General features: G+C 36.0%; 1 protein-coding gene across 1 annotated transcript; it reads left to right on the top strand.

The window, feature by feature from the left end:
• The first annotated feature begins 21,866 nt into the window (after positions 1-21,866).
• On the top strand, positions 21,867-55,634 carry LOC131039372 (uncharacterized). Its single transcript, XM_057972104.2, has 8 exons — positions 21,867-22,496; positions 52,176-52,293; positions 52,437-52,783; positions 52,903-53,001; positions 53,189-53,308; positions 53,499-53,618; positions 53,807-53,926; positions 54,123-55,634. Exons 1-8 carry the CDS (start codon positions 21,973-21,975, stop codon positions 55,117-55,119), a joined length of 2,445 nt encoding a protein of 814 aa, XP_057828087.2. The 5' UTR covers positions 21,867-21,972; the 3' UTR covers positions 55,120-55,634.
• Positions 55,635-72,089: the final 16,455 nt, after the last annotated feature.

Raw genomic sequence — 72,089 nt, 5'->3', positions numbered from 1 at the left:
AAACCCAGCTATTATTACTATAATCTTTCACACACATATGATCTTGGAAATGATGCCAAAAAACACTCATAATCTAACAGTTAATCTGCCCAAAATCTATCTTTGGAAATCGTTCCCCAGAAAGTAATCATGAGATTAACTTGATCCATTGATGCGATCAAAGTATAATTTCTCTTTAACCTCCCTTTTGATGTGAGTTTCTCCAATGTATTTGACATCCTTCTCCAAATTGACCCCTTCATTGGCTAGGATATCCGCAACCTTGTTGCCCTCTCTAAAGGTGTGAGTTATACTAATGCTAACATAGTTATTTAAAAGATATTTAGCATTTTTAATTAAATTGGTAATATTCCAGGAAACAAAACTTGTACCTTTGAGGGCTTGTATGATGTTTAAAGAGTCCCCTTCGAGCCAAATTTTTTTGAATTTGAATTCCTGAGCTAGCTAGAGGCTCTTTAGCATTGCTAGAGCTTCAGCCACATGGTTATTTTGGACCCCAAAAGGAGAAGCAAAAGTAGCAATGCAAAATCCTTGAGCATTTCTAATAACTCCTCCACCACCAGCCTTTCCAGGGTTCCCTTTAGCCGCCCCATCAAAATTAACCTTTATCCAGTCATATTCAGGAAAATGCCAGACAATGTTATCTCTCCTATTCTTATTTTCTGATCTGTAGACCTTATGCATTAGGTTCCATTCAGTGAGGATGTCTCTTTCCATATCATTCATATCAGTAACAGACCATTGCTAATTATTCTTGTGAGGAATATTGATGTTCTCCTTTATAGCCCTGCAGATTTTTTCAAAGACCACCTGCGTATTACACTTAGCTTCCCTAAATATCCTATTATTTATTTCTTTCCAAATGCCCTAGCAAATCATGGGGAGGGTCAAAGACCAAAGGTTCTTGATAATTTGGCATTTGGTTGGAAAATTCCATTGCCAGATAATATCCTTGATACTCTTGTTCATAACCCAATTAACTTTCCATTTTTCCCACATTTTGCACCAAATATCCCAGGTAAAAGAGCAGTGAAAAAAGAGATGATCAACTGATTCCCCCTCCTTCTGGCAAAGCTCACATCTATTAGGGAATTTGAAACCTCTTCGGATTAAATTGTCAAGAGTAAGGTTACTATAACGAGAAGCAAGCCAAAAGAAAATGTTGACTTTAGGGATCAAAATGTTGTTCCAAACTTTACTCCAAATGGGATTGCTGGTTTGAGAAAAGGTGTTTTTATAGGCTGAGGCAACCGTAAATTCACCTTTAGGATCACTTTTCCAGAGGAATACATCATCATAGTCTTTGTTAGGGGAAAAAGACAACAACTCCTTCTAGAGGGAGGAAAATTCAGAATGAATGTCATCAAGCCTAACCCACTTGTCCTCCTTCCAGTAGTCACGCACCATAAGCCCAAACCTCCTTTTACACTCCTCAATAATTTGACTGTTGTTTTGATCATAAAGAGCTTCATTCTTCATCCAGGGGTCTTCCCAAAACCTTATTCTGTCACCTTTTCCAAGGACCCATCCAGCCCCAGCTTTTGCCACTTTTATGGATTTAGTAATGCTATTCCAGATGAAGGATCCAACAGGGATGTCTTCAGAGTTAAGGACCCCTTGGATAGGTTGATTATGAATGTATTTGTCAAACCAAATTTGATTCCAATCTTTCTTAGTATCATAGGCTCTCCATAATTGTTTAGCAAGAAGAGCTTTGTTAAAGGTTTTTAGAGCTTTAATCCCCAACCCCCCTTTGTTCTTTGGTCTACACACTTTGTCCCAAGCAACCAAGGGTATTCTCTTTTTTTCTTCCACTCCTGACCATAAAAATCTCTTCTGGATTCTTTCCATTGCTTCAGCAAATTTAGCCATAATACCAAATAGGCTGGGGGCATAAACAGGGAGATTTTGAAGAGTAGCTTGAAGGAGCTGTAGTTTCCCAGCCTGAGATAACATTGAGCCTTTCCATCCAACAAGTCTTTTATTGAATTTATCAATAAGCATATTCCAGAAGGAATTTGGGGGAGCTAAACTCAAGGGAAGACCTAGATAGGTGGAAGGGAGCATTTCCACTTTGCACCCAATAATTTTAGCAATTTTCTGTTGTCTTATGACCAGAGTATTCAAGAAGTAAATAGCCGACTTGTCCCAATTGACTTGTTGACCAGTAGCCAAAGCATAGGAGTTAAGAGAAGTTTTGAAGGAATCAACCTCCTTGACAGAAGAATATCCCATGAGGATAGTGTCATCAACAAACTGTTGATGAGTGCAAAAAACATTGGCGGAGGAAGGTTGAAGACCTTTGATAGTTTTGCTTTGTTTCAAATTGTGAATCAATCTGCTCATACTTTCAGCCAAAATGGTAAAAAGGATAGGAGATATAGGATCTCCTTGTATGAGCCCTCTTGAAGTTTTAAAAAAATTGGTAGGAGATCCATTAATCAGAATAGAGAACATAGGAGTGGTGATCAACTCTCTGATTATTTTGGTTACCTTTTCATCAAAACCAAAAGCCCCCATGATTTTGAAGAGAACATCTCACTCCACTCTATCATAAGCCTTTGCCAAATCCAACTTTATCAAGAAACCTTCTTTTTTAGCAGCACTGAGGGAATGAATGTTCTCATGAACATGAATAATTGAGTCCAGAATCTGCCTACTAGGAACAAAACCTTTCTGCTCCTCAGAGATGATGAAGGGAAGCACCGCCAAAATTCTAGTGGCCATAACTTTGGATATGATTTTGTAGAAAGAGTTACATAGGCTAATTGGCCTAAAATTTCCCATAGAGTTTGCCCCAGCAACTTTGGGGATTAGAGCTATAAAAGTGGAGTTGAGTTCCTTAAGGATTCTTCTAGATCCAAAGAATTCTTTGACCGCATTAACCGTGTCTTCCCCCACAATATGCCAGAATTCTTGGAAGAAAAACATAGGGAAACTGTCAGGACCCGGAGCTTTATCCCCTTGAAACGAAAAGACAGCTTTTTTGATTTCTCAGGCAGACGGGATAGCAGTAAGGGCCTTATTCTGAATAGGGTTAATGACCTTAGGAATAATATTAACCAAATTGAGTTGGTGGGTCTAATCAATGTCCTTGTTACTAGTAAGGAGCTGATTGAAGAATCTGACAGCTTCATCCCTGATTTCGTCCTTATTAAGTAGAGTGTTGTTTTCAACAATCAGTCTTGTGATTCTATTCTCTGCCTTGTGTTTTAGAGAAGTCATATGGAAAAATTTAGTGTTTCTGTCCCCTGCCTTCAACCATATAGCCCTAGATCTTTGCCTCCAATAGATTTCTTCCCTAGAGATAATGTTGTGGATTTTGACTAGAACATCATCTTCCATGGCTTTGGAATACTTTTTGTAGCCTTCTTTCTGTATTGAATTTTGTATCTGGTCCAGTTCCTCCTTTAGTTTTTTCTTTGAATCAAAGATATCACCAAAGACCTTCTTTTTCCAAGTCTTAATATTGGTTTTGATGTTTTTAAATTTTTTAGCAACTTTATACATGGCAGTTCCATTAACATCAAGATTCCACCAGGTAGCAATAGATTTTTTAAGATTAGGGTGGGAGGTCCACATCTTTTCGAACTGAAAAGGGAATCTCTGATTATTCTTAAAATTCTCAGCAACAAAAGAGATGGGATAATGGTCTGACCCAATTCTATTAATAACAGAAAGGGAGCATCTATGAGAAAGAATCCAATCATTAGTAACAAGGGATCTATCAAGTCTTACCTAGATGAGATCTTCACCATCCCTTCGGTTAGACCAAGTGTAGGAAGCCCCGTTGAGATCCATATCAATGCGAGCATTGTCATTAATAAAGTCCATTAGGTCAGATTTGTTGTCTGGTTGAGCTTGACTGCCTCCAAATTTTTCAATGTCTTGCAGAGGAGTATTGAAATCTCCCATCACAACCTAGCTGTTCAGAGGGAAGGAATTTCTTTTATGTTGAATTTTATTCCAGAATTTACTTCTAGCGGATTTGGAGTTAGGGGCATAGATATTAGTGATGACGCATTCCTTACCATCAATGATGCTTTTAGCTTTCAGGGATAAAATATTGCCATCAATATCAATCATATCTCCAGAGGTTGTGCTTTTATTCCAGAATATAGCAACCCCTCCAGAGGTTCCATTCAAGCTACTGCCACAAGCCCCTCCATTTTTGAAAAACTTTAATTTCTCCACTTTCTCTTTACTCATTTTGGTTTCCTGAACCAGGATAATATCCGAATTTTGATCTCGAATGAGGTTCCTTAATATATCCTGTTTATTGAGACCATTTAGGCCTCTAATGTTCCAAGATATTACCTTCATTTGGAAGCCTGAGGGCAGGATTCCTTGATAGTTCGCTGCCTTCCATCAGCTATGTTTTGCTTACTCTCCTGGTCCCTATGCCATTTCATAGTTTTGCGTCCCGGTGGGGATCTTGAAGCCCCAAAATCAGCCTTGGATTTGGTTCTAGTTTTTACTCCATTAAGGCCTCCTACCTTCTTGGTTTTAATTTTCTTTCCATTTTCTGTTGTGTTTTCTTCTTGTTCTGCTCTAGACTCATCTTGCATGTTGCTCCATAGGTTTTCTCTTTTCTGGGATGATGTAGTCATATCGACTCCTATGTTATGGAATAAGGCATTTAAGTTTGCCTGCGGCGACCCAAACTTGTTACTCCTTCCTAGTTTTATTTCATGTTCTTGAAACTCCTCCTCTAAACAATGTTCATCTTTTTTTGATATAGGTTCCTGAAAAGCCTCAGGATGAGAATCAGTGATATTCTCAATCTCACCATCTTCAAGTGTCTCTTTAAAGTTTTTACTAACTTAGTTAAGTTAGTTAAAATTTGAACTTCTTTTAATTCTTTTTAAAACTGAACTCACTTTTATTTTGAGCTTTAAAAAGAACCACAAAACAAAATTTTCCTTGCTTTTCTAGGAGAGAAATTTTTTACTTTGGGTTGTAAAAGGAACAAATTAATTTTGTTTTTCAAAGTTTTGCAAACAAATGGATTAAAAATAACTTCACCATCCTTTGGTGTATAAAAGGATCCATCTTAGGTTTTAGCAAAGTAAAGAATCACACCAAGTCTCAATAGTCTTTTATTTTTGCAACTAAAGAGGGAAAATCTTCCCCTTTTGCTCGATTTCTTTTGTTGACAAAACATCGTGTTCATTTTGTTGACCAAGTTCTTCTTTTCAGATTAGAAAATCATTGCCTTGAAAAGTTAAAAAGAACACCATGTTTTCGTGGAGCAACATCTCCATCTAGGATTAACAAATCATTGCTTTGAAGGGCTAAAAAGAACTTGTGTGCTTTGTCTCAAAAGTGGAAGGTATATGCTCTCCCCTTAATTGGGTGATCAAAAAGCCAAACCACTCTTAAAGCTTTCTTTAATTCAAGCAATAAATCCTTTAGCAGGCCTGCCTTTCCGAGGGGTTGAAAAAATCTTAAAGTCATTTTTGGCCGGTGTGAACGGAACAACCTAAGTGGGAAACAACTTTGAAGCCAAGTGTTCCAACCCACTATAATCAAAAGTGGAAAGTGATGAAAGTCCTTTTCAATGGTTGCGCACAGCGATTATCCTTCCCCCAGTATTCTTCAGATACGTAAAGCCTTTGTTCTAAAGGTTGGGAAGCCTCCTGAGGGAGTTAATCACTGACGACCGAACAGGAAGCTTGATTACGAACCTTAGCATAGAAACTTTGAGCCGAGTCAGTAACCAGACATTTGCAATATCATAGTGCAAGGGTGGGAAATAATCCTCCCCCAAGATCGCTCACCATATATCTCCCAAGATAACTACTCAATTGTGAAGCAATTCACTTTGGATTAATTTCTGGCAAAAGGCAAAAAAATGGGCGCCCCCTAGGGGGTGACACGGTTGTTTGAGCTGATGGAGTATCGAGACTAGTGGGCTATGATATTGCTTATGACCCTTGAATAAAGAGTCTGATTGAAGTGCATGTTGTATCTAAATCTGTTGAAACATTGGGGATTTGAACACATCCTCACATAACATACACTTATTATTTAGATTAAGCAAAATGGTTGTCTCTTTGGTGTCGTGCTTTCATTCGTTATTTCAAAAAATCAACTATTAGCACTAAAAACTCAAGGTAAAATTCCAAAATTGCAGAAAAACAACCAAGTCAAAATATTTTAGGGCAATTTAGCACGTAAAAGCAACTTCCTAGTGCATAGGAACCATCTTTTAGTGCATTAAACCTTCTCTTTAGCGCGTCAAGTCTTAACAATAGCGTTTCACCCGGATCTAAAAAACAAGCAGTGACAATTAGCGCGTCTTGAAAGCAGTTTAGCGCGTTGAAGCATCTACTTAGCGCGTAGAAATCAAACTTTAGCGTGTAGGGTTTAACTGTTAGCACATAGGAGGCCCATATTAGCGCATGGCCTTTTAAACCAAACTTGAACCAAAGCTGACCAAAATTAACCAGTTAGCGCGTATCATGGGGCAACGTAACGCGTGGAGTCTTTTCTCTAGCGCATAGAGAAGTTTTCATAGCGCATTGCGTCTCTGTTTCAGTGCGTAGTCAAAACCAGAAAAACAGGGGGCAAAACAGAGGTCAATTTGGAAAATTTTGAGAACGATTTCGAAAGCTTCCCTTCATCAGCCTGAACTTCATCAATCAGAAAACCAAAAATAGAGTATCAAAAGCTATTTCTAAAAGTAAGTTTTCATCAAGCAAAGTTGCCTAAAATCTGAAACTAGTCACAAGATAAACATATCTATCCTATCAAAATTGGGAAACATCATCACAAGTAGCAAACAGGTCCTTTAAATCAAGCAGATTTTTATCCCAAAAACACACTTGTTTAAAAACTCTGAGTTGTCAAATCGAGTTTCCATATCGGGAAAGCTCGTATTCCATATCATTTGACACACTTTGTCGTGAGGGGGCATCTAAACCTTCACTTTGATAAAGTAAAACTTAAGTTTCCAAAACAAACTAAACTAAATCCAAAATAAATCAAAGGAAACCATTGATCGCTTGTGCATGACTAATCCTCATATTCTACGAAGAAGGAATATTTATCATAACACTAAGTTGAAGAAACAACAACCAAGTTCTTCGAAACTTGCCAAAAGAAAAAAAAATTTATACATCAATCGTCAACTCTTTAAATCTCATCGCACATTCCTTCGTCATATACGATTGTATCTTCAAAACAAAACAAACGAATTTGACAAGGAACCCTTGAGGAGTAGGGCATTCTGTCAAAAATCAGCATTTAGTCAACACATAAATCAAGGAGGGAAGATCAATCCGGCCTTCTTTCTCGAAGAGTGCATCACTTATAACATACCCTGATTTGAACCACCATCCCCTAAACAAAACATTGAAGAAGAGTTCATTCCCTTTGTCACAGAGAGCTTCTACTAGATGCCCATCGTTACTCGCTCTCAACGAAACAAACAAAGCGAAATGCAACTAGAAACTAGCATGAATCGGAGATTATCAAATCCTTTCGAGCGTCCAAATCTAGAGGACACCGAAATTTCTGAAGAACTTCTTCAAGAGTGTCAAGAGAACGCTTCGTTTCAAAAACTTGTTGAAAGACTCATGGAAAATGACAAGGAAAAATACCTACTCATGCTCACAAGCAAAGGGGTTAAAATTCCTAAAGTCTTTGACACAGACATTTTTAAAACAAGATCTCAACATTACGAATATCAAGAACGACAATGAGAGGAAGAGGCACGTGACCCTGAGCAGGATATTCCTGAACAAAATCAACAAGAACAAAATATACCTGAGCAAAACATACCGTTCCATACCCCATTTCAACCTAGAATTAATGCAAGGGAAGAATTCTTCCCTCAGCAAAATAATGCACCTTTTATTGCTCTTACTCAACAAATGCAAATGTTGCAAAGACAAATGCAAGACATGCAACAAGGTACAACAGTACGGTACTCCTTAACTGAAATTTGTCCTTATCCATTTGACAGAAGATTGAACATGGTACCTTTTCCTCCAAACTCAGATGTTCCAAAGTTTGACAAATATGGTGGGAAAAGTGATCCCCGTGATCATGTTCGAGAATTTTGCACAATGAGTCTTGAATTCGCTCATGATGATACCTATTTGATGAGGTTATTCCCAAGAAGCTTGGGAGGACAAACAATGGAATGGTTATCCAAAATCACACCTCCCGTCAGATTATTCGATGAACTAGTCAACAAATTCATAACTCAATATTCCTATAACATTCAACATGCTATCACCATGTTAGACGTCTGTAATACCAAACAGAAAAACAATGAAACATTCATGGTCTTCCTTCAACGATGGTGGCGTATGGTTTCGAGATATCCTCGTGATATACCCGAAAAGGAAAAGATGGAAATTTTCATCGACAACTTGAATAGTGAGATGAGTTACAGACTCAAACTCCAATGCATACCATCTTTTGCTAAATTGATTGAGAATGACATCCAAGTAGAAGAAGCATGTGTCAAAAAGGGAACGTTGAAATTTTTCAAAGAAGGAACAAGTTCATCCAATTACAACAACCAAAACAAAACAACTTGGACAGATCCAGATTCTGGACCAAAAACAAAAACAATGGAAATGAAGGAGGAACTGAATCAAATGATCCAAAATCAAAGCAACCCGTGCTTGCGTTATCAGGTAATCCTCAAGTTACAAAGAATCCCAAAGGTGCTAACCCAGGCACTAATGCTTATGCACCAAATACCAATCAAGATCAACTCAACATAAACAACACCAACAATACCCAAAACAATAACACCAATAGAGGACCTAATCCAAACTCACGGGGTAACACAAACAACTTTCCGAAATGCATTTATACACTACTAGGGCAATCACTGGAGTCAGCATTCAAAGAACTCCTGGCACACAAAATTATATCTTTAGCCGCAATCACCAACTTTGAACCACAAATCAAACCACCTTGGTGGAATGACTCACACTTTTGTGATTTTCATTGCAACAAAGGTCATCAAACAAATGATTGCATGAGGCTGAAAAACATTGTTCAAGACATGATCGATAGAGGTGATTTAACAGTCGATGGTCTCAAAACAAATGGTGACCATGAAGCTTTCAAAAATCCTCTTCCAAACTATAACAAGGATGGAGCTTCAACCTCAAACGATACACGTGGGGCTCGTATCAATCGCATATACAATAACACCATCAATCACATATCAGCTGAGGACAATCAAGTCAATGTTATCACAATCAAAGACAGACGTGAACATGAATCCGTCAATGTAACAACCAGAGCTCAAAAATATGTCTTGAAGGGACATATGTCAACAACAAACACCGTACCCAAAATTCAATATGATCTAGTCGATCAACTACGCAAAACTCCTGCTCAAATATCTATACTTGAGTTGCTGAAACTTTTGCCAAAATACAAAGACATATTGGAGCAAGCCTTATTGGAAATGAATGTACCGCAAGATCTGGATGCTGACAAATTCCAAGTCATGGTGGCTCATATGACAGGACCTCATAACCTCACTTTTTCTGAGCATGATAATATCTCGTTAAGCCATCCACATAATACTCCACTCCATATTGAAGTCATGGTCTATAAACACCGAGTTAAACGAGTATTAATAGATGGAGGAGCTGGACTTAATATCTGTACCTTAAAACTTATCCGTGCATTAGGCTTCTCGGAGGAGTCTATTGATCCACGCAAAAAGATCACTATAAAGGCATATGATGATGAAGAAAGATCATCTAAAGGAACGGTGGTGTTGCTAATTCATGTAGGACCAATATGAAAGGATACTATGTGCCAGGTCTCAGACATAGACCTCACATACAATATCCTATTGGGTCGACCTTGCATACATGAAATGCAAGCGGTACCCTCCACATATCACCAGTGTGTCAAATTTCCCTACAATGGGCAGGAGGTTTCTATATCAGCTGATCATAATCCATTTCAGCATTGTAATGCTATGGGGCAGCCCAAGACAGCTTAGTTCCACATAATAGAGAGAAACAAAATTCATCGGCACAAGATCTTCAAAAAGAAAAGTCTAAATCATCACCTAGAGATTTCAAGCAGAAAATGAAGATCAAAGAACAAGGCATGGGAGAATACTCTTTAGAACCCATGTGTTTGGCCAACTTACCAACATCACCTAGATCTCATGGATTACCTACAACATCAACACATCAAGCAACTCAACCCATCACCAAGTTTGATGGCACATTCATTCAACTCGGCACTCTAGCACATGAATCCGAGGAAAAGGATATCCTTAGTTGGCTATACAAAGATGAGGAAGAAGACAGAGCAACTACTGTGGAGGTAGCTATACCAACACACCTGTATGGAAAAGGCTACTTAATCATGCAACAAATGGGATACAATGGCAAATGACCTATTGGTAAGTGTCAGGAAGGTGTCATAGAACCATTGGATCCTCCTTCACAATTCAATAAAGACAAAAAAGGATTGGGATTTGAACTCACTCTACCACCAAAGAGGGCACCACGCAAATATCAAAAACCCCAGTGGAAAGCAAAGAAGACTCTTGGTAAGAGGCACTATTCGAGTCAACTGAGACAATACGTAAAGAATGTGAACATCAAGAATGAGAGCAATGTAAAAAGTAGCCTATCAATCAAAAGAAGGAAGCATCTACTGCAGAAGCACATCATATTCAAGAACCAATATCCAAAAAAAAAGAATCACCTCCGGATAACATCAATCCTCCCCGAGGAGAGACAATATATGAACAAATGCAAAGAGTGGAAGCAGGATCTGACACAAAATCAGAGAAAACTATTTAACTTGTCTCAATTATCAAAGACCTATTCTCATCCTACAACATACCAGTTCACAATACTGCTAGAATCTGGGATAATACCTCTGAGATTGATTCCAATGAATATGAATGGGGTAGTTGTTCTAATATTACTGAAGATATTTGTGCAAATGACAGTAATACACCCATCTCTCAAGAAGAATGCGACACAGGATCTAGACCACTTGAATTTGGTCCACAAAATATCTATGACGCCAAGGAAAAAGAGCAGCAACATTATGCGCAAGTCTATACGGAAGATGATACCATCGAAGACCTTGACGAAATCCTTAACTTCTTTAACACCCTGGCCAATCACAATGATACTTCCATCCTGACACTTACAACAGTCGAACTTGATCCACCTAATGATTCCTTACCACTTGTCTTTCCTAACCTCATAGACTGGGACGAACCTGAAACTCATGATATACCAATTTTCCCAAATGACGAATCCATTATCCATTACTTATGTACCATTAACCTGAAGATAGACTCTGTCAGTGAACAAAGTAACGATGTTTGCAATCAGGGGAGTGCCAAGTCTCTCAGTCGCAAAAATGAGCAAAATAAAAGATCTACTATTGAAAACCAGTCAATGACAACAATAGATCACACAAAAGTAAAAATAAAGGACACATCTGAGGGTGAAAACCTTTTTAAGGCACCTAAGGATGGGAGACTTGACACTCTTCCTGAGCATTATCACGAGTGATCACCCTTATTGATTGAGCCCACTCAATCAATCAACATTGGTATTACAGAAGCAACCAAAACTATACACCTTGTAGAATCTCTGACGGAGGAAGAAAGATCATAATTTATTAATTTTTTTAAAGAAAAGCAAATCAACTTTGCTTGGTCATATGCAGATATGCCCGGGATTGATCCATAATTAATCATGCATCACTTGTCCATTGCTCCAGGAGCTAAGCCAGTCAAGCAAAAACTGCAAAAGATGAATCCACATGTGGCACTCATGGTTAAAGCTGAATTGAAGAAACTATTAGATGTCGGATTTATTCGACCTATTGACTATGCCGAATGGATTTCCAACATTGTACCAGTATCAAAACCAGATGGCAGTATCAAAATCTGCACTGATTTCAGAGATGTCAACAAAGCCTGTCCAAAAGACGACTTTCCTTTGCCCAGTATCGACATAATTGTAGACCTCACAACAGGTCATGCAATGCTATCACTAATGGATGGTTTTTCAGGCTATAATCAAATAAAGATAGCCTCAGAGGATCAAGATAGAACAACGTTTACCTGTCCATGGGGAACGTACTGTTGGAATGTCATGCCTTTTGGCTTAAAGAATGCAGGAGCAACTTATCAATGAGCAATGACAACAATCTTTCATGACATGATGCATACCTTCATGGAAGACTATGTAGATGATTTACTAGCTAAATCCTTCACCAGACCAGAACATCTAAGCATCTTAGAAAATATTTTTGATAGATTGGAAAAATTCCAAGTCAGGCTCAACCCTAAGAAGTGTGTCTTCGAGGTTACATCAGGCAAATTACTAGGCTACATAGTTTTAGGTAAAGGTATTGAAGTGGATCCGGCAAAGGTACAAGCCATTATGGAGATGCCACCACCCAAGAACATCAGCCAGCTTAGATCTCTACAAGGACGACTCCAATCAATCAAGCGATTCATCGCTCAACTAGGATATTAAAGTCTCCCATTCAATCATTTGCTACATAAAAATGTACCATCCAGATGGGAAGCCAAATGTGCAGAATCCTTCTATCAAATCAAGTAGTAGCTAATGAACCCACCAGTTCTAGTACCACCAATAGCAGGGAAGCCACTCATTCTCTACATTTCAACAACAGACATCTCACTGGGGGCATTGTTAGGACAAGAAGATCAACAGGGCAAAGAGCGAGCTATCTATTATATTAGTAGGACATTAAACGGATATGAACTCAACTATACATTCATTGAGAAAGCTTGTCTAACAGTGATATTTGCCTCTCAAAAATTCTGACACTACATGCTAGCTCACACAATTAAGCTGGTTGCAAAAATTGATCCTCTTAAATATTTACTCAGTAAAGCAGCTCTTATAGGCAGATTGGCTAAGTGGGTTATGATCCTCAGTGAATTTGATATCCACTACACAGAATGACGAGCTATCAAAGGACAAGCAATTGGAGATCAACTGGCAAAAGTACCACTACCCGGAAAACAAATTATGGAGATCAAATTTCCAGACAGAGACGTTCTTGCTATCTCTACCAAACAATGGACCTTATATTTTGATGGATCCTACACATAACATGGCTCAAGTGTTGGCATTCTGTTCATCACTCCTGAAGGACACACTATACCAAGATCATATAGGCTTATGTTTCCATGCACCAATAACATTGCTGAATACGAGGCATTGGTTATAGGCATCAAAATGGTCATAGAATGGCGGATCACCAAATTAAAAGTCTACGGAGATTCACAACTAGTCATCAATCAAATCAACAATGACTATCAGACAAAAGATGACAAGTTGCTACCCTACAAGCGAATGGTGGATGATTTCAAACAATATTTTGAACACATCACCTTCGAGAAAATACCAAGGTTGGATAAAAGAGAAGCTGATGCCATGGCTACTACCGCTTCACTACTGCAAATTCTAGAGCAACTGAATCGTTACGAGTTTCTGGTAGAGCAACTGTTCTCCACAGCCTATGACCATTCAGAATCCCATGTTATCTATACCTTGACCGGTTTTGACTCTCCGTTATATGGACCCATCTACGACTATCTTAAAAACAATATCCTACCCATTGACTTGTCCTGAAACCAAAAACACAACTTTATCTGCCAAGCTGCCCGTTATACTCTTACTGCTGATACTTTGTACCATCGAGGTCTAGATGGTACTCTTCTTTGTTGTCTTGATCGTAATGAATCTGACTCCACTTTATACGAGCTTCATGAAGGTATCTGTGTCACACATTCAAGTGGTACTACTCTTGCTAAAAAGCTTCTAAGAATGGGATATTATTGGCCAACAATGGAAAAAGACTCTTATCACTTTGCAAAGAAGTGTCCTAAATGCCAAATCCATGGCAATCTTATACATGCACCAACACGGGAACTGCAGCCATTCACAACATCCTGGCCCTTTTGTCAGTGGGGACTAGACTTGGTCGGCAAAATTCATCCTTCATCTTCAAATGGACACAAGTTCATTATAACTGCAACATAATACTTTACCAAATGGATAGAAGCAGTCCCCATGACCACAGTGACTGGGAAACAAATTGCTTCTTTTATCCTTAATTATCTGATCTGCAGATATGGCATTCCAAGCTCCATCATCACTGATAATGGACGACCTTTCAAAAACCAAGATGTACGAGAACTATGTGAAAAATTCAAAATCCAACATCATTTTTCTACACCTTACTACCCATAGGGGAATGGTCAGGCATAAGCATCCAACAAAACAATATTGAAAATCCTAAAGAAAACAGTGAATGATGCAGGCAAAGATTGGCATATACAACTCAATCCAGCACTTTGGGCCTACAGAACTAGCATCCCCACACCTACAGGAGCTACACCATATTCATTGGTATATGGATCATAAGCAATTTTACCCTTGGAGGTAGAAATTCCATCTCTCAGAGTCTCTTTGAAAGGCTTAATCCCAGATGAAGAGTATCGAGTTAATCAACTGCAAGAGCTCGAGCTTCTAGATGAAAGACGTCAACGTGCCTACACTCATCTCAAAGCATATCAGCAACGCATGTATAGGAGCTACAACCACAAGGTCATTCCCAGAATTTTTAAAATTGGTGACCTAGTACTCAAGGAAAATCCTAGGAATCAACAGGATCGGGAAAAGAAAGGGAAATTTGAACCTAATTGGTTAGGTCCCTATGTCATCATATCGGCCTATGGATCAGGTGCCTATCAGCTAACAAATTCAGAAGGAGATGTGCTCGATGAACCAACTAACATCGTTCATTTGAAGAAATACTACACTTGAGTAATCTAATGCATGGAAAAGTCGAAAAAATAAAAATAAAAATAAAAAAATCAAGAAAAAGGTAAATAAAAAGGTACAATAAAAGCAAATGGTGAAAACCTGGCAACATGCGCTATTGTGAGAGGACAACTCCTCTATCTATATCCATATCATTATCTCCACAGTAAAGCACTATCGGCCATCACCCAACATTTTTATTACAATATCCATCCAGGCCATACTTAGCGTAGTCACTATCCTGGTTTATTCGCATATCCTTTCACCGCATCTCACCATGGTTTGGTAATCACTGTACATATCCACATTGAGAAGTACACTTGACTAGGGGCAGTAATCAAAACTTGCAACACGTTTGAAACGTCAAAACTTGTCGCAAAATCAGAACTTCATATCTAACAAACAACACTCACACAATCGCAAAGCAAAACATTGATCGCTTAACCAAATTCACAAATATGATGGATGACTTTATGAAATATCAAATGTTGCATCTTGCATAAAGTTTTGACTATTTTTGCACTTGAACTTTTTGAATTGTTGGATCCTCTAATTTTTCTCAACAATGCTTCAAAGCTAGAGAACGTCATGGGAGACTCCAATATTTTCTTAGTTTTTCTGTCTGTGAGGCGATCATCTGTACTGTGTCGATACTTGTCTCGCGATGTGATTCATATCATATCACTGAAGACATGATTCCACATCACGCATACAAATGATTTATTCTTGTCTGTTTTTTATGCAATCCGCACTCAGGCCGTCCTGGTTCAATTATACCTTGACGCTTGTGCTATCTTGCAAAATCAAAAATTATGTAAATTTTTCTCAGGTCATTATGGTTCAATTATACCATTATGCTTGTATAAATTTTCAACATATGCCAAAGTTAATCAATGCTCAATGATGATACATACAAAGAAAGCACACAACATGTGGATGCTCAAAATCAATTAGTTGCATATCATTTTACAATTAGTTGCATATCATATCATACATCTCATTTTCAAAATACATCTCACAACATATCATATCATACATCTCATTTTGAAAATACATCTCACATCTCATAAATCAATGCAATGCATCATCACATATTCGTTCATCTCATCATGAATCATACATTCGCATCATAATCGAAATCAAGAGCATTTATCTAAGCATCACATCATCCTCATAGAATCTCATATCGAAACATAATGCATAGCATTCATCATTGCATCCCTCACATGCATATCTATCGCATCATCATGGAATCTTTCTTCACTTTCATATCTTCATCATTCTTCCAAACTGTCTTCTTTCATTATTCCAAACTATCTTCTATCATGTCTTATATAGGATGTATCTTTCCTGAAACCAGATGTGTTGATCAGCTCTTATACAAGATATATCGTTCCTGAAACCAGATGTTTTGATAAGCTCTTATACAAGATATATCATTCCTGAAACCAGGCATTTTGATCGGTCTTATACAAGATATATCGTTCCTGAAACCAGACGCTCGTTCATCCATGTCTTATATAGGTAGTATCATTCCTGAAACCAGATGCTCGATCATCCATGCCTTATACATGCAGTATCATTCCTGAAATCAGATGCTCGATCATCCATGTCTTATACAGAAGGTGTCATACCTGAAACTAGACTTGATCTCAATCCAATCAATCTAATCAATCTTATCAAACCCATGCATGTCATCACTATCCACTCTTCTATCTTTCTAATAGCATTCTTCTTCTTTCGAGAGATCATTCATGCCTTCTGTGCACGAAAGATCTCCCGAGGGGGCATTATCATATCAAATCTTGACATCAATTTCATATCAGTTTCATATCAAATTTTGATATCAAATCAATTCTTCATATCTGGAGCATCATCAATATCGTTCATCAAATCTAGGGCATCATATCGACTTTTCATATCAAATTAATTTTTCATATCCACAACATCATATCGACAAATTTTCTTTGAATCAACATGTGGTCACACGTTAACTCAAAGAGGGGCAAAATGTAGACACCTAAAAGTTGCACAATGAATTAAGTGAATTTTATTCATTTAATTATTCTTAATTGTTCCAATTAATTAAATTAAGATTTAATTAATATCCTTATTCTTCTAATCGCCTATTAATTAAATTAAGATTAAATTAATATACCCTTCTTCTATCTAAGCCATTTAATTAAATTTACATTTAATTAAATCCCCCTTCTCTCTACTTTTAATTAAATTCACATTTAATTAAATATTTTACCCCAATTAAATAAATCTAATTTATTTAAATCCCCAACTTGCAACCAAATTGAAATAAAACAATTTATTTTAATTAATTATATTTTCCCTCATCCACTTGCATTTTCCTACATCTCCCACTTGCCTCCTAACCCTATTCCTAATTTCTTCTAGAATCCTTCTAATCCTAATCAATTAACCTAAACCCATCCATTATCCCCTTTCCCTAAATTTGAGGAGGTCACTTCTCAAATTTGGAGTAAAGTCTTCAAAAGGCATTAAAGCCTTTATCCATTCCTCCAAATTTGGAAGGACTCTTACAAATTTGTCCCCAAAGTCTTCAAACCATTAATGGTTAACTAACCCTTAGTGGCATGATTAGAGACTTTTTGCCTATCTCAACCTCCATCTAACCCAAGGGTCTCATCAAGCATTTATTGCTTTGACCATGGTTATTCCTTTAACCTTTGCACAAGATTTTACCCCTTGGGTAAAAGCTTTATCCAATGGATAACCCTAACCTAACCTTAACCCTTACCTCCTAGGGTAACCATGAGGTCTTCTCAAGCATTTAATGCTTCTTACATCTCCTCTCAACCAACCTTATGTTGACAATTGTCACCATTTCATTGGTGAAAATTGAAAACATGGATTGACAACTTTCAAACTTGACCCTTGATTAACTCTTTCAATCCTAACCATCCATTGCCCTATTTTCACTATAAATAGAGCTCTCATTCCTCCATTTTAAGGATCCATGCAAGCTTTAGTATCTCATTTATGCTCAATTTTATTAACACATCTAGCTTCTCTTTGTTATAGGAATAAATCTAATAAGCATTTTAGACTATTTCCTTTATCATTAGCTTAATTCATAAACTAGTATATCATGTTAGGATAGTATTGCTACTAATCTTGTCATCTTATAATCTAGTTTATTGCATTTGTAGAATCATGCATATATAGGATGCATTTTCATAACTAAATCAATCATAAGCATCCCTCGTTCTTTCATTTGTCATCCCTAAGCCACTTTGCTCAGTGATTTGAGAGCAAAGGCATTGGCTTGAGGGACCTTGTGAGATAGAGAACCATGGAACCATCCTTGGGAAGTTGAGTCATTCTTCATGACTCCATAACTTGCACCAAGAAGTCCTGTGGGTGTGTGGACAGGCCTCTTTGAACTTCATTTTTCACATTTTAAGTTTCATCGCCTCGCTTTTCCCGCATACAATTAAAAATCTTAAGTTCCAATTTACCCCATTAGAATGCGGATGAATACGGGAAAAATGGAGTCTAGCTTTATTTCTATTTGTGTGTTTTTCTTTCTTACAACATTAGTTTAGAGTTTCCTTTTTTAGAAAGTCTAGTTATAATCTTTTATTTATACAAGTGTAAATAGTTTTAATTCCCAATGTTAGAGTAAAGTTTATTTTCTACAAATAGATTAGATTCCAATTTTTAGTAAGTGTAGTAAAACTCTATTGCTTCAAGTGTGCATTTTGATTTAAGTAAGGCTAATCAACAAAAAGATTAATTTTATTTAACATGGCTTAGGTTAAGACATAGTAGAATCAATAGTTAATCTATTGGTTAGTTTAAACGTTAGTTTTAAGAGTCACTTCAAGCAGCTACAAGGTGAGGATTTTGAAAAGAAATATCAATTGAAGAAACCCCCCAAAACAACTTTCTTATCGTAGATAGCCTTGGACACACCCTAGATTGATAATTAAAGTAAATGATGTAAAAATTATGAGATGTAGCGACCTCGTCCATCACTCCATCTCATGGACATTAAACATTTCTAAAGTATGACATCACGGTTTTTCATTTTTGTGATCTCTTTTTACCACTTTTAGGAGTCTCGTTCCTTCTCAACATCTCTTGTGAAATAAAAGTTGCAAAAATTATTATTTTTATCTAAGAAGGAATCATAGAATATAGATTCTTGATTCCTTGGGCCTTGAATGTCTCCCTACTCAATGTCATATGTAAGAATGAAGTAAAAATGTCAAAGGAATAAATAATCTTATAACAATATAAAGAAAATATCGCTTGCCTTTAGATTTTTTATTGACTTGCTAATACAACAATTCATGTAGTTGTAACTCGCCTACGATCTTAATAAAAAACACAAAACCAAAAAAAAAGGGTAAAAATAAATTAAAAAATTATTTATATTTGTATCAATCAATATTTGGTGAATTCCAAGAGATTTTTATTTGGTATAGTGAAAATTTGGTGAGTCTCATGGGATTTTTAAATGGTGTAATAAATTTTGGCGCATCCCACGTGATTATAAAATGATACATGTAAATTTTGGGCAAATTGAACCTCGATAAACCACATATGTTGTAATTTTCAAGGCGATTATGAACCTACAATCAACATTGAATTATAATAGAATTGGCAAAATGAGTCCTCATACATAATTAAATTGTATTGTTATTGACAAAATGAGTTCTCCAATGCATTGAATTTTATTTTTTTTGGGTAAAATGGGTCCTCATACATAATGAATTTTTTATGGTATCAGTGAATACGTGAGTGAATTAATACATGCATCCAAAATTATAGGTGAAAAATATTGAGTACAACATTGAAAATACATAGTTATTATTAGAAAACAAATTTAATTTAAACATATGCCTCATAAAATAAATTAATGATGAATTGAAATGTATTAGACAAATAATTCATAAAATTCAAGTGATTTGGTCACCCTATGGTTTTCAATGTATTAACCAATTTTGAATTGTATGATATGAACTATTCACAAATTGGCGAAGATTCACGACTAAAAAAATCCCTAGTGCTAACCTAACACACACTTTTTGTTGATTTGTGGTTTGGGTGGTTGTATCATTTAAAGCATCCATTCATCCTTTTAATACAGATACATGAATCATCAAGGATCGTGCAAGTTTTATTGATAAAACATTATGAGATCATTTCAACAATATTTATAAGAGAAGTATTAGAGCACATCATCTTAGTTCTGTTGTACACTTATTGCTATCACCACACCTATTACTTAGAGCTACACAATTGGTTTGCTAGGGGTTTGATTAAGTAGAACTTAATCCTTGCAATTTAACATATTTCTTAAATGTGTTTGCAAACACCCCTTATGCTTTCCAAATCCAAACGCCAAAATTGAGGCAAACATGTTCTAGTTTGTAGAAAACAACTAGATTAGGCCTATAAGTTACATATTCACTTCCATACATTGGGACAAAGTTCACACTCATGTAGATCACTTTCATATTTAAGTAAGTACCCAAATTGTGTGCAATCATGTTTACAAGTGAGTGATGATACAAAATTCCTAAATCTTAGCAAATGATTTTCTAACATTTGGATAGAGACATCTAAACCAAAATTAGAGCTAAATACCCATACAATTACCTAAGTTAATTTTAATATTTAAGCTGATTATAACATTTATTTATTATTAGAGGGTTTTATACCATTTCTCCATAATCATTTTTCTATCTAATATGAGAGCATAAACCTTACATTGAAACCTCTTTAACTAAGAGCCAAAGATTGATGGGTATACATTAAAGTTACTTGCGACTTGATGCCAACTTCATCACTTGTGGTGGTGGGGTCTTGTACTCAACAATACTTGATCCTTTATGAGCTCATATGAAACCATTCAAATTCACCAATAGACTCAAGGGTCTATTGACATATAACATTTATTTTGATTATCATTTTATTTCATAATTCCTAGGTTTTTATTATTATTTTAATATTTGTTCTACATAAATTAGAGTGAGATACACATACACAATTTATTTTCAAATTACACTTTGAAAGGCTCTTCAATAAAAATAAAACGACAATTGAATTATATATATTTAATGACATAAATAATCTTAGAGGCTAGCAAATTTAATGAAAATAATTTAGTAGTATTAATTTAAATTAATTTTAGAGTTGGATAAATAAATAGAAAGAAATAAATGCGATAAATTATATACTCAATTATAGAAGAGGTAATGTGGAGATGATGTTGATGCTGCACCAAATTAATTCACCACTTACAAAAATTAATAGCTTCTACCCAAAGAATGTCTCAATATCTAACTAGGTGCAAAAATATCTTGTGGTTCAATCTCACATTTTGTGGGTTTGATCCAAATCACCATGGATTTGATGCACAAATTTGAATTGGTTCATTTTTACATCTAAGAGAGAATATTTGAAGGCAACGTATACATGTGTGCATGTGGCCAACATGTAGATAATGCAAATTTTGATTTTTTGTCCTTTATAAATTGATATGTTTACTAAATAATTTTATTTTGTTCCAACCTTTGAAATAAAATGTGCATTGAATATTTTGAAATATCAAGACATTGTAACATGTCATTCACATTCACATTTGTGTTAAGTCAATTCATAATAATAACTAGTGAAAAAGTGGTATAAAAATTAGAATTCAAATTAGAGATACATTTTCATATGACATAAGATCAATTTTGAATGATGCAAAAGAAACAAAAACAATAAAATTATAAATCTCAAAACAAAGAACATATATTTAAATAAATATATGTAAAAAAAAAAAATGATATATACCAATAAATTAAATAGAAAATAAAATAATAAAAATAAGATTGTGAACTAATTTTAATAAAAAATATACTGCTTATCAATATACTTCAAAGATATTCCTTCATAATAAGAACTTTAAAGATTTTATAAAATTTACCTTTTCTTCATTTCTAACTATGTGAATTATAAGGAAACCCTAGATTATTTAGAATGTAACAATATTTTTACCTCCTCTTCAAAGCTGCTAGGATAGAAGTAAACATAAACATCACTAAATCTTTAAACCCTCAATAACAATAACTGGCAGTTTCCAATCGCTGCAGTTCGTGCTGCTGCTGAAGAAATGGGTTTTAGCAGGCTGTTTTTGGTCCTCCTGAGAAGGAATGCGCCGCTATCGCTGTCACCATTGCTGCCACAGTGGCCTTGCAGAAGCACATGTATACTTCCTGCGTTTCTTTCTAACCGGATACCAATATTTGGGTCATATAGGGGGGTGGCTCATCATCGTGCCCTGCTATCCAATGAAGCACCCATTGACTCTAGGTTGGAATTTCTTGCAGAACAGATCGAACAATTCGAGATCGATGACATAAAACAGCAAAATGTTGAAACCCACAAAATAGAACAACGGGAAGCAGTGGATGAGGTGATTGGTGGAGTTAGTTTGGAGAAGAATAAAGCAGAATCTCAGTATCCATGGCCAGAATGGACTGCTTTGATGGGATATTTGGTGGCAAATGATTACTTCAAAGGCTTTGTAGACGATGACGAGAATGATTTTTTGAATAATTCCGACATTTTGAAGGATTATAATCATGTCAGAAATGCCTGCCTTAACTTTGGTCGGGATCGTTTTGATATAGTAAGGTATTATCCTAGGCAACCTTCACTTTTGACTCTCTTATTTTACCGCAAAAACTTAGCCATGTTTAAAAAGTTTCTTATCCCTGATATATGTATAGAAGATACATCATTTTTCGGTTTGACTGCAATCAAATCCAGCTTTTTAACTCTTGCCTTTTTATACTGGGTGCGCTTTGCTAAATTAATTTTTAATTTCATATGGTCGAAATTCAATTCCATTTGTTCAGTTTTAGTTATGTTAGGCTATGGCAGTTCAGCTTATTTTCAAAATCTCTCTCTTTATGAGGATTCCGCACTTATCTAGAGGAAAGCAATAAACTTAACACGAGGAGACAAGTAACCATAGATTAATGAGCTGGAACAATAACTGAAATATAAAAGCATTGTTTTCAAAATGACGCGAAAGGATAAGGACTTAGCTTTATGTTGTGTGTTTGAAGATTGTTGCTCAACGACCCAAACTATACTCTGATATGCAAATATGATTCTATGGTGCTCTGACAGATTACCAAGTGACCTTTGTTCTACCTTGGGTTGAATCCACGCATGCTGGAATGATCTCCATGCCGATGGAAATGAATCTTGCTCACGGAATTGACATCTGTGCACAGAAATGATTTGTCAGGTTCTAGTAGCCTAATACCAATTCACCTTGTCTCCTGGAGCCTGAATTTAATGCAGGTGGTGATGTTAAAAGGAGTTTGGCAGACTAGAATTTTCTCCTTTATTCAAATCCCTAGGTTCTGATTTAACGATTTCAATGAAAGGATCAAGGAAAACAAGCAACCATGCAAGATGCTAATTTGTAGCTAAATGTAGATGTTGATGTAAGCTGATGATGCAATGATGTGCTATGGTGCTCGTTGAGTGATAATGCACATTGGAGCTTGTTGATGAAATAACCCCACACAGAAACAAAACAAAACTTTCCAGATTATTCACAAGAAAAGCTTTCTAGAATTCACTAGAATATCTTACTCAGAAATAAGAAACCTTAAAAGATACAATATTCAGATTGCAGAGAAATGTAATACATGATATTCGCCCATTGTCAGTTCAATTATTATATAACAGTTGCAGCTATTAGCCACACTTACAACACAGTGATCACTGATAATCTTCAGCAGAATAAAGCCTATGACAATTCTCAGAAACAAAGTGCAATTTCAACTTTCATATGATTGTACCATAGGAGTGCAAAATCACAATCATAGAAACGAGACTTGGACTCGGCGCGGACTTGTCAAGGGTGACTTGACTCGATTTGGGATTCGGGACTCGGCAAAAAAATTTGGCGAAGACTCGGCAGGACTTGGCAAAGTGAAAAACCCAAGAAATTTAGAGATTTTTAAGGATTTAAAACTTGTTTCATGTACCCTTTATTTAATAAAACTTAAAGGCACAATAACATCATCAAATAGAAGCTAATTTGATCACATACACAAGTATACATCAATCACATAAGTATAAACGCAAATTGTAGCTGAAGGAAATAGCAAACTTAGATATATAAATATTGTCAAATGTATACAAAACTCATGGAATATAAAATCCATGACATCAAATGTTCCACGCAAATATCAAAATAATAACTACAAGTCTATGGCTTAAAGGAACTTGCATCCCTCCTATGAAGGTGTCTAAGGTAGGTCTTGGATGATTCAGCAGCCATAGTCTCTGTCCGTGACTCCATGCCACCCTCACCAACATTAGTTGTGCATGTGTATGCTCGTGCTCTAACCTCCTCCTCTGCCATGGCTACAACCTCAGCCTCTCTATTTGCTTGGTCAACCCAATCAAGGTCCTTGTCACTAAAGATAGGATCCATAGCCTCAGTGACCCACACAAGGTGTTAGATGTGAGAAAAACCCAATGATAGAAGGAATTTTTTAAGGACAAAACATCAAAAATTTTCCTTTTTTGTCATTTTTTGAGATTAATTTTTTTTTTCTTGAGTCTAGCCGAGTCCAAGCACAAGGACTTGCCGGGACTTGCCTAGGGTCACTTGGCTTGGGACTCGCTGAGTCTAGGAACTATGGGTCACAATAGTACCCATGTTTACAAATAAGCCGGAAGCCGTTCAGATTTCTGATATGACCAATCATGTGCACCTTCAGACTCTTGACTCCCTTCAATAGGTGAATTGATCCCTTCAGTCCAGGCTTAGCTGTGTACAGGTTAGGTTTGCTTTTATTGCCTTCCCACTGCATTTCCTTTCAGGCACAAGCACATTACTTTAGATGGAGTATATCTCCCAGATCGTATGAATGGCATTAAACGTGGTAGGGGAATCATCCTACCTGCCTAGAACCTTTGAGGTTTCTGTCTCAGGAGTGTTCAACTTTGCTACTACAAATTGTTGACATAAAAAGCATACTATTTTCAATCCAAACTCACATGTTAATACTAACTCGAGCCCAAAAGAAGAAAACAGGTCGGCCAAAGGTAGAAGTTGGCCCAGGCCTAGATGAGGACAAAATTATTTAATAATATCCATTTATTTAATGCTATTCGCCTCTCAGGTCGGCCTAAGACAGCAACAACCCAACATTTTAGAATGTCAGCCCAAAGAATTAATTATTTAATAATTTTATTTATTTAATTAAAATACTGGGCTGGCCGACCCAGCCTTAAACCAAGGAAATCATAGTCCTCCCATCCCAAAATTGCTTGTCCTCAAGCAATTCGAATTTGTATGCCAAACCAACTACTTTTGGCACTTGTATGCCGAAAACAAAATATCGGGATCTCATATCAATCTGAGAATTGTTGCTCTGCCACTTTGCTGTTCTACTTTGACATAACTGATGTTAGTATAACTGCCCTTCTGCAACATCCTGTGAAGCACTTCATCAATCATGCAAATCCCAATGTCATCATATTCTTCCAACATGTTTTGTTGAAAAATATAATGTCCCCATTTTTGTGAGTATCAAACTCACAGTGAGATTAGCCTATTATCTTGACCCTCGTAGGCTAATAAGGTTGGATAGAGGGTCCTTTAAGGGATGCAGCTTCTTTAGTAGTCAGAGCTATGATGATTGGTATCATCTCTAGTGTTTAGAGTGCTTCAGTTTGGTCTTCGTTTGGCATCAGTAGGAGATCATTTGCTGTACTTACTATTTTTGGTAAGTTTTGGGATGTTAGAGATGGACCCTTGCTATTTTTAGTAAAGGGGGTATGATCATATGCAGTCTCCTCCTGTTAGCTCCTAGTTTAGACGACATTAAAAAATACAGAGTATTCATGGAGATATTAATGTTTAATTGGTTCAATTAAACATTAATTATTTGGAGATTATATTATTAAGTAATAAAATGACTTTATATTATAAAGCACTTAAATGAGGGTCTATTTATCATGAGAAGGGGGCCAAGTTTATTAATAATTTATGAGCACATAACCCAAGGTTTAATTACATTATTGATGCAAATGAAATATTATAACATTTTAATGTTAATTAAGAGCTTTTTGAAGAAGTTCGAACTTGTTGAGGAAATATAAGTGTGCAAAAGGAATCGAACTGGATTATTTGATTGGAGTTTTTGATTGAAGTTTCTCTGGAGTATTGAAGTGTAGAATACCAAGGGTTTCTGGAGGATTCAAGGCTTGTTGGCATTGGAGAGCGTGGCTTCTTCATTGTAACAGCATATAGAGGGTGTGCAATATCATCTGATTATGCTTGTGAGAGTTGGCTTCATTCAGGAGTCAATATTGAGCTGATTGGAGGGTTTATTTCAGAGTTTGTTTGTAGATTGAAAGGGACTACAGTGCGCTACAGTGCCGTGAACAGTGCACATGAACAATGCGCTACAGTAGCTCGAATTCTATAGAAGGGGATTTAGAAAGGTGAACAGCTATATATATTTGACAAGGGCTTCGTGTATGAGGACAATCAAACCAATATATCAAGGCAGCCATTGAAATTCCAGGTTTTCTATCTATGGTCATTGTATTAGATAATCATTACTTCATTGCATCATTTGCTATTATGATTATATCATGAAATATTTGGAGGTTGCATATGTTTAATGGAGATATAAGTTACATATTCCACATTCATGGTAACATTCAACATTGATCAGCCACTTAGCCTTCATGCCAACTGTTTGCTTAAATGCCTAATGGCTGTAGGTATACATTGGGATGCATGACAAGTGTTTGTCTTAATGTCAACTAGCTGTACTAGTTAATTTCAGTCATTACATGTGTGTGTAAAGGTCTAAAACAGCTAGTATATCATTTCTATAACAACCTTGCATTGTTAGAAGCTTTCCATAACTTCATTTGCAGCCTACAAACCCAAAGAAGACAATAAAAAAAATCATAACAGCGGTTTCAAACATTGTATGCCAAGTGTTTGACAATATTCCTTGAGGTTCAAATAAGCGAAACAGGGTCAGATTAGCCAAGGGATTTTACAAAGAATATCGTATGCATCCTCGAGACAAGATAAACATCTTTCATCCAAACTCCATCAACGATCTTATCAATCTTGGAGTAAAGGAATTTGAATGTTTCTTGGCCCACCATTGTGTAATCGGTGTGTATAATTATGGGGTTTTCTAGATAAACCTGCAATTCCTTTTCATGGCTCTCAATCTCAAACAATCCGATCTTCACAATATCACAACTAATATTTTGCATAGTATCACATTGTCCAATCATTCTCATACATTGCAAATCATGATTACATGATGCAATTATGTCTATACCTAAAATTTGGGTCGATGTTTCCTGGACATTACTATCTTCTATTGTTAAGGAGTCCTCTCGTTTGACATCTTGAGACTCTGATCTTTTTTAACACTCTACTATCACCACTTCTTTCTTGACCTCCTCTTGTGCTTTTGTATTCTTCATCATTTCAGGTTTCACCTTTGCTGCTTTTGAATATTTCTTTTTTTTTTCTCATTTATCTTATGTAGTCATAAAGTCCCCCTTCGCTTGGATTTATCCAATCCAGATATCTCAAATAATCATCAAAAGGAAGTACAACTTGATTTAATAAAAAATCCCTAAATATTTATTAAAGATTTTGATGGCTTCAAATGTGTATCTTTCTTGATCCCTTTGTTCCATTCTGAAATTCTCCTTGTAAGGCTGCTCACCATATTTTCTTCTACTTCGTCAAGGTCATATCTTGACGGATGACTGGATTTAAGTTACTATATTCAGTGTGATATCTTGCCACTTAAAGGATGACCCATATTTAATTCAAATAATTAGGGATCTCATTAAGAATGAACTTTCCAAAGGGCGCCCATCCTAATTAACCTTTGATCCAATATGATTGTGTGGATCAAAATCAAATTAGCATCCAAAAAATGTTTTAGCCTATTTTTTCACTCTTGAAGTTGAGTGAAAAAATCAACTCTTCTATAACTATCTTGAGCAAAAGGTTAATTAGGATGGGCTAATTAACGTGGAGTCCATTAAAAACTCTTGAATAATGCTCGGTGAAATATGGTACCACTTACGCCATGAATATTTTTGTCTTAAGTTTTCATTTTCATTTTCTCCAAAATGAAAATGCAAAGAACTCCCAACATACCAAACCCTAATGCAAATAAACAACCATAAGCATCCAAATATTCATTTGGATGCTTATGTTGATATGGAGGATATCAAATAGTATTCCCAAGGTGGGATTAAGTGGCTTGATTTGTCTAAATGCTACATTAAGAACATTAAGAACATCTACCATATCAAACAAAGCATCCAAATGAAAATATAAGAAACAATTGAATATTCTTACCTATTTTTAAGTTATTATATTCAGCGTGATATCTTTCCACTTCTTTAGCAGTTTCTTCTGGTTGTCGTTCTTCCTTTAGGGATTATGTGTCTTGTCCTCCTTGCAATTATGGCTTCGAACAATGGAAATAATAGCATTGAACTCATAGCCTCCCTCTGTAATTACTGGAGTTACCTATTTTCATGAACCAAACACTCACAGGCTGGCATGAAAGAGGCTTTGATATCACTGAAATAACCCATACAAAAACAAAACAAAACTTTCTAGGTTATCTACAAGAAAAGCTTTCCAAAATTCACTAGAATATCTTACTTAGAAACAAGAAACCTTTCAAGATACAATATTCAGATTGCAGAGAAATGTAATACATGGTATTCACCCATTGTCAATTCAACTATTATATAACAGTATTTGTTTCACACTTCTTTTTTTTGTAGTGCTTGCATTTGACCATCTACCCCACGTTGAATTAACCACCATTAATTGTAAGGCCTCTTGCACATCAAGCATCCTCTAGCAAAATGAAGTAGTTGGCATAGCTTGTATCCATGGACTCGAGGACTGCCTTTCTTGGAAAAGTCATGAACAAAGAAAGTAAAGTGTGATGGTTGCAAATTAACATTTGCACATATCTAGCCTCTAACACCAACACCTTCACCCTATCTATCTTTCCAATGTCTTTCAAGGTGTTGTTCAAATGCCAAAACAACATGGGGTTTAAAAAATGTGCTTACAAGCATCCTCCACCATCAAGTCAGCTAACTTACATAGATGAGCTAAATCTGTCACTACTTGTACAATATTAGAGGCTCCAACCTCTTTTATGGAATTTTTTAAAATCTGAAATTGGAAGTTTGCATCCTCCTCCTTCTTTGAATGATATAAAACTCTAAGAAAATAAGAGCCAGCTAATCTTGTGTCAATAATAGTGATGAGTGGTTGATGTTTGATATTTGTCCACCTTTCCATGATCAACACTCTCATCTTGGAATATTCTTGATCAAGGAGGTTGGTTTATAGCCTATGTTCTCCAAGTGGGACAACGAGGGACCAACAACTATAACATCTTTGAACATTTTGGTTCAAAATATGGTGCAATAGAAGAATTAGCCACATCTTGTGATTGTATTTTAAAGATATCTACAACACCAATAGTTCTTTTCTTTCCCCTAGTAGAAGTAGAATCCTCTCCCCCTTGAATACCAACATTCATGGATCTTGTAGGCAATGACACGTTAGGCTGCGAACTCTACAATGAAATTCCTTTCTTTCTTACCTTTCCCTCCGCATGCAATCTATTCACCTCAACCTTCTCAATTGGAGTTATTTTTTCACAAACTTTAACTTCATGACCACCTATTCACAAAAGGTTACAACAAACTCTTGAATAGCTGCCCCTATAGTCTATTTTGCACAAATGGCATAGCCACACTCTACTCCCCCTTGAATTTTTTTTCTTATCCTTATCAATTTGTGATGCAAATTGTAAGAGAGGTTTCTTGGGGTTAAATAGGCCTTCTGCATAGGTTTTGAGGAGTTTGGAAGGACATTCAAATGGGTTTGTATTTGCTGGCCTTGCTAGACTTCCACTCTTTGAAGAATCCATAGTGGCTGTTATATTTCTACGAGTTTTGGCTTTATTTATTTTTTGCATCTGAACTTCAACCTCTTCACTATCACTATGCTGTCAAACACACCCCAAGACTAAGAGCGTGTAATGTCCCCTACTAGGGTTTGGTCAATTTTAACCATAATTAATCTATTTTTAAAGTACTTATGACTCGAACTAACTTGATTAAGAGTCAAGACTATCTTAACATGAATCAAATCTGGGACGTTCTATCCTTTCTTTAGTCTATGAAGTACTTGTTGTCTTACCATACTTAATAATTAATCTTATTCTGATCCATTATAATTCCTTTACGTATTTATTAATTACTAATTATATGAATTATTACTAATTTCTAAAGGTATTATATTAACTATAATTATTATATTTTATTATTATCAATATCTATATTTACAATCCTTATATTATTCCTTACTCTGACTTGGATATATATATATATATAAATAAAGTAATAGTACCAATTATTTATGTATTAGCTGATATCCTTCTATATAATTTATATAATATTACTACCAACTTAAAACAATTCTAGTTAGTAATATGTTTACTGGCTGGTAATGGCAGACAGATCTGATGCATGTCAGATCTGGTCTGCCACTGTCATGATACTTGGTATCCTTATTAAATACATATTGCACTCTATGTTAATATTCCTATTAATATTAAATTCTGCATAGAAACATTATCATACTTCATATAGTAAAATACATTCCCATGCATACCATCAAGGTCATGGATGTTACTGCCTGTAACTTAATAGTTCTGATCTAATCTTTATTCTTAATTAGAACGCAGACATAACTTAATATTCAACAGTTATTAGTTAATGAGTAGTTGCAGCATGTTGCCCGTGATGTAATAATCTACTAGTAACTTAATGTTCTATTCCTTCCCTAATACGGTCTGTAGTCACAACAATAACCTGTAAGTACAATTCGAACTGTTGTATATTTCTTTGCAATCGTTTGGTGTGCCAAAGGCAATTGCTCTTAGAAGAGCGATCCAACTAGAAGATATATATATATATATCCCAGCATTTGTCAGTATATCCTATATCCTTTTCTGCTCTTATGAGCAAGCCCATACTGGACAATGAAACACAAACATATATATTCCCCACCTTCGATGTGTTAATGCATTAGTAGCTTCTGCAAGATAAGACTTTCCTAACCCGTTAATCTTCTCTATTCTGTTTTGGTTTACTCATCTATGCTATTAGATTATTTGATTTATGCTTCCCCAACTGAATATGTTTATCAGACTGTAACATTGATCATGATTATGATATTGACATTGGATAAAGATGGATTAGATCGACGACTTGCTTAACATAGTTAAGCGTTGATCTAAATGCTATCGGGCTAGTAACCCGATAGCATATGTAATGCTATTAGTTATCGGGCTTGTTTGCTTTGATACCGATTCATTATCGGGTATGTTTATATCGATCTGTTATCATTTACAATGGCACCGATTAGTTATCATAGACACCGAGTGGATCGGTTGACATTTGTAAGAGTCACGACCAAGTGACATCTTGGTCGGACATGTCTAAAAGACATGTCCGATCAAGGTGCCACTTGATTGTGACTACCTTACTATATATGCATCATTCAAAAGAAAGGGGATGACATTGAAATCGATACATGTTCATCCTCCATACCTGCAGCAAAAGAAAGACAACAATATTATTGTCATAGTCATAATACCAAAATCTTAAATACACCATCTTACATATAACTCGTTCATTAAATTGGAAATTGCAATAACATTTACACGATGGTTGAATTGCCTTTTTATATCTTGATTGTGAATACGACAGGTGGCGTTACCAAAAGATACAACTACTCATTAATTTTTCTTCTCATATGCTAATCGTACCTTTCCAAAATGATCGCTATTTACTTATCATGCCTCTTTAATTTAATCGCCACCTTATCATGCCTTTTTATATTCCCCACCTTTGATGGTTGAATTGCCTTTTTATATCTTGATTGTAAATACGACAGGTGGCATTACCAAAAGATACAACTACTCATTGATTCTTCTTCTCATATGCTAATCGTACCTTTCCAAAATGATCGCTGTTTACTTATCATGCCTCTTTAATTTAATCGCACTGTTCTCTAATTAGTGTTTGCTTATGACTAATTAATCTTCTTTATTAATTAGATACTCCATTCGGTGCCACTGAGTTACGATAGTCTTTATTGTGTAATGTCCCTTCAAATTCGTCATTCTTCATAACAACTTATTAATCATTCACTTCATCAATACAAATCGCAGCCTTGGCATTATGGGTAATGGCAAGATGCTATCTTTAAATTGTAACTCCTTATATAAATCGCTGCATTATTAGACTTATCACTGTCCATTGTTGAGGGGACAATCTCTGACACCACCAGTTTGCTTAGCATATGATTTAATAATTAATCCTATTTATTGATCAGGATTCATCTATTATGTATTGTGTTTATTTGTTTTCTGAATTTATTTATTATTATAGATGTTAGAAATGATAACGAATGTTTACTTAATAATTAATAATTCATTATTGATCAATTACAGTTACAGACTGTTATTTATTAATATGTAATATTTATTTATAATATTTTCAAATATAAAATTAATTCATTTTAATGAAATATTTCAAGAATATTAATTAAATAATAATATTCAATAAATAAATTTATAATTATTTCAAGTAATCATTTGTTGATAATTATTATATTAATTAATAATAATTACTTCATTTAGGTTATATATAATGATCAAGGAGGGGACATGACAGTTCGCCCTTCTCGAAATTGCTTGTCCTCAAGCAATTGACAAGTTTCTCAAACCGAGCCACTTCCTAATACAAGGTATGCGTATGTATATGTGAAGATATGAAGCATACATAATGTAAACACACAATATACATAAGGTCACGAGGCATGAAGCTTGGATATATTTAATACACATGAATACATGCAAGCAATGAAGCTTGGATATATTTAATACACATGAATACATGCAAGCAATGAAGCTTGAAGCATTAAAAGTATGTAAGACATGAGGCATCTACGTAGGGTATGAGGTAATACAAACAAAGTCATGCAAATACATGCAAGTATACATGGAAGTCTTGAAGCATAAACATAAGTAATGCATATAGCAATAGTCGCAAATACATGTTAGATCTGAAGTGTAAAGCATCTATACATATACCGAGTAAACACTCTATGCACACCCGAATACATCAGCATACACATGAATACATAAGGCCTCAGTCATACATACGAATACACATAAGGTGTAAATCCAAAGCATATAAGGCAATAAGAATCTCTATATACACAAGGTGTGAAGCATGGTGAATACAATTAAGGTATGCAATATACAAGTGAAATACAAGTAACACATGAATCATGTAGTGCATAAGCAGGGGTTTACATAAGTTATGAAGCACATAAAGTATGAAGCATACATGTAGCACATATTCGCTAAGCAACACATGGGGTATAAAGTGTTCATGAATCCACAAAGCATGAAGAAACATGTATATAGCACCTGAGCTTAGCATACAAATGAATATACCCCGAGGAAAGAAACATTTACTTGAAGTACAAAGCATACAAACGAATATGCTTGAAGCACAATGAATAGATGTGAAGTATAAGGCACCCAAATGAGTGCACCTGTAACATGGAGCATATATGCATGGCATGGAGGATTCACATAAAGCACAAAGTAATATGCACTAGTTAAGGCATGAAATATGCACTTTAAGATATGTAAGACCTGATGCAATACACAAATGCATCTAAGGTACAAGGCATTCATAAGAAAGACAATCATGGAGTGATCACATAATAGTACAATTATACATTTACACATACAATGGAGCAAACATATTGAAGGCACAGTGAACACATCATTATCAACAAATTATGAAGAGTATATATATTTAAGAGAAGCATACATAAGGCACGCAATTCACTTAAAAACATATCAGACATGTAGCACAAATCCATAAGTATATACATGAAGTATGAAATAGCACACAAGTAAACTCGAGGTAATATACATAAGGCATGGAGCATAGATAGAGCATTCACATAAAATACAAAGTACCATACCAATACATTGAGGCACAAAGTATACACACAAGATAAGAAACAACACACAAGCATACATAGGGTATAAAGCACATATGAGAAAGACACACTTGGAGTGGACATGCTGAAAACATATCAATTATGAAGCAACACATAAAGATACAAGGCATGCATGATGAAAAAAAAACATTAAGACATGAAGCAATCTGTGAATACACATAGTATATATATATACAAAGAATACAAGAAACATACATTATAAAGGTGCATAATGTAATCATGCTGAAAACATGACAGCATTAAGCAATCTCAGAAGCATTTATACCAAACATACATATACAATGGAGCAATCGGTTGAAGACATATCAGGCAAATAGTAAATACATAATCATAAATCAGCATTTTCATATACAAATATCGTAATATAACTTGTGATGCCATTAAAACCATGCCTAAACTTAAACCAATCCGTCTCTTTTCACATAAGAGGTTTTGGCTGCCTAGGGCGCTTGACACCACTTTTTTAATGTAGCCCAGATTATCGGACTCAGTCCATTCACCCTTGGGGCCTGCAGCCCATATTTCAGGAGGAGTCTTTCACCCTTGGGGCTTTTTATTGGATGGATTTACTCTGCCTCTCCCTAGCAGCCCCCATCTCCCTTGGGGATGTGGAGAAATACGAGACTGATTATAGTTTTAGGACAATTATCAAAGGCAACATCTATGTTACTACCTCAATTAAGCGTCGCTAACTAACTTTGTAATATAACTTCTTAAAATTATCCCTAATCTCCATGGTTTCATCCCTTTCTCAAAAGAGGACTTTGGCTGTCTAGGGCGCTTGACACCAACTCTCAATTAGCCCAGATTATTGAACTCAGTCCATTCACCCTTGGGGCTTGCATCCCAGATTTCAGGATGAGTCTTTCACCCTTGGGGCATCCTATCGGATGGATTTACTCCGCCCCTCCCTAGCAGCCCCCATCTCCCTTGAGGATGTGGAGAAATATGGAACTGATTTTTAGGACAATTTAAAGATATTTCGTTTATCAATTTTTTATTTATCTTGTTATTTATTCATAAATTACTATTTATTGCAGTTGGACTTGCTGCTGAAGCATACCTCAAATAGCCTCGCATGGCAATTTATAGCCCAACTGTTTACTCATTTTGTTTCCTTTTCTAAGCATTAACTAACTCCGCAGGATGGCAGGATCATAGCTCTGATACCATTTGTAATGTCCCCTACTAGGGTTTGGTCAATTTTAACCATAATTAATCTATTTTCAAAGTACTTATGACTTGAACTAACTTGATTAAGAGTCAAGACTATCTTAACATGAATCAAATTTGGGACGTTCTATCCTTTCTTTAGTCTATGAAGTACTTGCTGTCTTACCATACTAAATAATTAATCTTATTCTGATCCATTATAAATCCTTTACGTATTTACTAATTACTAATTATATGAATTATTACTAATTTCTAAAGGTACTATATTAATTATAATTATTATATTTATTATTATCAATATCTATATTTACAATCCTTATATTATTCCTTACTCTGACTTGGATATATATATATATATATATATAAATAAAGTAATAGTACCAATTATTTATGTATTAGCTGATATCCTTCTATATAATTTATATAATACTACTACCAACTTAAAACAATCCTAGTTAGTAATATGTTTACTGGCTGGTAATGGCAGACAGATCTGATGCATGTCAGATCTGGTCTGCCACTGTCCTTATTAAATACATATTGCACTCTATGTTAATATTCCTATTAATATTAAATTCTGCATAGAAACATTATCATACTTCATATAGTAAAATACATTCCCATGCATACCATCAAGGTCAAGGATGTTACTGCATGTAACTTAATAGTTCTGATCTAATCTTTATTCTTAATTAGAACGCAGACATAACTTAATATCCAACAGTTATTAGTTAATGAGTAGTTGCAGCATGTTGCCCGTGATGTAATAATCTACTAGTAACTTAATGTTCTATTCCTTTCCTAATACGGTTTGTAGTCACAACAATAACCTATAAGTACAATTCGAACTGTTGTATATTTCTTCGCAATTGGCAATTGCTCTTAGAAGAGCGATCTAACTGGAATATATATATATATATATATATATATATATATATATATATATATCCCAGCATTTGTCAGTATATCCGATATCCTTTCTGCTCTTATGAGCAAGCCCATACTGGACAATGAAACACAAACATATATATTCCCCACCTTCAATGGTTGAATTGCCTTTTTATATCTTGATTGTGAATAAGACAGGTGGCGTTACCAAAAGATGCAACTACTCATTAATTCTTCTTCTCATATGCTAATCGCACCTTTCCAAATTGATCGCTGTTTACTTATCATGCCTCTTTAATTTAATCGCATTGTTCTCTAATTAGTGTTTGCTTATGACTAATTAATCTTCTTTATTAATTAGATACTTCATTCGGTGCCACTGAGTTACGATAGTCTTTATTGTGTAATGTCCCTTCAAATTCGTCATTCTTCCTAACAACTTATTAATCATTACTTCATCAATACAAATCGCAGCCTTGGCATTATGGGTAATGGCAAGATGCTATCTTTAAAATTTTAAACTGTAACTCCTTATATAAATTGCTGCATTATTAGACTTATCAGTGTCCATTGTTGAGGGGACAATCTCTGACACCAGCAGTCTGCTTAGCATATGATTTAATAATTAATCCTATTTATTGATCAGGATTCATCTATTATAAATTGTTTTTATTTGTTCTCTGAATTTATTTATTATTATATATGTTAGAAATGATAACGAATGTTTACTTAATAATTCATTATTGATCAATTACAGTTACAGACTGTTATTTATTAATATGTAATATTTATTTATAATATTTTCAAATATAAAATTAATTCATTTTAATGAAATATTTCAAGAATATTAATTAAATAATAATATTCAATAAATAAATTTATAATTATTTCAAGTAATAATTTGTTGATAATTATTATATTAATTAATAATAATTACTTCATTTAGGTTATATATAATGATCACGGAGGGGACATGACAGAGAGTGAATCAGTCTTGAGCAAATCGTCAAATTTTTACACCACAGATCAATATCAGCGTAACCTTAATCTTATCAGCAGCAATGCAAGATAAAACAATGAACACCATGCACAAGAGAACACCAAATTTATTTGGAAAACCCAAATAGGAAAAACCATAGTGAGAGTCAACTCACAATATATGAACAAGACTACAATATTTTTTTTAGGCACATTACTAAAGGACTTGTAGGCTGAGGTGCACTACCCCAGGGCAAAATACAAGGGACTTGCAGGCGAAGACTCATTGCCTCAAGGCAAGATACAAAAAATTTGCTAGGGAGATTCACTATCTCCAAGCAAAGTACATGAACATGAATCAAGATGAATAAGCCTTCAGCAACACTGTTTCCAACAACCTCCTTTGAATGTAGCTGCTTACACAAGCAACCATTATGCAATTCAACACTAATACCTTCACCACGCACTTCTGCAACCTCAACTTCGCATCTTCATTGATCCACACACTAACGACACACATTCATTTTGATTTGATCTTCTATATATATCATTCTCTTCATCACAAAACATCCATTAGGTCAGCCAAAACAGGGGGTAAACATAAGTCCTATCAAGTCAGCCACTAAACACAATTGTGGTGAAAGCGGTCCAATCAAGGAGATAAAAGAGTACCTAAAACATCATATTATGACTTTTTAAGCGATCCCAAACATTACACAAGCTAGCACACATCATCCAAGGCCGACAACAATGTAATGTGTAGATAAAGCATGTAGCACATAATTAGTTGGCCCAAAAACATATCTTCCAGATGAATTAACTCAATGCAGATCCCCACAAGCCAAAGTAGGACCCAAATATAACTTAACACAATCTCTGATGCTGGCATAAACCCCCAAGAACATAGTGCAAGCAAGAGAACATCTTCAGTCGGCCAAACTACAACAATTACCTTGAAAAACCAACATTAGACTCAATGCGACACCAAACAGATCATTCCACATCATGCATAGCACATAAGGATGTTCCTTGAACATCCAACAACATGCATGTTGTGACCTAATCACACATCACCCCATTCCAAATGGGGACCCCCTACTTTTTAGGTCCTTTGGGTCTTTTCACGGCAGTCTTTTCAATCTCCTTGGTTTGCAAGTGTTTTGGGTGAATATGATCAAGTCTGCAAGTCGTTTGAGTAAATTTGGCTAAGTTTGGAACTTGTTTTGCCTATTTTAGGGTTTTGCCCTTAAGTTTAGATTTGAGGTCTTTTCCGTAGGGTTTTGGAAAAATTGAATGTTGCCACAAAATTAGGACCCTTCAAGGAAGCTATCAGAGAAATTGAGCGAATTCTGAGCAACTTTCTATTTTTAGAAAATTTCATTGCCTCCCCGGTTTGTCTTTATTTTGCCAAAAATCAGACTTACTATTTTTAGCAGTTTTTATTTTTAGTAAGTTTCTAATTGTAGTAAATGTCATCCTGCCTCGTTTTGCCCTAATACTAAACATTTAAATTCATTCTTGAAGTGGAAAAGCTTGAAAAATCTCGTAAGGCAAAGAGGAATTCACTTCAATCCAAAAATGGCATCCCAATATGGAAAGAGCAAAAAATGGCCAAGTCAGAGTAAAAACCAAGAAAATCCTTACCATGGTAAAGTACACATCCAATTCTAGAAGGGGGTGCTAAATGGAGGAATCCTTTGAAAATCGTAAATTCCTTCACAACATGAAATTCACAATGAGAGCACTGGATTGGGGGTGTGGAGGAATTTCCTCCCAAGCATAGTTTTCCTGCACCACATCAAATCCATCCCCAAGTCCAAATAGGGAGTGCCAAAGTGAGGTCACGGAGGAATTTTCCTCCTGGGACAAAATTCCTTCACCATGTTAATTCAACGCCCATGTATGGATGCATAGCACCAAAGTGGGCTCATGAAGGAATTTCCTTCTCAACTCAAAATTCCTATAGCACACTGTTCTAGCGCCTAGTCTAGGGGGATGAGCGCCAAATAAGGAGGAGAACTTTCTCTCCAAGGAAGAATTCCTCCACAGGGTCAATTCAACGCCCAAGAAGGAGATTTTGGCACCCAGTCTTGAGGAAGAACGCTAAGTAAGGGTCAAGGAGGAAAAGCAAGAAAATGGTAAAATCCTCCTCTATATGAGTTTAGCGCCCAAGGAACAACAAGAGCGCTGGAATTGGGGTAATGGAGGAATTCCATTCCTCAAGCAAAATTTCTGAAGCACATGGTTTTAGCGCCCAGGTAAAGGTAAGGAGCGCCAAAGTGGGGTCATGGAGGAATTTCTCCTCCATGACAAAATTCTTGCACTACATGAGTTTAGCGCCCAAGGTTAGGTACATGACACCAAATAGGGGTTATGGAGGAATTTCTCCTCCAAGTCATTTTCCTCCACAACATGAATTCAGCACCCAAGGATGGAATAGAAAATCAAAATTCCTCTCTCAAGGTAGAAATTTGCCCAAAGAGGAAGAAATTTCAAGACGAAGGAAAAATTGGCCAAGGAAGAGAATTTTCTCTCTTCTAAATTTCGGAGCTGAAAATTGAAAAGTGCCTAAAAAATAGGAAAAGTGAAAAATTGATCAAAAGTCTCCCACGAGACATGATGAATTCAAAAAGCACAAAAAATTCTTCTTAGATAAAATTTTCTCTCTAGGAATTTTCTCTTTCCAGAATCCAAATGAACAAGATTTCTTTCCAAATGGATAAATTCGTCAAAATTCTAAGTGGAAAGGAAAATCTTTCAAAATTTACTTTTGAATTCGAAATAGAAAGATTTTCACAATCAGCGAGTTGGCGATGTGCAAAGGAAATATTCCGCACTTATGACACATAACTTAGGAAATTGTGGAAATTTCCATATTTGAACTCAACCTTAACGGTGGGACCCGTTTGCATGGTGAGTTGTCAAGGAAAGCATGATGCATTTTGAATTCAGCTGCTAAGTTTAATCTCTCACAAACTTGGTAACTTGGCAAAGAAATTCTATTTAAACCAAGAATCGTAATTCATTTCTCATGTAGGTTTTGGAGAAATTTGAAGTCAAAGAGAGGTGGAGAAAAATCAGATTCGAAGAATCTATTTATTTTCCAGAAGTTCTTGTTTGCGGAGGTTCTATTTTATTCCACATTGGGAATTCACATGCTGGAATTTCTTCCCCATTATTTTATTTAAATGCCTATCATGATTTTAATGTTAATTTATTTTGTTTTGTAGGAATGGCGGACTCCAGCAAGGCTGTGGCTACTTCTCGATAGACGCAGATTAAGAACAAGATGAAAGGATTCCTTCCAGAATCTAAGATTATTTCTAAGTGGAAGGAAATTAGCGACACCAACTTGGGAACTTTCTAGTTGGGAGCTTTTCGGAACAGCTGGACGTTCTTCGTTAGCCACTATTGTCAAATTTGTTAAGAGCGGAATCGTCTCAGCCGACGGTTTCCCTCCAGTCGTCCAATGCCTAGAGCTGAATGTGCAAAGCATTATAATCCTGAAAGAAGAGCAATTCTAACATTAGATGACAAGCTTCTAGCCAACCTGACCGTGGAGGCAATTGGTGAGACATTTGGAATAATGGCGTATCATTTTATGACATACAAAACCAAGGATAGGGCGGCAACAATATATGAAGCTTGTGTTGAAAGATGTGTCGAGATTGTTAAAAAAACTTGGATGGTGAAGTCAAGGCCTCATATTACAAAAATGCCCAAGTAGATCACCAGTTTTGACTTCAAGCAAGAGTATGCCGACCTCGTGATGATGTTGAACAAGATTATGGGATGTCTGCATGCCTTCACATTTGAAACTTGGATGTTCTTCTTCATAGGCGAAGTTATGAATGTCAACGGGATAGTGGATTGGGCAAGGTTGATTAGCCATTACTTGCATGAGCAATTGAGGAATTTGAAGGAGAAGCAGACCCAATCTTTGTACATGAGCTCATATTTAATTTTTTAGCTGGCAAGGACGAGTAATTTGAACGGTTTGCCAGGAAAAGGACCTTATGGGATTTGGGCGAGGATAGTTGAAAGTCCACGAATGCTATCCCCAGTTGCACCTATACAACATTGATTCTTTCAAGTTGGTGAATGATACTTTCACGATGTGCTTAACTAGATTATTGCAAGGTGAACTCCACACGAGGTTGTTGCCAGAAGCCAGAGCGTTGATACAAAAATTTGGAGCCTGGTACATTCAGTTTCCAAAGTTTACTTACATTCGGGTCCAATGGTTTTCCTTTCAGCCACACAAGCTACCAAGGTATCCAATAGACAAAATGGTGTTGCTGGAGCTCACCAGGAAGTTGATTGCCTACGACAAGATTCAAAAGAGGAAGGGGAAGCTATACATTGAATTCCATGTTGTCCTAGGCAACTATGTGGAAATGTGTCCAACATTGGCGACGGTTGAAAAGTCCATTGAAGAGTTGGCATTTTATCACTTGACATTCCATACGACCAGATCATACTTTGATTTGTATAATAAAATCAGGATGGTCGTCGGAATGAAATTCAAACACAAATCTCACCTAGAGGACTTTTGGGCTAATGCCAAGGATGATCTTGAAATTCAAAAAAGAATGTTTTCCAGATTACCCCTTGACATGATCAGAATTGGTGAAATTATTCAAGTGCCAGATCAAGTTAAAGAGGATCATGATTTGGTTCAGCCGGAATTTGAAAAGTTGAAGGATAGACCTATTGAGACTCTAGATTGGTCAGAACCAAAAATTGATGATTTGGATGTTTTGGCTAGACCAGTTTTGAAATTTACAAGGCATTGGATTGATAGGCACATCAGGACTTTGAAGGAAGCAAATGTTCACCTGAGCTACCAACTGATGGGAAACTTGGATTCTCATAGTGAGGCCACGGAAGGGTCATCACAAGCTCAAACTGAAGAAGGAGAAATTCTGCAGGAAGGAGTTGAGCAAAGAAAAGAAAAGAATAAGTCTAAGAAGTCAAGAACAAGAAAGAGGAAAGAAGCTCGACCAGAGGTCCAATAGGAAGCCCAGCTGGAAGAGTCCCAATAGAAAAGGCCAAGGGTGGAAGAAACACACTCGCCAGCTAGTTCCTCCAGCATGCAGGAAGTTGAGATGTTTGAACAGGAAATTCTAAGGGATCAGCCGAAAGACAATATTCCTGATAATGCACGTGCACAGGATATGCTTAGCATTAGTGCTTCTCACAAACCTGTTTGACAGAAGATTCAAAGGCAAGAACCGCCTCCTAGTTACGAGCAATAGGAACAAGATGGTTTTATAGAGACAATTCTGGAGGACTCGGAGGAAGCTTCACAGGAGCAGGGGAAGATGGAAGTTCAAGGTCAACCAATAGTCTCTCCAGACTGGTTAAGGGAAAGAATGAGAAGAGAGCCTGAAGAGGAAATTGATCTAGCACAGGAATTGGAAAAACTTCTAAGCAGAATGGACAAATCGGTAGAGAAGAAGACAGCCAAGAAGTTTTCGAAGATTACAAGGGATGAGTCTGGATCCAAAACATTGCACTTGGCCGAGCCTATAGTAGATAAAGGCAGAAGTGAGATCATGCCCGATGAATATGTGATTAGGGAAGTCAATTTGGGGCATGCATCCACAACATAGGTAGTGGAATATTTTGAAGAATATTCCTTGGCCGTGAAGGAGAAAATGAAAAAGATGAAAAAAAGTGCAAAAGGTTGAAGAGCGAAAATTGAGCCTTCTGTGAATATGTGCGGAGTTTTAAACATCCACTTAGAGAGGAAGATCCATTCTTTGTCCTTGCCTCCTCTCTGCCTAAGGAATCTGTTGATGGTGCTGAAGAAGTAAGGAAAAGAGCTCAATGCTCTAAGGAGTGGGTAGAAGATGTTTTCACTTCAGTTAGAAAGTTTATTGATGACTTGGCTCATTCTCATTCTAGAATCCTTTCTATCCTGAACAAGTTGCAGATTGTGGATAGTTCGTGGGAGGATGTGCATATTTACCATGACCAAACTATTCTGCGACTTAGAGCATTAATGAAAATTCCTAGGCAAATGTTGATTGACGGGAAAGTTGTCAAAGAAATGATGTTTATGACTTCCCGTGATGGTTTTATGCCGTCTGCACTGGAAAGGGATCTTTTGAGAGATTCGGCAAGGAATTTGCTTATTTGAAGGACTCAGTCGGGAAAGTACTAGGAGAAGTTCTTAATGTAGTTGAAGCATTACTTGCCAGAAGATTGATTGAGGAATTGACAGTTGACTTCCTGAGGGACCAGAATGTTATCAACAGTGCAAGGTTGGATTGAGCTTTTGATGCGTGCGCATAAATCTGAGTTATTGAATGAGTATTGTTCTTTGATGGTATTCATTAATGATTTAGAATCCTTTAAACACAACCTTTGAAGATTGCACCTACTTCATGTAGTTGTCTCAACATGGCGAAGTGAAGTTTGGTTGATCCTATCCTAGACATTGCCATCTACTAAGGTCTTAGGTTTAGAGTAGTGTTCCTTAAACCCTTTCTCATTTATTTTCCACATTTCAATTGAAAAAGTCCCCAAAATTGAATCATTTATTGCTAAATCATTTGAGAATATCCTTGAAGTTATAAATTTGCTAAAATCTTCTTTAAGTGTGCGTAAGTCCCCTTGCATTATTGGCATATCGCATCAAGCCAATTGAGTCACATCCATTGCATAATCAAAACCTTGGAGTCAATTGTCTGAACTTGTCGCAATCTTAGTATACTCTTGAACTTTGATCAAGAGAGAGTAAAGTGACCGTTGGAAATCATTATTCAATGCTAGTGTGTGTAGTCACAAAACGCACGTCAACAATACCCATATACTTCTTTCTCATTGTTACATCAAAACTAAGAAGCACACGGGAAATATTGGGGGGGGGGGTGAATCAGCATTTCAGAACTTTTTAGAAACTATAAATACATGAAACCACATAAAGCATAAAGAGAACAACCATTAAGACGCAAGACGCAAAGATTTCTCGTGGAAAACCCTTTCGGATAAGAAACCACGACATCAAAAAGATTTCATTAACATAAATGGGCACCAACTCTGATTACAATAAGAACACCAATAACCAGAGCACCAACTCCGAACAGCTATGGCACCAACCACAGTTTGAGCACCAACTCAAAAAGATACACTTAAACTCAAAATACTTATCAAAACTCCAATCCCAATCCAAAATTATACAACAATTATGTACCTTCATCAGCATGTTCTTCATTCTCTTGAATCTGATTTTCAGCAAGTGCTTCTTCCATGGCAATAAACAAAATTTCATCACTCTGAGATTCTTCATCACTTCCGATGAATCATTATCTTCTTTTGAGTATAGACTCCTTTTGGTTTCAAAGTCTTCTTATCTTTTCCTTTATACTTTCTGTTGTTGTATGCCTTACCATAGTTAAAACACTTGAGAGGCATCTTCTTTTTGAGTTTACTAGAATCCTTCTTCCTTATGAACAATGCTTCTTCTGAATCAAAATCATCATCCGAACTGTCACTTGATACTAGCTCCTTTTGTTTGCCTTTCTTTGATGCCTTGAAGGCAGTCTCCCTCTTTGACGAAGATTTATTGTTCGTCCTCATTTCACAGGTTGTCAATATACCATGAAGCTTGTCAATAGACATTTTATCAAGATCAACCATCTCTTCTATAGCAGAAATCTTTGCATCAAATTTTAATGGTAAAGACCTTAAGTTTTTCTGTATAACAACACTATCTTCCACCTTTCACAAAGGTCCGTAAGGGAGTTCACAACTTCATCTACCCTTAAGAAATAAGCAGCCATATTTTCTTCTTCTTTCATTCTCAAACTTTCAAACTGCATTCTGTGAGTTTGGAGTTTGGATTTCCTTACCTTATCATCTCCTTCATAGGCATTATTGAGCTTATTCCACATGGCTTGAGCAGTCTCACAATGCATGACTCTTACAAATTCAAATTTTGACAATCCACACAATATTGCATTCATGGCCTTAGTGTTGCTTTCAAAAGCTCTCTTTTCATCAATAGTGGGTGGAGGAGTCGAAGGGGCAGTATAGCTTGACACCATGCAGTTCCAAACATCAAAGCCAAGTGACATAAGGTAGGCTCGCATTCTAACACACCAAAAGGCATAGTTGGAGCCATCAAACAAAGGAGTTCTGTTTGTTGCAAGTCCTTCAAGAGCGTTCATCTTGTGTGCTAACAAGACCAACCTCCAAGCTTTTAAGCTCTATTCTGAATGTAACAACTTTTATACCAATTGAGAAGCACATAGGAAATACTGAGAGGGGGGGTGAGGGGGTGAATCAGTATTTCAAAACTTATTAAAAACTATAAATGCATGAAACCACATAAAGCATAAAGAGAACAACCATTAAGACACAGACACAAAGATTTCTTGTGGAAAACCCTTTCGGGTAAAAAACCACGGCATCAAAAAGCTTTCATTAACATAAATGGGCACCAACCATGATTACAAAAAGAACACCAATTGCCAGAGAGCACCAACTCTCCGTGGAACTCCAACTCCAAACAGCTATGGCACCAACCACAGTTTGAGTACCAACTCAGAAAAATACACTTAAACTCAAAATGCTTCTCAGAACTCCCATTCCAATCCAAAATTATACAGCACCTTTGTATTTTCCAGCAGTAGATGTATCAATGAATCTATGCTTGCAGCAGACCAAAACAATCAAACTCTTTTTCCTATTTTCTTATAAAATTCACAAGCTCAACACATAACACCAAGCATTGTCTGATAAAAAACGCACTAAGCAGCAAACCAAAACCAAAGAAAATAGAACACAAAGGATTCTACAGCCAACAACCACATAGAAAGACTTCACACCACACGATTTTTATTTTGCTCGCAAAGCTGAATACCAGAAAGATAAACGCTGACCAGCAGAAGTATCTGACCTTCAATTTAGTCGCTTCACTCTATTTTGAAACGGCACACACCTTGCATCTCACACACTTCCTTTGTTAAAAAAGCACATGCTCCATCAAATATACAATATACACACTCCCTTATTTTGCACAGCAATGAATATACTTCACATCAACAGCCACAAAAACTTCACTACAAAAAAAATAAATTGGAGAGTCAATTAATTTTATTTGCCCGACCACGTCTACATATCAGAAGTCTGCCATCATTTGCAGTATGTTCGAAAAAATCTTGAATGCACTTTCTCTCTAGCTAGGATTTCATTATATCTAGATTTCAGGTTTTTCTCCTTGTTATAAGTTTCCATTGTCATGCCATGATCCATGATGTCCTTCTGAATTTTTTCCAATTCTGCTTCTATTGTATCTATGTCCACAAAAAAATTCGCAAACTTCATCCTATTCCATTCCTTTAAAATCCCTTTGGGGAACTGTAATTTCTTAAAGAACTTGAGTGCCTTCGAACAATAAACCATTGAGGCATCCTCTCACTAGGATTTGATCAAATCTTTCAAACAATGCTCCCTTGACCACATTTTCTCAAATTTAAAAGGACATCTAATTGGGACACTATCTAGACATACCAGAAGTTCCACTAGAAAATGATCCGATGTAGCAATCAATTTGACCCCAGCTTCAAAGATTAACAGTCTGGAAGCCCAATTTCCACCCAGAAAGAATCTGTCTAATTTCTCAGCAATATGATCATCCCCAAATCTACGATTGGACCAGGTGAAGGTTCCTTTATTAGTTCTTACATCTCTCAAGCCATTCTTAGATACAAAGTTTTGGAAACCTACTTGTGAAGCAGTAACACCCACATTTCCTCCTTTCTTATCTGTCATGTCTAGAATTGCGTTAAAATCTCCCCCAAGAATCGCCAATTCCTGTGACAAATTAGTCAGAATCAACGATAATTGTTTCCATATCTCCAATTGCAGATTAGCTTTCACTAGGCCATACACATTGATGAGGAAGAAGTCGCAATTGAGATTGCAAGAATGGATTTTGCACAGCTGCCAAGCTTGAGTTTTGATGAGTTCCTTCACCTTAACAAGAACAGGGTTCCATAATATACCAAGTCCACCGGAAGAACCAACAACACTCGAAAAAACCCCTATCCATGACTGCCATGCTCTCATCAACCCCTTTGCCTCCTCCAAGCTCATTTTTGTCTCTTGTAAACATACTAGATCCGGTTTCATCTATTCAAGATCATGCTTGATCAGACATCGTTTGTCAAGGGCATTGTAGTCCCTGACATTCCAACTTATGAGTTTCATTTTTCTTCAGGAAGGGGGCCTCCCTTCCCTATTGTAAGTTTGCACTGTCCCTTGGCAATTCCTGCCATAGCAATCCGGATCCTGCTTGGTTTCCTACCTCTGGACTTCTTTTCCCTTGGGGAGGCTTTCACAAGCTGAGAATCAGTTTGGTTGATGGTACGACTCTCAATAATATCTTCTTCATCAAAGGCTCCCCAATCATCCTCCTCATCATCCTAAATTGTATCTTCCGCCTCCTCTTCACAAACAATCCTTTCTCCATTATTCATGTTAGCGCATTGAGTCTGTTCCAGTTGGATATCTTCTTCTGCACTTGGATCCTTCTAGGATCTTGCCACTCCCGCATCCAATGTCTTCATAGCCGCTTCGACTTTATTTAAGGCCTCTTCCACTAGGTTAGCAGCTTCAATTTGGCTTGCTATTCTATTTGCATCACTCGATACCGCCATATGTTCATTCCCTATTTTGGCTCCATTTTCCTTAGTATCTTGCACCATCGTGGAAGGGGAAGCCCCATCATCCAATAATCCAATATTTTTGTCTGCCTCTTCTCCTTCTCCTCATCCGCAAACTTCACCACTGTAACTTCCAATGAAGAATCTACTGACTTACCCTTAGGGCCAATCAGGCACACCTCCTCCGAATGTCCTTCCTTGTTACACACAACATCTTTCCAGTTGATCTTCTACCTCAATCTGCTGTACCCAACATCCCGTGTTTGTAGTTATTTCTAACCATGCATGCAGAGGGAAATGAGGTTTCCACCCAATACATATTCTTGCATACGTATTGAAATCTTTTTTCTCTAGAGCCTCATTTGACTTGATATAAAACCCTATCTTATTCCCAATCATTTGGAAGGTCTCTTCATTCCAATACTCCCTCAGAAGGTTATAAAGACGCAACCAAATGGGTACTTCTTCCATAGGGGCCTTGATAGGATTAAAGTTCGGCTCCCAATCCCTGATATACAGACCTCGCCTCCCATGAAAAACGACCCATTATTTAAGACCCAGTTCTTATCCTTACTATTCTTCGTGATAACTAAGAAGAAGCTGTTAGGCATTGCCTTTATATCCACTTTGAAAGGCCATTTCTCCTCACACCATTTCTTAACATGGCTAAAAGCCGGCCAATCCCCAATCCATTTCATGAAAAAACCCTTTTCTTAAGAATGCTACCGAATCATTCCAACTTTAGTTGTCCAGAAAGAAAGATAAGTTTTGAGCTTTCGACAGTTTAGGGTTTACCTTCTCAGAAGGCTCCGTTCTTGGGATCTTCTTCGGCCTCCATTCCTTATCACGGACCTTCTGCCAATCCGATTTCGCTCCTGACTGGCTGTTATTGTGATTGCTGAAGATTCCTTGGTGGTCGTTTCTGGATCTTCAGAAATCCTTGCTCCATCCACCGCTTTCCTTTCTACCTGTAAACGGTACAGGGGCTCTGTTCTGGTCCTCCTAAATCCATTTAGGTTTTGACCATGAGTGAAATCCTGGATTTGCATAGTACCTTGGTCGATCATTTGGTCTGAAATCTCTGAACTCTCTGGGTTGCAGACCTAGCCTCCTGCGCGTCGCCATCCAATACTATTATTATATATATTATAAAATTGTCTTTGTAGAGTTTCTTTGATTAATATACTCAATTTGGAAAAAAAACAAAACAAAAATCCACAAAATTCTACTCAATTTGACTTGGTTGGGAGGTAGGTCCTATTTTACTTCATTATTTACACAAGCTAAGTTATTTTCTTGTATCACGTTTCTCATTATTTCTCTAATTACAGTTCCTACAAGAAAAGAAATGGAGAGGTGGAATGAAGCTTTATTCTTGAAATTCTAGCTTCAAATTAGAAATGAGCAGGATAGTTTTTAAATCAGTTCAGTGATGTGATTCAAAATAAAATTGGTAGGAGTAGTATGCTCAAAATTTGTTGAAAGCATGTATGTTTTGGTCGTGAGCCATTTACAAATCCACAAGAAAGCGTAGTTTACTTGAAAAATGAATTTTATGGTCTACTGGAAATACATTGTTTTTATTTTAAAATGTTCCTTTTTTCTTTTCTTCAAATTAACCACATTTTACCTCACCATACCTAAAAATAATAGTGTGCTTCAGAAATTTTCCATCCTCAATATTCTCTCTGGAAAAAGGAAGCACTCAAAAAGACAGTTCTGAACTTTGTTTTTTTGTCCAAATTAACTCAATGAAGATGGAAATTATGAAACTTGTACTTGTTTCTGAAAAAAAGAACAATAATCAAGGGGAACAATGAAGAAGATCGAATGCCCGGCACATAATATGCACACCTATTTGTACTTGTTTTACTTTTAAATGAATCCTATCATAATTTTATCTTTTCTGGGAGCAGCCAAAGTTTGTCTTGTCTTGAATCCTACCACTGTTTATTTTATCCAACATTTGGTAATTCGCTACTATAGTACATAACTGAAATAGTAGAAGAAACTCTCGAAGCTAGCTCGAGTATATACTAGTTCTCAGCTAAGCTCTTACAGTCTAACTAAAGTTATTCTTTTGTTTTGCTCAATCTCTTGTTTTGCTTTTAATTTTTCTGTTCCCTTTAATACGAAGCTTCATACTCCCTGCTTGGTCAGGGAAGGTTGTGCCCGAGTGTTTCTTCTGGAATTCTTGAATCCGCTTTCTCTACAGTGATTCAAACTGTATTGTACAACTATCCAACCTATATAAAATTTCCCTAGAAAATTAGAGATCTGAATGTTGTTTTATCTTTTCTGGGAGCAGCCAAAGTTTGTTTTGTGCTTGGATCCTACCGTTGTTTATTTTTATCCAACATTTGCTAATTCGATAGTATAGTACATAACTGAAATAGTAGAAGAAATTCTCGAAACTAGCTCAAGTATATACTAGTTCTCAGTTATACTCTTACAGTCTAACTAAAATTATTCTTTTGTTTTTCTCAATCTCTTGTTTTGCTTTTAGTTTTTTTGTTCCCGTTAATGCCAAGGGCTTCATACTCCCTGCTTGGGAAAGGGAGGTTGTGCTTGAGTGTTTCTTCTGGAATTATTTAACTTGTTTAATCTACAATGATTCAAACTGTGTTGTACAACTATCCAACCTATATAAAATTTCTCTAGAAGATTAGGGATATGAATATTGTTTTATCTTTTGTTGGAGCAGCCAAAGTTTGTATAACTGAAATAGTAGAAGAAATTCTCGAAACTAGCTCAAGTATATACTAGTTCTCAGTTAAGCTCTTGCAGTCTAACTAAAATTATTCTTTTGTTTTTCTCAATCTCTTGTTTTGCTTTTAGTTTTTTTGTTCCCGTTAATACCAAGGGCTTCATACTCCCTGCTTGGGAAAGGGAGGTTGTGCTTGAGTGTTTCTTCTGGAATTATTTAACCTGTTTAATCGACAGTGATTCAAACTGTGTTGTACAACTATCCAACCTATATAAAATTTCCCTAGAATATTAGGGATATGAATGTTGTTTTATCTTTTGTTGGAGCAGCCAAAGTTTGTATTTTATTGAATCCTACCATTTTTTATTTTTATCCAACATTTGCTAATTTGCTACTATCGTACTTAACTGAATTAGTAGAAGAAATTCTTGAAAGTAGCTCAATTATAAACTAGTTCTCAGCTAATCTCTTACAGTCTAACTAAAGTTATTATTTTGTTTTTCTCTATCTCTTGTTTTGCTTTTAGTTTTTCTGTTCCCTCTAATACCAAGCGCTTCATACACCCTGCTTGGTCAAGGAAGGTTGTGCTTGAGTGTTTTTTCTGGAATTCTTTAACCCATTTTCTCTACAGTGATTCAAACTGTGTTGTACAACTATCCAACCTATATAAAAGAAAATTAGGGATCGGAATGTTGTTTATTTGAATCACTAAACATTAGCCATTAGATTTATAAGCATCTACTCCGAGCAAGGAAGCAAAACACCATCCAAAGAGCAACAAATAAATATTTTGATGGTGTTTGTAGACAACAAAGAACACTAGAATCAAAGAACCTCATTTGAACCTATGAGTAAGTAAGAAGGCAAATATGCCTTGCAAAAATAGGTCTCTTTGGAAGGAAGAAACGTCTACTTCTCATAGGGCCAACCTGTCCATGTGAAGTTCAAATTTTAAAAGAATATATTGCTTATCCCAATATGACATGTCACTCAAATTGGGCCAGTCAAGCAGGATTTCATATTATAGCATCCCTCTTACATCTTGACTTGGAGGGTGCATATAGCATTTGGAAGATCTATTCACCTAACAATCTCACTTAGAAGCTGGCAAATTGAAGCAATCTTGATACTCTGCTCCTATAATATAGAGAGAAACCACCTATTTTATTTTTCAAGATCATGTAACTGGTCCAGCTCCCAAATGAAAAGTATATCCTGATGTAGATCTCCAAGTATTGATATCTTTTGCCCAGTCAGAATCTCCATGTTTCACTGACTTGCTATCACCGTTCCTCAAATATTTGAATCCTATAGAATTCCTCCCTTTGGCATATCTGGGAATATTCCTTGCTGCCTGCCGATGACTATCCTTAGGTTCTTGCATAAACATGGAAACTAAATTAATTGCATATGGAATATCAGGTCTGGCTTGACTTATGTACATTCAAGAGAAAGCTTCACAATCCATTGAGAGACTAAGGCAGGCTTGCAATCCAACATATTGAACTTTGTGAACAATTCCAAAGAATACTTAGTTTGGGACATAAAGATCCCATTCTCTTCCAGAGTCACCTGAATTCCAAGGAAATAATTTGTAATGGGTTCCTGATTCAATTCGTAGTTTATTTTTGATATAGAGTTTATAATTGTGTCCTGATTTCCTTTATTGCATAGCTAGTTTCATCATTGTCACTGAAGATTGTTTTGGGCAGATCCTTGTCCAGGGAAGATATCCGGGCACTTGTGGAACATGGATGTCCGAGTTTAGATAGAAAGGTGGTGAATTCAGGGAAGCGTTTGAGGTCATATGTGAACATAGAGGAAGGAGAAGTAAGTAAATTTTCAGAAGAATAGATGGTTTTATGTCCCTCTATTAGCCCTTGAACAATTCTTCTTCTCCATTACCTTTGTAAAACATATTTGTTTCCCCCATAGCATGATAGTATAACATATTTGAGTTTTAATTTTCAAAGGTGTGCAGCAAATGCAATTTAAGGGGTTCCTGTGACAGAGCATACATAAATGCCCCTAAAGAGGAATGTGAACGCACAGTAGATTTGATGAGGATTCTACTGACTTATGGCATTGATCCAGTAATGAGCTCAACTGAAACTAAATTACAAATGAAAAAAACTGTTAAAGCATCTATACGTAACCTGCTGAAAGATGTGGTTGAGTTGGCTGCAACTCCACTTGATCCAAACCTACCACGGCCAATACCCAATCAGCCTGAACCAACGAAAAAACAGGCACCTCCACCACCAAAGCGGATAGGTCATGCTGATATTGAAATGAAGGAAGGGGATTGGCTTTGTCCAGGGTAAGTTCACCTTATACATGTTTATGTTTGTTAGTGTTTGAATTTGCCATTGGAGTTTTACAATGAATTTTGTTCAGATAAATAGAAAAGTATCCTAATGTATTTGGTATGCTTGACAGGTGCAATTTTGTAAACTTTGCTAGGAACATAATATGCCTACAGTGTAATGTGAAGCGCCCAGAAAGTAGCCTACATACAGGCGATTGGGAATGCCCTGAGTAAGTTCTATCATGCAGGGATGACACAATATCTTAAATTATTTTTCATTATGGCATATCGGTTGGGTAAATTAATTTTTCTCTCTTAACATATTCTCTATCTGTTTTTCATTATGCATAGCAATTGGCTTATTGTTGTAAGTTAAAAAGCTGAATTGACAAGAATGTATTTGAAATTCCCTTGCAGTTGCAGCTTCTTCAATTTTCAAAGAAATATGAAATGCCGCAAGTGTGATTGCGATTGTCCAAAGGATGACCACACAGAAATTGCAAAGCAGCTAAATCCAGGAGACTGGAAATGCCCAAAGTAGGTTCTTTCATTCAGGGGCAATATCAATATCTTAGATTATATTTCATGAGTTCATATTGCTTGGGAAATTTCATTTTTCTGTTTCTCTTGTTATCTTTTTTTTAAAATGGGATTTATTATGAATAGAACTTTATGTTAAGTTAGAAAGCTTCCTTTGATGAGGATCAAACTGAAAATCAATTTGCAGATGCAACTTCCTGAATTTTAGAAGAAATATGACATGCCTTGAGTGTGATTATAAGCATCCAAAGAACGATCAGACAGAAATTGCAAAGCTGTCAAATCAAGGGGACTGGAAATGCCCAAAGTAGGTTCTTTCATTCAGGGGCAATTTCTATATCTTAGATAGTATTTTATTAGGTCATATTACATGGAAAAAATTGTGTTTCCTTTTCTTTTATTAGCTCTTTCCAAATGAGATCCATCAGCCATTGAATTTGATATTTATGTCAGAAAGCTTCCTTTGATGAGAACAAACTGAACTTTGATTCACAGGTGCAACTTTTTCAATTTTAGAAGAAATATGACATGCCGTAGCTGTGATTTCAAGCATCCAGGAGATTATAATACAGAGATTGCAAAGCAGCTAAATCCAGGGGACTGGAAATGCCCAAGGTAAGTAATCTCTTGCAGGACGATGCTGGTATCTGAGTTTTATATTTTTACAAGGTTATATTGCTGCAAAAATATATATGTTCTTGTTCCTTTTAATAAATTTATATCATTTGGATTCCATGATGGATAGCAGTTGAATTATTTTTTAGGTTAAAGAGCTTCACCTGACAAGAAACAAACTTAAATTCATTTACAGGTGCAAATTCATGAATTTTGGAAGAAATTTGAGCTGCATTAGGTGTCATTTCAGGCATCAGAAGGATGAACATGAAGAATATGATTTTCATGCAAAAACTAATGATATGTTAAACAGCCCCAGGAGAAGTAAGAGTGCAGGCCTTAGTGGTGATGATTATAATTTTGATGACTTTCCTGTGCGTGGAGGTAAAAGTGAAGTTGCACGTGGTAGAATGTCAGGAGAACATGGAAATAAAAATTTCAGTCAGTTTAGTTCAGGAATCAACAGGTCATCATCAGTTGGGGTTAATTCAAAAGACTTTTCAGACTTAGATTTATTAGATGTTGATGAGGGTGACAGCGGTGATGACAGTGATGTTGATTATAAACAGAAGAGGGTAGACAGTGGAAGACCATCTTCTACAAGTGCTAGAAAGGGTGCTCGTGCTGGTAATAATTTTAATTTTGATGACTTTCCCATTCGTGGAGGTAGTGGAACTGCAGGCTCAAAAAAGTTAGAAAAGAATGGGAACAAAACTTTTAGTCAACAGAATTCCAGAGGGGATAAGTCTTCATCGTTTGGGGATGATCCAAATGACTTTTCTGACCTGGATTTACATGATGATGACGACGATGATGATGTTGGCTATAAATGGAAGGGGGCAGATGGTGGAAGGTCATCTGGGAGGGCATTTGATAGATATGGTCGACTGTCTACCAGTTTTAAAGGTAAAGGAAAGGATTTCAATTATGATGACACTGATGGTGAAGATGGCTTGTTTGATAGTGATCAGGAAAAGAGATTAGGGCCATCCGAGAGATCCTTATCCTCAAAGTCAAAATCAGTGAAAAAGAGTGTTGAAAATTTTCGGGATTTTGAGGAGGATGATGACGATGACCTTTGTGAATCTGAGGATGAACAACCTCATGTGTCAGGAGCAAACCAGAAAGGAGACAAAAGATCCTTTGGAAGGGTAATAGACAACAGAAAAGGAAGGCAGCCATCCACTACTTGAGAAATGAAGGGTTGATAATGATGGGCTTAGATGACCTTGACGATCTTGCTGACAGTGATGAGAGAGGTGAAAACTATAGAATGTACAAAGCAGGTAAAGTGGAAGCAAACAGAGACATGATTGGTGATAATATAATCAGATTATTTTAAGAATAACATTCTTGGATAAGATTTGAAAATTCTTTTAAGCTAGTCACAAAATTAGTAATATTAGAAGCAATTAGATGGGTATCTGTCTCAGGTCTGTCTTCTGAAAATCAGAACTGTTCCATTCCAAGTTTGTTATTTTCATAGAATTAATTTCCAGCTTTGTAAAGTATCCTTCAATCACAAAAATGCCTTAAGAACATTTTGCCCACCAATGGATGTGCATCCCAGTAGGAACTAGCTACTACAGTTTTTGCAGGCATGTGTGGTCACCAATGTTGTGCCACTCTTGATATCCTGAACATGTTGGAGGCATTATATTAGTACTGTTAATAGAGATATTTCTAAGCGGAGTGCATATTGCTTCAAGGGTCCATTATTTTGTAATTCAATGTTGCAAACTAAAAAGCTCCAGGCCACCTAAATTTATGGCTTCATTGACATAAAACTTAGGAAGAAAATGAATAGCTAGTGATTCCAACATAATGGCACTCACTTCTGTATTGTGTGTTTGGCAATTGAAGGAGTAAATTGCAAGTGGGTCTCACAATTACACGTATTAACTTAATGAAAAGCTGGATGCATAGATAAGAAACTCTCTACTTTTAAAGGGCTTTATATTTAGGAAGAAAATGAATATCAGGATGTGTAGTTTAAAACTTTAAACATCTTTTTGCCCTTTCATTCCAACAAGACAATTCATAACTCAAAAGTGACGTATAAAGGATTGAGCTGTAGATGGTGGCAAGTATATGTAGTAGCAGCTTGTTTGACGATGGGAGTAATTTAAGATAATAAACTTTTCCTTTTTTGCGAAGAACTTAAAACAATAATCATATCATAACTTTGGTCAAGTTAATATAATGAAAAAAGCAAAAATGGATATTGGCAAATATTAAACCATAAGTTTATCTGATCAGACTTTCTCATGCATTGCCTTGAACACGAAAAGCAATTTATAACAAAATATTGACTTATGTTAGAGCTCAAATAAATCATGACAACGGAACCAATCCTTTTTCCCTTGAACTTTTAATTCAGAAAAAAATCTGTTCATCCTTGCTCTATGACAGCTGTAAGAAATATCCTTGAGACTTTTAAAGCATTGAGAGTAAACTCTTTAATGAATTTAGAGGTAAACCAATCTTTAATAAATGATCACAGTAAAGGATTTAAGGCTCAAAATTATTTTGTCAAATATCTGATGTGGTCACACTGCACAGTGCCACAATACATGTAACTATAATTGGTGAGAATCAAACTTGATGGAGGAAGATGAAACATTCTTTTTCTCTAAACCATTCAGATTTTATCATCCAAGGGGTGTACCTCTGGGTGTTGCTCCTAACCCAATATTGTTATGTTCATTTGGTGAATCTGGTTGATTTTCATTGATTTGTGTCTTAATTCTCAAACATAAGTGTAAATTCTCGGAGCTGCTTAAAAAGCTTGCACCCTAATCACATTGAGCAAGGTATGGATGCGCTTAGTCATGATGTATAGCAAGTTATTTACCATTCATATGCCATGTTTCCATATTATGCATCCTCGCTTGTTCACTTATTGTTTTTTATAAATAAAATAGAAGATACCAAGTATGAGGTAACATATGACATTTGTTCCTGTTGCTCCTTCTGTGGCCTCATCTCCTGAGATGCCCACTTTTGCTTCTCTTATTTTGCAACCACGATCCCCTGCTGCTGGATTTGCTTTTGCCACCCGTTGTTTCGTCACAACCTGCTGTTGCTCTACAACAGCCTCCTGCTGTTCAGTTGCAGCACTATGTTGACACCACTGTTTGTAACCCTGTGGGGTTCCTTTCGATTGATCCTGCTGCTCTACAGCAGCCTCCTGCTGTTATGTTGCAGCACTATGTTGACACCACTGTTTGTAAACCTGCGGGGTTCCTTTCGATTGATCTTGCTGCTCTACAACGACCTCCTGCTGTTCTGTTGCAGCACTATGTTGACACCACTGTTTGTAATCCTGCGGGGGTCCTTTCGATTGATCCTGCTGTTCTGTTGCAGCACTATGTTGACACCACTGTTTGTAACCCTACGGGGTTCCTTTCAATTGATTTCTCTTTTGGTGGACCTATTGACAACATCACCTGGATTGTGGTTGCTCGCAGGCGGAACGGGAAGTCTTCTCCCCTGCCCCAAACCCCCCCTCGTTGGGGTTTGGGTGGCTCCCCCCCCCGCCCCCTTGAGTGGGGGTCTTTTTTGTTCTTCGGTTGGATATGATTCCTTGCCTGCCTGATTGTGTTTGTTTCTAATTGCCTTTGGGCTGTTGTTCTTTTGCCAACATCACCTCTCTTGATGTTGCTTGTTGTCTGTTGATAGTTTTTGACTATGTTAAGGGTCAACGCCCTAGTTAATGTTGCTTTACTAATAAAAAACATATGACATTTGTTGTCTATTGATAATATTGAGAAACAATTTCACATTTTAATAATAATTCACATTATAAAAAGCGGTCAAATCAAGTTACAAAGTCAATAAAGTAAACTTGCATTTGTGCATACAATATTAATTAGTCAAGCATTTGTGCATAATAACCTGTTAAATAAATATCTTCACTATAATGCATTTAAATATTTAAAAATAATATAAATTTAAGAGTTACCGGTTTATTCAAAAAATATGTATGGTAATCCATTTTATTTGTCTTATTATCTATAACATGTGTAAAATTTTGTTGGTCATAGTAGAAAGTAAACATTTATGGTTGTCTTTGAGTAAGACAATCAATTGATAAAGAAATGCAAAAGAAATTGACTAAGATATATAATCATATTTATAATATCGTAAGATTTTTTACACAAGAAAGTAGCAACCACCTTTGGGAGTGCTTGTATTACGCGATGTTTAAATCACAAACACTATGGCATGAGGTCTTATTAGACATAACATGTGTAGGTTTTGTTGCTAATTATAGAAAGTAAACATTTATAATTGTCCTTGAATAAGACAATCTTTTATAAGAAAATATAAAATAAATTGATTAGATATATACTCACATTTATAATATTCTAGGATTTTCCATACAAGCAACTAGCAACCATCTTTGTGAGCACCTCACATTATGCAATGTTGAAGTCACAAACACCATGTCATGAGTATAGATTATAACCTTGTATCCTAGCATTGAGAGTTTCTGAAGATAGTATATCTTACTTGAACCACCAATTTGAACAAGTTTAAAATACTACTAATGAAGCTACTCTTGGATATAGACTCATCCCTTTTTCATCCTTCTTTAACATTTCAATAAGCATGTTTAATTTTAAAGCTTATTGATTTAAGACAAGATTTACTAAATAATTTTAAAAAATATCTACACACTTTATGTTCTAACTTAACATTGATACATAAAGGACATAGCTAATGCCTATTCTTTCACTAAACTTATCCCATGTTACAGCCAAATGCCCAAAACATTTTATGTGAATACACAAATAACTCCATTTTACATTGTCACCCACTCATAGTTATCTTTGAAACATCCAATAATGTTGCTGCCACCTCTACTTTGATTGCATCATGTCAGTAAGTATGCTACACATTTCATTTGTATTAAAATACTACCAGCCCCAACGTGGCAAAGGAGTTGCTCCAAAACATTATATTAATATTGATGCATCTGTTTTATTTACTAGGCTAACCTATAATGAATCGATTACAATTTTGAAAACCGTCGTAGGCTTTTGGAGCCAACGACAAGTGAGAGGGAAGGGGAGAAAAGGACTCGGAAATGCAAAGGATCCAAATGGTATGTATTTAATTTTAATTTCTTGTTATGTCATTTACTAAAATTTCATGTGCCCTCTTCCCTCCAATGTGGAAAAAATAGACTTTTATTTACTTGCCTATAGATTAAAGAGTATGTTGGTAGCTTTTCCTCCATTCTCATGAAGTTATTTAAAAAGTATTTAATTATCTATATAATTAGAAAAATTATAAGTTATTAAATGAGTTCATTCATTGCATATAAATTAAGATTTATTCGTTTATAACTCTGGTACATAGTATGGCTAAAGGTTTCTTTGTAGCTAAATTTGAGAATGCCAAGGATAGAAGGAAAAATCTTGTGTGAGTTTTTTCTATGAGAAAGATAAAATGTCGCTTTTGGCCAAACCCTAACACTTCGATTTTAACCCCCTTTCTGAAAAGTTCAACAAAATTCCGGTTTGGGTTGGACTTCCTTATCTTCCTATCCATTTGTGGGCTGACTCTTTCTTTGAGATTGGTGATGCTATTGGGAGTTTCATTATGGTCGATAATGAATCCTTTGAGCTTTATCACACTACTTTTGCTCACATTCTGGTGGAGCTAGATGTGTCTAAGGGACTACTAGCTGAGATTGTCGTTAACTCCTCTTTTGGCAGCTGGTTCCAAACATTGGATTACGAAGGTATTACGTTCAGGTGTCACAAATGCTTCAAAACCGGCCATGCGGCTAGGAATTGTGGGCTTGAGAAGAAAAATATTGCGGCTTCATGGTGGTCGGGGGCCTCTTACCTGCATTATGCGGTTAAGAAATTTTTGGACTCTTCTATTGAGTTGTTGGATGCTGGGGTTTTGATGGCTGGTTCGGACTCTGTTATGGCAAATTCTTCGAATGCCAGTAAGGTTGGCTTGGTGATTAAAAATGCTGGGATACATGTTGCTGCTGTCTCTTCTGTTGAAAATGGTTTGTTGTCTCTTACCCCGCCGACTGCTCCATCGTGTGCTGTCACTTCTTCTGCCCCATCTGCTGAAGGGGGTCCTGTACATGCGACGGTTGTTGCTCCCACTACTATTGCTTATTTTTCCACTCCGGATATATCGATGCTGGGCTCTTTGGATTGGTCTACTGCAGGAGCTAAAGTTGAAGAGGGTTGGATAACTATAAAAGGGAAGCATTCAAAGATGTTTAAGCCTTCTTTTGATATGACTCTTCGTTCCCACAAGGCCAGTTGTAAATCTTGAGGGCCCTTGTAGTGGGTTGTTTGGGCTGGTTTTTCTGGCCCTGTCCTAGGATGGATTGTTTGCTGTCTTTCGGGGCAGACTCTATTTTTTGGTTGTGGCTCTCTCCTCTTGGTTGAGTAGTCAAGTTCTATCCCTAGTTTGATATGTAAAGGGTTTCGGATCCCTTCAAAACCTGTTTTTCACTTAATCAAAAACTCTGGTACATAGTAGACCATCTAGTGATGTGACAAGAAAAATAAAACAATAAATATGTTTAAGATTTCATGTTTTATTTATTTATTTTATAAATTTTGGTGTTTGAAATATTTTAGTTGTGTATTTTGGTATTTTAAATATTTTAAATGTTCAAATATATAATAACCAAACTTACGCACCTTAAAGAAAGAATAAAATAAATTCATTTTTTATAAAATCTACCTACATAAAATAAAATTAAGAAATTAAAAATTTCTACCCCATTTCACCTTTCACTATTGGTAGAATCATCCCTACAATCGCTAGATTGTGTGGACATTCAAGAAATTGCATTCAATCATTTTTCTTTTCCAAAAAAGATTGTCGTGTGTTAAATTGATTATTAAGACATTTAACAAAAAAATTGTCACAATCCCAATTCTCACTTGAGAGACCCAAAATTTAGACTAGAGGTAGATGAAAAATTACTAAAACAAACTTAATCACTATAATTCTAAAATTCAAACCCTAAGCCCAAGTTATTTGCAAAAACTGGGCTTGGTCAACATGACATTCTAGGGTCAAAATAGAAAGTTGGGTGTCTAAGATATAATGGCATGACGTTGACACTAATAAAGTATTATGAATGAGAAGAACAACATAATCTATGCATCAATTAATTTATCGATTTTGTGTTAGATATCACACAAATTTTTTTATTCAAGCCAACAATGTTGGTTGATTCACCCCAAGACCCTATTGTGAGAATTTGCCAAGATCTAGAGTCCAATTGATAACACAAACAAGAGAGAACAAAATATGTGATTAGAATGAACTGTATTTGTCTCAATGATGCAAAATACTCAACTAACTGAGTTGATTTAAATTGAATTATTGTTTGGATACATGCAATGTAAATGAGTCTGCTTATAAAGGCAAGGCCATATGGATATGTGAGCACATAATCATGACATGTGGCTCAATGAGAAACAAGGGTAGGTAGGAGAAATAATAAAATAAGAGAGAAGAGAAGAGAGACCATGAAGCCCCCCCCCCCCCCCCCCCCCGCTCTCAATGTAGAATCTCCTGCAAAGATGGTCCCATGAAGTTGACCAAAATACCTCCCCATTAGGAAGAAATAGAGCCAATGTTGCACCAAGAATGTCAAAGTGTGACAAAACCAGATACCTGTCGATGAAAAATGACCGATGAATCACTCTCTGCAACATAATAAAGATCAAGCATGGAGATAGACGTATGAGCACCAATGATAGATGTACTCAATCCAAATACCTTCTCAACTAGAGAATAAAAGTCTCACATGAATATTCATAATCTAAGTACAGAAGGATTACATCAAATAGGTCAACAATGACAAAGTACAAGGTGTGGTACTTTATAATAGTGTGTTACAACATAGCTCATGCAAGAGAATACATCATAATATAGTGCAAATCTGGAAACATGAAGATGATGCCACCAAAAAGATGCCTTGTAGAAGACTGCAGATGAAGATGCCTCCGATTGGGATGATGCCAAGAGATATAAAGGAGCAAATTGATCCCCCCCCACTTGGCTGCCGGTTGGAAGTGTTGTAAGATAGGTATGAGGTGTGCAAGAAAAAAAAATTGTTCCCAATTTTTTTATTACAATGATTTTTTTTAAAACTTAAAAAATTATTATTTAAAAAGCTTAAGTTCAAATATTTTAAAAACATTAAGAGTTTTATTTATTTAATTTTTTTTCAAAAAAAGTTTAAAAAAAAATGATTTTAAGAATTTATTTAAAATCTTTAAAAAAACTCCGCGGGCCCCATATGTGGCCTGTGGCTACCGCAGGTACCCCTGCGGGCCAGGTGGCCTACGACTACCATAGGTACATCTGCAGTACCTGCAGCCTGTATTTGTGGGGACGCAGGGCCTGCGGTACCCGCAGGTTTGTACCTTTGGGGCCGCAGGTATAGTCCCAACGAAAAGGCCCAAAAAGACAAATTTCTAAATAAAACAAAGATTTAAAAAACACCCCCCCTACACTATATGAATTAAATTTGGATTTCAATATATATATTTTAAACGGTTTTAATTTTTTGAAAGAGTTTAAAAAACGGAAAATAAAATATTTAAAAATCAGCCCTGCAACAATGTTCGTACGACAATTGGGAGGGAGAATTTTTTCAACTCGAGGTGACGAGCTCCGATTTGGACAAATGGACAGGTGATCTTGGGGTTTTTGGGAGTTCTGAGCCTGATGGTGATGACAGGATTTTCCAAAAATGCTCCAAAATTGCATATCGCTCCTAAGACAAGTCACCACCCTCCACCTTTAAACGACTCTAGATTTGGCCTCAGATGTATTTGGATGAAACAAAAAGAAATTATGACTTTCTCAAACCTCCTCAATCCAATGGTGACCATAGATTTGACCGAATAATCTCCAATAATAACCCGCAATAGAAAGCTCTAAAATACAAAACCCCAAATAGCATAAAATTTCTGTCAATTAGCAAACCAATGGTACTCTAATGGCTCTGATACCATGTGAGAATTTTCCAAGATTTAGAGTCCAATAGATAGCACAAACAAGAGAGAAAAAAATATGTGACAAGAATAAATTGTATTCCTCTCAATGATGCAAAATACCCAACCAACTGAGTTGATTAAAATTGAATTATTGTTTGGATACAATGTAAATGAGCTTGCTTATAAAGGCAAGGCCATATGGATATGTGAGCACACAATCATGCCATGCATCTCAATGATAAACAAGGGTAGGTGAGGGTAGGTAGGAGAAATAATAAAATATCCACAAGAGGTGGATCACCCACAGAAGGTGGAATGTAACAAAATAAGGCCACAAAAGGTGGGAATTCTCCTACATACATCATCCCTATGTGCACACTTCCCTAAGTGTCTCATATACAAACTACTATGAAATGCATTACCCTAAGTCAACTTAAATAAAGTGTAATTATGAGACATAATTTACACCAACACCTATAATCTACATTAGGGTTCTAATAAGCTATATATCACAATTGGTGTTAGCAGACAACACTCTTATAAATATGTTTTTCACTAATAAATTTCAAAATGAAAAAAATGTCAAAGTAATCATTCCATTACTAATGATTTTCTATTATACTATACACATTCATTGTGGACTATTTAAGATGTAAAATAGTTAAATGCCAAACACAATTCATGAGGAGCTAGAAGTTCAAGAGACATAGTTAATTTCAATGCACTCATTTATGTCAAAAAGACCCCCAATAGTGCATGGAGCTATGCAAACTCTGAAAAGGTATATATGGCAAGATCTCACACACATGTAATTTTAAAAGATGTATCTTATAAAAGTTTAGACATCCTATAAAAGTTTAGACATCGCTTTTATCAAACCCAATACATTACATAAGAGACAATATTGGTGATCGTCCCCATCACACATGATTCCATGTGTTTAAATACGCTCAAACCTCCACCTAAGAATAACTAGGAACTCATAAGCCATAGACATTTGTAAAGCATTTATGTATTCGCACAAGAAGTCATTAAGAATTATGAACAACATTGAAAATCTTACATTAATTTATAAGTAGATAACCATGAGGTCTCAACAAGAAATGTTATACTAAATCACAATAACATGCAATAGTGGACTTCCATAATTCAAAATCATATTTCATGTTTTTAAAATATAAGCACATTATGATACTACAATGTGACAAAGAAAACAAAAACCTTACAACTAGGACTCTCCTCTACGAGCTATACAAAACTAATGTTATTAAAGTCATGAACAAATTGACAAGCTTGTGTCAATTATCAAATGCTCAAGATTATACAATTACAAAATTTTTTTTATAACCAATAGAATGCTTTATTTTTAAACCAAAAAAAGAAACCACATAATACATTTGACGCTAACTTCATTACATATATCCATGGTCATATTAGTGTACTTTGATTGTTAGAACTCTATAGGCAACCAAATGTCAATTATTACATTGTCAAGAATCAAACAAAACCCTAGAATAATGAAAGGGGACTATAAAGTCTCCCTTTTATAATTTCCATAAAGTAACCTTCAATATTTTACAAGGTAAAAACCCCAATAGGTTGAGGGAGACTTGATGCCAAGTGCATTCCTTTGTAGGATGTAGGAGGCAGGACTGAGGCATATATAGGAGGAATAGAAAGTGTAGGAAGAATTCCAGGTCCATTGTGAGGAGGAATATCCATGGGTGTAGGGTCTCTAGGTTTACTCAAGGCCATGGTCATCTCATTTTACCACTTTTGATAAGATAAGAAAATGATGTCATTTCAAGGCTTATGAGGCTCGAGTTGTTTAGGCCAAAGTAATCAAGAGTGAAATTTCCATGCTTCATAGTGGGTTGGTAAAGGCTATGATTAATTGTTATAATAGTGTCATTATGAAGGAATTTTAAACATTTATAAATCGTACAAGGGATAGCTTTCATGGAAGAGAGCCAAGGATCTCCCAACTTCACACAAAATTAATTTGATGTAGGAATAATAGCAAAGGTAACATCTAAGCACTTAGTACTTGTTGATGTGCTTTTCATGCACATGCGAACACAAAATAAAATACCCAAAAATATCTTATCCTCTCTTGAACAAAATTACTTAAATGTTGAATATTAGCTTAAGGATCACTTAAGACAACTCCAAGGTTCTTCCATGTTGAGTCACGACGTGTGGATAAGCTCATTGGTTTGATGTGATTATACCGGAATAAAAAAGGGACTTATGTTGAATTGTTGAATGCTTGAATCGCTAGAACTTAGATCCTAACTACTTGCTTGGAGAATAAAAAAAGAGCAAAAGGCATGGGGCTTAGGGAGTCTATTCCAATCCTAAGAATGCAAGAAATGATGAATGATTAGGTGAAACTCAATTAAGCTTTGCTTCGCCATCAACGAACAACTCTACAAGGCTTAGAGCAATCTTCTAAGGAAATTAGACGATTTTCAAGTTATTACCAAGCATAGACACCATTAATTGAATGCATATCAATGATTGGAAAACAATTGAACTTAAGCTCACTCAAATATTTCAGTTGACCACACAAGGCGAATTTGCAATCAACAAACTGCTAGTGGTATGGATTAGTTATTCACCATGAATCATGCACAACACTCTATCATTCATCTAAACAACATGAAAATGAATTGAGAAGTAAAGACAAATCAAATCACCAAAACTTCAATGAAATCAATTGTCCTTTACAACAAAATTTTGGCAACAATCTTTGCCTTCTCCTAATTTAACCTCTATTCTAATTGCCAACTAGCTATTATCTATTGATCAACTACTAACTATTTCTAAACCATTCGCTATTAACCCTTACAAATGAGAAAACTGAGCCTTATATAGATAGCTCTTTACAATGAATGACTCAGATCATTTCTAGATCAACGACTGAGATTTTACAATAAAACCCTAACTTGAGTTTGTTACAATGAATTGGACACGTCCATTTTGATTCCTAACCAATGAGAATTGAGGCTAGGTATATAAAATAGTATTTGATGAGGCGCAATGTGTCACTTGCTCCACCATGAGATGAATCGGATAACTTGATTGGCTTGAATGTGAATAGGATGCCACATCAACCTCTTCTAAAACTATCTCCATTCCTCAATCATGTTTATTCTTCTTCAAGCTGACTTGGAAATTTTCTTCCTTGTGATGCATTCACAGTCTCAACCTTTGAACCTTGAAGTATATCCTTCCTTAACCTTCTTTGATCTTGAAATTCCTTGCCTTGGACTTAGCATGTTGTTGTCTTGAAAAGTAGACTTTGATCCTTTGGAAACCTTGTTACGTGTATCTTCTTCATGCATCATTGAGGTATCTTCTATCATGTTGATGACCATGATGTTACAATGTAAAGCATGTACATCCCTTGGAATGTTGAGCTGGACTTCATTCTGTGTATCTCCTTGTTGACTTAGCTCAAATGTGTTGATGTTGTGGCATTCTTTAACTTTCAACCTTCTTTTATGATGACACTTCGGCTTCTCCAAGTTGTCTTGTGTATCTTCCCCTGACATGTTCATGCAAGAATCTTGAAGTTAGAAGATTCAAAGTGTGTTTAGAAGCCAAACTATAATACAGTTAAGACGCTTTCAGATTTGTAAACCCAAAACTTAGATTCACTTATGTTAAGTTCTGAAATTAATTATAATAATGCATTCAATTTATATTTCAGAACCCGAATGTTGTGAACTTTAAATCTGATTGATACTTAAAATTTCCGAGTCTTGTCTTCTTCTTTATTGAGTTATGAAATTAGATTTCTGAGCAAAGAGATGACAGAATTTTTTATCCACACTCAGAAATCACAATCAAACTCTCAAGGCTTTGGTATTTGACCAGCCTTTCAACTTCTTTTTGTGCAAGTTGATGTTCAGAATTCTCTTCTTCAAGTAGATTCGCACCACTTGGAATTTCCAGGTTGAAGTGCATGACCATCGAACTCTTTTACCTTCAATAATGTCGCTATCTTCAATCTTCAGCTGTTTTGATCGTATTTTTGAATTCCTTTGAAGGGCCGACTTAGCATATAGTCTTTCAAAATCGCCTTCATTCTTCGAAGTTGAAGTTCGTTTTTTTTTCAACTTCTACCGATCCAAGTTGAAATTCACTTTATCACATGCTTACAAGTTCGATCTTGACTCAATAATTCTCAACCTTATCGTTCTAGCTTGGAAGTCTTACGCGTTGGAAGATGTTATTTTTTATTCCTTCAATTCGTCTTTCATTGCTTTTACCGAACTTGCATCTTTACAAGTTTAATTTTAATTACATGATTTTAACTCGAAAAACTCACATCAACATCTCATCTTTCACTTTCTTCTCTTTTTGATACTCTTTAACTTACACGCTTGACTTTCTTCTCTTTTTGATACTCTTTAACTTACACGCTTGATTGGAGGTTTGATTTTCATTTTAACTTTCACCTTTGCAGGTTAGATTTTGGTCTTATTAATCTCAACTCCCATCCTTAGAGTTTTGATTTTCATTTTAATGATTTTAACTTCCAACTTCCATCTTTAGAGGTTCGATTTTGATGTTTAATTATTTTTTAAACTTTCTTCATTGTAACTTAGAGGAGTGAATTTCATACTCATCTTTAGAAGTTCGATTTTGATGTTCAAATATTCTTAACCTCAGGCTTGGAAATTCGATTTTTGTTTACTGATTCAACCCTCATCGTTGTAACTTTGAATTCATATGCATTGGGAGAGGTTATTTTGCTTCTTGATATTGGCAAACTTTTCTATTCATTCCTCTTTCAACGAACATCATTTCTTTTTTTACTTACATTTCTCCAACCTCTATCCATCCAAGTTGGGATTCACTTCATTTACCCTTTAAGTGTATGCTTTCTCTTTTGATCTTGCTTTTGGCAATTCTCTATCACTCATTTTTAGAAGTTTGAGCATTTCAAATTTCACCCTTGAAGGTTCTAATTTTACCTTGTTCTTGCTCAGCGAATTCATCTTACTCTTTCAACTTCAGCGATCTTCCTTTATTCGTACTTTCATTTTTAGCAATTTTGCCAATCTTACATGTCTAGAGGTTCGCTTTTTGAGACTTTAGATTTTGAACCTCCATCTTTGAGACTTGAGAGTGTCATGTTCTCATCTTTGTGAAAAGATTGATTTTATTTATTTCCCAACTGTTTAGGTTCAAATCTCTATCAGATTCGCCTTAGTTGTTTGACTCATCTCTTTGGAGGTTCGAGTTTTGCCATTACTGATTTCATCCTTCAGCTATGTATGTTGGAGTCGGTTTCATCTCAGATGTTTAGAAGTTCTAATTTCAACTTGTCTTCTCCAGCGAACTTGGGATCATGCACAACTACATCTTACCGAATAATTCACCAACTTTCATCTTTACAGCTTGAGGGTTTCATCTTTCTCCCTTCCTTCCAACGAGCTTCATCTCTTGCTCTGTTCAACCTTCATCTTTGTGACTTGAGGGTTATCAACTTTCATCTTGTAAGGAAGATCAATTTCCTATCTATTGTGGTTGATCTTGAATCCCTTGTGTTGAGGAGTCTCCATTCTTAGTTTGTCATCATCCTGTAATCCTTGCATCACACAAAAAAGAACATCCCGAATAAAAACTTGAGAGTGAAAACAAGATACAAGCAACCGAGACAAGAGAAATTTTAGTTCATAGCTTAATAACATTCATGACCATCGTTGTCTACCCAAAACCATTAACAACAAACTGCTTCATAAGCCCCTCCTTTTATTGAAACCTGGCGAAAATTCACATCTGTTGTTCTGTTATTGAATCTAATTTGATCTGAAATCTGGTATCCTTGTCTGAGAATCTACCATGATTTATTTGTATCTTTGTTGTAACCTGCTTCTCTGACTCACTTCTGAATGCATTTTCAAATTTTGGAAGGCTATATATAGAATGATTGAAATTTGAGCAGATCCATATAATATGGAGTAGAAAAACCAAATTGCCCTACTTCACATTCACCTCTACTGCTAGTACTTGCATCTATCTTGATTTGCATCGTACTGTGAAATAATTGTTTGGACCTTTCCTTTACTACAGTGACTGGAATTTGCAATCTGCTCTCTCTGTGATCTGATTTTGAATTTAAAGCCCAAATGGTTTTGTTTAAGTGACACATCGTTTACTCCAAAGGCCAACTTACTTATTCAATACTGCTACCTCTTGTTTTATATCTCATCGTGGATTTAAGGGGTTTGAGCATGTGTTATAATAGTGAGGTGGATCCTCCTCTATTTTAAAAAAAAATGCTTTAAAAATTCTCCTCTCGAAAATTTTAGTGGGGTCCATGCAATGTCAAAGGCAGTTACAATGCCTTAAAAACAAATTCAATTCCAAAGCTAGCAGTTAGTGGGCCCCAACAAAGAGACCTTAAGAAAAACCAATTTAATTCTCTATTTTAGAGTGTGTAGGGCTCAAAATGTGTAGCAAGGATGGATGAAGAAATGTGAGGTGTTGGAGAAAGGCCATAGGTGAAAGGGAAGTAGAGGATGTTGGGGAAAGGGAGACATAAGGGATAATGAGGATGAAAGGTATGCTAAGGGAGAGGGTAAGAGAAGTGGGATGTAGGGAGGGGTAGTGGAAGGGTAAAGGGGGTAGATTAAGATGGGTTGAGGGTTGGGTTAAGATGGTAGGTGAAGTAGAGGGGTAAGGGGTGTGAGATGGAGGGTAGAGGATGTAGGTAAAGGTAGAGGTATGTGGAAATGTAGGTAAGGTGAGGGTGAGGATAAAGGCATAGGTAGGTGAGGGTGAAGGTATAGGTAGGTGTAAATGTAGGTGAAGGGTATTGGATGAGTATGCTAGGATGTGAAGAGGGTTAGGTAGGTTATGTAGAGGTTGGAAGGAAAGAAGTGAATGAGATGGAAGGTAGGAAATATAAGGTAGGTTATGATTGGGTTTGGGCATCCACTAATAGTGCTAGGAGAAGTGGAAGTAATTATGCTTTGGTTGGGCAAAGGGAGTGTTGAACCCCGCTTCATCCTTAAGAAAGAGACTTGATCAACTCGTGAGCAATTACAAACAAAAGGTTAATAGAAAAGATGATAACAACCAACAACTAAGCTAAGGAAACCAACCAAGAAAGTGAAAAAGTGGGGGTCCCCATTTGCAATGTGGCGATGTGTGAATACATCACAACAATACCAACCTCAATGGGAAGGATGATAGAACCAATAGTAGGGCAAGAGAAACCATCTTATGCCTTAAACATAACATCAAATTTATCATATGTTACTTGATGCAATTGTTGAGTATAAATATGTTCTTTAGTAATCACATTCACCATATTCACTGGATCAATGAGCACCCCTTATGAGAGTTTGTATTTGATTTTCTTAGTGATTTATAATGGGATATCACTAGGATTAAAATGAATGCATGTGTATTTTGTAGGTGCACGTTTGTCAACAAGGTTCACAATATTATTAGAAGACAATGGATTGGTAAAGATTTGGAGGTTTTGATTAGGAGGAGCTACAGATTTATTCTCTTTGTCATTGACGACAACTATAGATATAGTATTGTTATCAATAAAGTATTGGATCTTATTTCTCAACTAGTAACATTTCTCAGTATCATGGTCATGTTGACTATGATATTGACAAAATGATCTAGGATCATGGTAAGCTAGCAATGGTTTATAATTTTCAATTGTCTTGATGGGAGGACGTTGCAACACATTAGTATTCATCAACCTCAACATTATACTATGCAAAGACTCAGAAAGAGGAATCAATTATTTTATAAAATATTTAAATAAAGAGGCCACACCTGATGTCGTGGCTTCCACTTGAGTGTTGATATTGTCATTTATTTTGATGAAACCTTTTTGGGGTTTGAACTTCATAAAAGATTGTTGATCACTCTCATTCTTATCAAATGGAGCCATTCAAGAGGATGATTCAAATTGACTCACTTGAAGTTGATATTTATAAAGCATTGCAAACAATTTCATAAAAGAAGTAAACTCAAAAAATATAAGATTACCTCTAATATCTTTTTGTAAATTAGCAATAAAAATTCATTGAACATGATGATTAGACATAGGATAAGAAATTTGTGAATGCAAATGTTTATAACTACCAATAAAATAGGTCACTTTTTCTTTAACTCCTTTTTTACAATGAATCATATCGGTCAAATACATAATCTTAGGACCAATGTTATTTTAAAATTGTTGAATGAAAGCATTAGCCAATTGTTGAAATGAAGTAATAGAATAGGGAGACAAATAACAATACCATTGCAAGGATTTATCTCTAAAGGTTCTATTAAACAATTTAGTCATGTCTTTCTCATGAGTAAAATCACTACACAAAATTTGAAATGTCCTTACATGAGTCAAGGGGTCACCTTTTCCATTGTACAACTCCAATTGAGGCACTTCCATATGCTTAGGAACCACATGGACAATGTCATCGAATAGTGGACTCACCAGATCAAATGTGGGAACATTGAACTTGAATTGAGTTATGGAAGCCAATTGGTGTTGTAACGATATAATAGCTCGAGTTAGGTTATTGATTGTTGCTTCAATGGATGGATAGAAATTGGACATTTTGGATTGTAATGGAGAAGCAACACTATTGTAAGTAGGTGGAGGTTGATAATAAGGAGGGGGAACATTATGGTATGTTTGAATAGGAGATTGTTGTGAAACAAATGGAAGACCCACAAAAGGAGGTATATAAGAATACTGATTAATCGGATTGCCCCCACAAATAACATGTGTAGGATTAACATTTTGCATGGAAGCAGTCGTGATAGAAGATGTAAATGTAGGCACACTAAGCAAGGATGTAGGCATAAGAATAGTATGGTTAACTTGGCTAGTGGAATTAGAATAACCAAGAGTTGTAACACAACTTTTGATTGGCATAATATTAGTATCAACAATATGAGCAAGGCCATAGAACAAATCCACACCTATCTTATCATTTTGCACCATTCTTTTTAACCCTTAAATCAAGGGGATTGCCTCACTATCTAGTTATTGTTGACCCATCTATTTTTTAAGATTCTAAAATTCATTATCAATCTTATCCAATTGGTCTATAGTAACCCTAGTTAGTGATTCATACACATCAAGAGAAGTATGAAGATAATGGGGATACGTG

This window comes from Cryptomeria japonica, chromosome 10 (genome assembly GCF_030272615.1).
Source record: "Cryptomeria japonica chromosome 10, Sugi_1.0, whole genome shotgun sequence".
NCBI lineage: Eukaryota > Viridiplantae > Streptophyta > Pinopsida > Cupressales > Cupressaceae > Cryptomeria > Cryptomeria japonica.
This window is presented reverse-complemented; position numbering and strand designations above follow the sequence as displayed.

Bases quoted from the DNA above. Each gene is read 5' to 3' on its own strand.
- LOC131039372 (XM_057972104.2), top strand. From the start codon at position 21,973: ATGGGTTTTAGCAGGCTGTTTTTGGTCCTCCTGAGAAGGAATGCGCCG. The intron at 53,002-53,188 runs GTAAGTTCTATC...ATTCCCTTGCAG, and splicing joins GGCGATTGGGAATGCCCTGA to TTGCAGCTTCTTCAATTTTC. The intron at 53,619-53,806 runs GTAGGTTCTTTC...TTTGATTCACAG, and splicing joins GGGGACTGGAAATGCCCAAA to GTGCAACTTTTTCAATTTTA.